The 72,089-nt window shown below is 38.1% G+C and overlaps 2 protein-coding genes across 2 annotated transcripts; one reads left to right on the plus strand and one right to left on the minus strand.

The window, feature by feature from the left end:
- Window positions 1–23,769: 23,769 nt before the first annotated feature.
- LOC139723053 (ER degradation-enhancing alpha-mannosidase-like protein 1) lies at window positions 23,770–54,626 on the plus strand. Its single transcript, XM_071634327.1, has 13 exons — window positions 23,770–24,167; window positions 28,369–28,441; window positions 29,459–29,562; window positions 30,327–30,498; window positions 32,385–32,568; window positions 33,716–33,807; window positions 34,841–34,923; window positions 35,681–35,801; window positions 36,914–37,084; window positions 39,122–39,195; window positions 49,948–50,044; window positions 52,664–52,840; window positions 54,549–54,626. The coding sequence occupies exons 1-13, from the start codon at window positions 23,845–23,847 to the stop codon at window positions 54,624–54,626; spliced, it is 1,749 nt and encodes a 582-aa protein (XP_071490428.1). The 5' UTR covers window positions 23,770–23,844.
- Window positions 54,627–65,413: 10,787 nt separating this feature from the next.
- On the minus strand, window positions 65,414–68,879 carry LOC139723054 (5' exonuclease Apollo-like). The gene is made up of 2 exons (XM_071634328.1): window positions 68,775–68,879; window positions 65,414–67,110 (listed from the first exon to the last, which is right to left on the minus strand). The coding sequence occupies exon 2, from the start codon at window positions 67,106–67,108 to the stop codon at window positions 65,414–65,416; it is 1,695 nt and encodes a 564-aa protein (XP_071490429.1). The 5' UTR covers window positions 67,109–67,110; window positions 68,775–68,879.
- Window positions 68,880–72,089: the final 3,210 nt, after the last annotated feature.

A 72,089-nucleotide genomic window follows, 5' to 3' on the forward strand; every position in this document is an offset into this window, starting at 1 on the left:
GGACACCCCTGAACAAGGCCGGGCGGTGAACTGAGGGTATATGGGGACTGGATGAAAATATATGAGATGGATTAAAGGAAAGAGAAAGGGAAGCGTGAAATTTGCAGGATAAGGCAAATTTGAGTTCGATCCACGCTCTTGAGTATTAAACGTATAGCTGGCAAATATATGCGAAATTGTTCTTTTTTTGGTCTTCTGTCGGCCTACTTTTGTGGTCGAGCTGCGAGAGCTGGGAGACAAAGAGAAGTATTGTATCGGAATATGAACTATTTCATCTGAACTGTGTCATTATTATCTTCATTATTAATATTGATATGAAAATCATTATTATTATAATCATTATTATCATTATCATTATTATTATCACCATTGATTAAATTGCTGTCTTCATTATTGATATTAATATCAAATTATTATCATTATTGTTATTATTGTTATCATTATTACTATTATTATCATTATTATCGTCATCATATACTTTCATTGTTATCTTTATTATCATCATTCATTGGGTACTTTCAAAGAACAATACAATAGTATTAAGATTAGGGCTGACCCAACGATGTTACTATTACACAGTTTGTCACGAATCAATAACCTGTTTCAAAACACAACAAAAGACTGTACGCGGATATCCACAAGTCTGGTTTGGTTGATTTGGTTTTTGCTAGGAACGGAAGGCCTGTATGTAATTAACATGTTATCCAATATTGATTACAAGGTGGCATAGATTGTCATCAAAATGTGACTTGAAGTAGCTCATTTTTTCATCAAAAACTACGTATTTTAAGGTTTGTTTTAGTTTGAACTTCAAAAAATGTTTCTCCTGCCAAATCTTCCACGATTTCCTTTGTTTTTGTTAATATCCTTCAACCTCAGGTTCAGTACATCCGTAACTCAGTAAATCCCTCACCCTTATGTTGGTCAATATTAAATGGGAGATCGGTTCTTCATTCGTCTTCGTAAGAGGTGAGGCTAGACTTTCCATCGCCGTCTTCGGCGCTAGAATATCGAGACCAAACAACGCAATTTGATAATTATGACTTGAAATTAATCATTATCAGTCACAATATGGAGGAATGTATTTGATATAATATCAATCGGAAATACAAGATGATGACGCAGTGTCACACACGATACAACTGATCTCCAGAAACATCCAACTCATGTTAATTAACAAACTATCGCGACTATCACTAACTATTTGACTCACATAGTTAGTTGGTAATCATCAACCTATTGATTAAAGTACTTCTTTTTTCTTACACAAACTGTTACTACTTCAAGAATATATTGTACCATGTATAAAAATATCAAATTAATAAAAGTAACGAGGGCTCTAGGACTCTGGTAGTTTCCGATTTGTTTTCTTTCGTATGTGTTCGTACTTTTTTCGTTCCTCCAGGCATTTCTTCCTGCATTGCTCCAAGTGGTTCCATGTAATGTCTTAACGTCTCCCTTTATATTGTTACCTTCCAATCGTTTTCTATGTAGCCCATAGTCAAATAATAATATTAATAGAAAGAAGTTACAGAAACGTATCATCATTCTTAAATGAATTAAATATGTTCTTATGTATATTCTTAGAGGATGTATTTATCACGCTCATCATTGAAGTTGCTTTTCAAGCCATAAAACATTTCCTTACTTTCTATTATGATATCATTTATCCATGAATATAGTATTTAATATGAACCTAAGCATCCCCCTTATCGACGTGGGAGAATTCTGTCGCTTTTTTGTCTTCTGCCAGTTGCCCAAATTTGCGACAGACTCCTGAGGGACATTAGAAATATGGGTCATAGTCATGTGACGAGTTTGCGTTCCGCTAATTGGATGATTCAACGTCCCACTACACACTGTCAGCAGTCATTAGGGTCCTCACTTTTAGTCATTGGCCAAGCTTGCTTCTCTCTCTCCTGTCGCTTTACCAGGTTTGCCTTTTTAAATGCCCCTGCTTCCTCCACAATGTGTGTATGAAGTGATATCTGCATTAGTGCCTGGTCGGTGATTCTGTACTGCCAATTCGATATTTTTTAAGTAATCCACATTTCTACAAGCTTGTCTTTTACGTGGGCCTCTCTGTTCCAATAACACAATTATTTTGAACATTAGTTTCATATGTACATGCATGTATGTATTGTCGTATTACATTGTACTTTTCTCTCTTTGAACTTGCATCAAAAAATGTACTATTGGAAATAAAATTTCATTTAAATTCGAATTTGAATTTGATGTGTTTCTTGAGAGGATTAGTTCTGCTCTTCTTCAAAACACGTTTGGTCTCCTCAGAGTGGTATTTGTTGTGTGTGTGTGTGTGTGTGTGTGTGTGTGTGTGTGTGTGGTGAGAGAGAGAGAGAGAGAGAGAGGAAGATACAAAATTATAGGATGTAGAATATATGATAATGGACGATAAAGTATATTGTCCTATAATATATAATTATAGGATAAAGCTGTCCAGAGTCACGTATACTCCTCAAGTCAGTTCGCCCCTTTACAATTGATTAAGTATCATGCACATGACCGCTGGAATACAGAAATGTATTTATCTTTTCCCCTTTAACACAATTGTAGGAAAACATATTAAAGGAACCAGCTGCGATTTGCAAAAAAAAAAAAAAAAATTTAATTGTCTCCTTTCCCACATGTACATTTTAATTATGGTTGAAATCTCAACGAAAAAGAAATAATTGTACTAAATTTGAACGACCTTTAGGATTTCTGAACATCGATGGAATTACGTAATACCTATCTATAAATCAAAGATTAAACATGAAGTAACATGTCCTCCTAGTCATTGACACCACAATTTTATCAATTTCATAAGAAAGAGGAAAATAAAAATTTTCCGAAAAAATGTGAAATTTCAAAATGCCTTATCTTCCTTATTTCTTATCCGATTATTGTCATTTTTTGCAACGTTCTGTAGGATTTTTTCTATTTCTTTTAGAGTTTATTGCTTTCTTGGGTGGATGTCCTCTTTAATCTTTCTCTACCGCGAACAACGCATGTGATATCCTTTCATCAGCCACATTTCTGCTTCCCCTGATTTGCAAGACCTCCTATACAGCGCCAAAACAGCGGCAATGCAGGACTGGATGAGTGGCAATTTCCTGAAACTTAATAATGACAAAACTGATTTGATCCTGATTGGTTCCCGACACCAACACTCTGTGTGTGAGATGGAGCACATTTCCCTGAATGGCCAGAATCTGTCGCTCTTGGAATCAGTTCGTGACCTTGGAGTGATCCTAGACAACAGATTGAATATGAATGACCACATCAGAAGTGCCTGTAAGAGTGCCAACTACCATCTGAGGAACATTGCAAGAATTCGCAGATTCTTGTCTGAATCTGATGCAGTCAAGGTTATTCACGCCCTAGTATCGTCACGCATTGACTATTGTAATGCAGTATTAGCTGGTCTGCCTAACTCTTCTATCTATCGCCTCCAAAGAGTACAGAACAGTGCCGCCCGTGTTCTAGCTCGTGTGAGGAAGAATGTCCACATTACCCCAATACTAAGACAATACCACTGGCTTCCAGTCAAGAAGAGGATTGAGTACAAGATTCTTACCCTTGTTTTCAAGGCAAGTATCTTCAGGACTTGGTCACAGTATAGCAGTCCTGCAGCCTACGTTCTTCGTCTTCGACGGTGCTACATGTTCCCAAAACTCGGACAACCTACGGGGATCGCGCCTTCCTCCATATGGCTCCTTCAATTTGGAATAAACTTCCGGATAATGTTCGTAACATACACAGCCTAGATACTTTTCAACGACATGTCAAGGCATATCTTTTTGCTCAATCATATGATTAGGGTTCTTTTGTGTGTGTGTGTTTTTTTTTTCTTCTTCTGTTAGGCGTTGTCATTGTATTGTATTGTTTTGTATGGTATTGCACTGTATTGTAATGTATTATTTATTTGTACCTTTTCTATTTTCTTAAGAGAGAGCAGAAAGCGCTTTGAGTAGTTTGTAACTGGACATAGCGCTTAATAAGAAATTACTTATATATATATATATATATATATAAGACACATCGTTTGCCTGTGCGAATCGATACATAATTATTGGATGTAAATCTAATGTAATAATGAGGTCGAGGTTTTTCTGTTACTGATTTGTCGAGACATACGTAGTGATCCTTGAAATCCCTTTACTATAGATCAATGAATATCGTATGGTGGCCGCTCTGTAGACGAAATTATTGGACTCCTCTATGTGTGTCGCATTTTAAGGCCTGGTGTTGATTAAATGTTGGCATATCATGAGAGTGGATGACAAGTCGTTGTAACCTAGAATGTGTCTATTTCTGCCAATGTCTTGGAATCATTTCTTCTGTTAAAGTTTAATATTTTCGAAAGTTTAAAACACGGACAGCGTACTTTCCTCTGTAATTGGAGACCGTCACCTACCATGCATAAGTTTGAAGGAGAGGTTATTACATTCGTTATGAAAGTGTAGTGACACAGATGATGATCTAATATAGAAACTAATGTGTCACTTTTGCCATCAATCAAAATATGGAAACAGTGGGAGAAAAAAATGTGACAACTGGCACACACCATTCCGGATACAAATGTGTTAAACTTTACATAGGAACACATGGAAAACGTTACAGTTGTAAGAACTTTTTCAAGTGACTGATTGTGTCCAATTAATTCGTGCTGACACCAGTTTTCCATGTTAAGTCATAAAAACATACTGACTTTGTCGTACTTCGGATTTCCCATCTTCCAGCGTGAACTGGATTATTTTGCACGAATGTTGTGATTCACTTCTCACATTTAAAACTAGCAGAACATCTTCTTAGGCTTTTGAAGCTAGAGCTCTAGTTCTAGCTCTAGTTTTTTATGACACAATTTAATCCGGTCAGATATGGTATGTCACTGAATGATTCATGAAAGCATGAAGTAACAAACCAACTAGCTTCATGATGAAAGAAAGAAACAAGAGTTAGCTATTAAGAAAAATAGAAAATAAATAGTCTATTTCATTACTTCAAGTAAACGTAGGCTGCCTAATTTTTTCACTGACCTTGCGTCAAAGTTACTATTAAAGTGCTTAACATAATTTTTAAAAGACTTAAAAGGAAACGCTGAAACGATACCTAAACGTGGAAGCAAATTCGAAGTTTGAAGAGAAAATTTAAGTTCAATCATACCAAAGTAGTTTTAGGTCTCATAGCATAGTATGGGTAACAGCATCTTCAAATCGAATTCAGAAGATGATAACGACTTTATAATCAATTCGAAGTATATCATGACTGCGTAAAATACATATTTGGCACATTTGGAAGTAGCAACTAAAATTATAAATTTTGAAGGACATAGAAATCATTGCCTACAATGATAAGTTTATGGCATACCTGGGTATGTGATGTATGTTTTATTTATAAAAAATAACAATACGATCGGCAGCTTAGTCACATAGTCAATTGTCGGTAGTGCTTATAACTCCAGTTATTCCCTATGTCAACTGGATGTCCTATTATGCAAATTTTGAGTTTTATTTAAACAATGTTAAATGCGGCCACCTACAAATAATATATTGCAACTTCACGACTGATCCGCAAACAACGTTTATCTCATGATTTTCCAATCAACACACCTTAATGGTAGAAGCTAGCTTTCAGTTGCAATCAAAATGTGGCTTATTTAACTAGAACTATGTGACTTCAGACTCATTTCAACACCTTCATCTCAGTCCGAATACGACATCAATGTCAAAAACATTCATTTTATGTGTTTTCTTGAAGGTTACGTTGAAATGAAATAATTCAACTCTTTCTGCGCCAGTGAGTCAAATCAATGTGCACAAATCCCACACACAAACCTATGGACTGGAAATAAACGTGGCACTCAAAGACTTAAAGGACATGATGAGAATGATTTTACTTTTCGTCGTTATATACTAAGGCAGTTTGATCTAAATTTGTAAGCTAATATATTTAAAAATCGATCATAGTTTGATACAGGGTTCATGACAATTGGAAGATATTGGAAGGACTGCCAAAGAGGCATCCAGCACCTTTAAGACAGAAGGAGTAGATCGACCCTCTCGCATTGTGTACAACATGGACTGATGAAAACATCTCTCACCACGGGGGAAGAGATACTTCTCCTCCTCCTCCTCCTCCTCCTCCTCCTCCTCCTCCTCCTCCTCCTACATGTACAACAACGTCACTCGTCTCCTGTGACCCAGCATTTGACATCTATCGTTACAACTTCATGGTGTTCCTGGAAAGGGAAACTCCGGTGACTTTACAGCACACTCGGGTGAAAGCAGAGCGCTATGAGTTTACTCTCTGTTGTTTCTTGGGGGACAGACTTATGAGGTTCGGCGGTGACGTTGGCCTACTCAACTGCATCCGAAACTTGGGACCGATTGATCAAACTTTCCTGTATGCCGAAAAGGGACGCGATTTACCGGGTCGTCTCAAGGTTACAGATTGGAGAAGTTTCATGAGAAATGTTATATGATTCACTGATAAAACGGCAAGGAAATAGATCATAAATCATTTCATTTTCTTATAATGACTTCACTGAGCGTGAGAGTTTAAAAAGTGGAGTTCCAGACGAAATGGTCTTGATTTGAACTCTAAACAAGCCTGTAAAGATATGTACCCTGTTTCTTTGTCATTATCGTAAAAGCTCACTCCATGTTCGGGTTGATTTCAATTAATTTTTAATAAATTCGAGCAAACAGATCAGCGAATGTTTCATCAAAATTAGACATAGAAATGAAAAGTTGTGGAATGTTCTAATAAGTTTCACATTTATACCTTTAACTGTAATCTCAGTCACAGATGAAAAAACAAAAACAAAACAAAACACGTATACATGACATTGTGACGTAATGACCTCACAACTTTTCTATTTTTGTCATTCGAATCTTCAATCAATTCCATTTTGGAAATATGTCCATTTCGTAGAAATGTATCACTTTCATCATTCCGCCATTAAATTGTAACAATTAATAATCAAGACCCTACAAAGGGGAGGAAACCTCAGCTGCTGAATTATTGATGTTTTGTGTGTGTGTGTGTGTGTGTGTGTGTGTGTATGTGTGTGTGTATGTGTGTATGTGTGTGTCTTTCATCCAAACGGAGGACATCACCTTACGTAATCGCATTATGATGTATATCGCCATCTCCTTTTCGCAGGAAAATTTGTCCGTAAACATCAACATTTCATAAGTTTACTACCTATCTTTCTTCAAGAATTTAAAAATCAACTTTCCAGCATGCTTATTTTCCTTTACTCTTTTTTTTTTTTGAAGTCTTCGTAGAGTTGAGTTACTCTTAAAAAAGTATAGAACAAAAAGATCAAGGGCGCAACGATCCTTCATATTCTGTGATGACGATTGCGACTCTTGTCAAAAACAAAACAAAACAAAACACTCCAGTCTTTCTCCTTCTGTTTATTTTTATAAAAGACTACTTTCCTCTGTGAAGGTGAAGTAGACGAAGAATCAAGAACAACGAAAAAACCCACTACACAGTGTATTGGTAATTTCATAAAGAATTGATAAACATTTACACCTTGATTAATTCATGACTCCATTAAATTTTGACGAAGATCCGTCCCTAAATCAGCATCCAAACCAGATAGCAAGTTTACAAAAGCTCTTCCGATTTATTTCGTACATTTCTGCTTGTTTATTACTTTTTTATGTGAGTAGACGAAGAATTCACACAAAATTGAAGAAACACCGCGTTTGAGAGCATTAGAATCAAGATACTCGTCTTTGTGGGTATGTGTGTTGTGTTGCTCTTATTATCTTTTTTAATATCATTATTTGATACTGATACCTGAAAATACCTGTTGTTGATGCCTATACAGTTTCAAAACTCTTGAGCCATTCAAATCAGAAGCATTATTTGGTATGTTACCATTAAAATCACATCATGACTTGTAATTACACTATGAACAAAATAGACTTAATTCAAGAACACTCATCAGGAATATCCAAATTTCGCGCAGGAAGGAACAAGGTTACATCAAGACCAATTCATTTGAAATCGATGGTGGGAAGTTCTTTTTTTTTTCTTTGCAGCCATGAACATTGTTCAACACCTTGAACTCTAACTATGCATCATTTGCTTTGGAAGGGTTGACTTTATTAACTGGCGACAGGATAATGGCGACAATTACGACATAATATTCATTTTATCGCGAATTTATGGCCAAACCTTCGTGTTTATATGGGCTTCAAAGTTATGACTGAAGCGATTTCGTTTTATTAGTTCAACGTTTTCGTTTATCAGAACAATGATTGCATTCTATAGCTTGACTTTATTGTCGCAAACAGAGCTTGTAATATTTTGAAACCTATACGTCTAGTTGCGTATCTATAGCTTGTGGGTTTCTAGAATTATTTTCCGAGGATCGATGAAGAGATAAACCCTATATCGAGATGACGCTTGCTTGATACGGACGTAATTGCAACTTCAGAGTTAAAACTATATATCGGAGCTAAAATATAATCTGGACACTCATAACCAGCTGATAACTACACGGGTCTTTCACTCTGTTGAGTTTTGATAACTGAATATTAGTCGTGTATATTCAACAGAAGTCATTTTTATACTGCATGCCTACACAATTCGTGTCATGATTCAGACGATACTTATTCCCATACTCTTTAATGGAATAAGATAGAGAGACACACATGTAAAATAAAATCAAAGCTCTCTTTAGGTATAACTGACAATCTGACATACTAAGTGTGGAGTATTCCACAGGCGATATCATATATGTTTACACGCAGAACAAAATGTATATAGAGTCTTTCACGAGCAAGGTCATATTGCAGTTTGATTACAGCCAAAAGACACCATTAAAACCATATTCTATTAAAAAAAAATAAGAGACATAGAATAAAGAAAGGGGAATAAATCTGTGTACATTATGCACATGTTTTAGAGAAGAGACATAGATCAGCAGAGCACAGCGATTTCCATCACTGAACAGCTCTGTTTCTCTACCCCCATTCCGCTGCGGAAGGGAGCATCGAGTCTGCGTGGCCGAGAATCTTGGCCTAGCATAGAGCTTGCTGTCATCATGTCGGCGTATTGCAGGCATCTGTCGCCTCCTCCTCTCACGCTGCTCGCATCACTTGGGCCTGCCGGTGTTGGGATGACACCGCTAAGAACGTGTTGATCATCAACCTTTCCGTACAAAGCGCACAAATAAACACCGCCGGCTTCTATAATACACCTCACCGGCCTTAACCCTCCCAAACTCCGCCGCGGCTCTTGCCCCGTCTTGGCGAAACTGGAACAAAGAATGTGGTAGGGGGTTTGATACAGCACGCAGGCATGGCTTTACCCTACCACACAAAAACTTCCTCTTCGATGCGATATGTTATTATGCCTCCCTTCCGCATGGTGAGTCAGATTCCATGAAATCTACATGCAGAGCTGATAATGACCAATCATTTACTCATGCGGCTGATGTCTAGCGAATCGCTCCAGTTATTTGAATGCCCCAAATTTTCTCACACATTCAAGCCAACATGACATATTAAGTCACCATCCAATTAGTCTCAACTTGTTCTTGACATCATTTATGTTTTAGTTTTTGGCATCTTTAAAACGGGGTGAGAGAATGGGAAGAGTATATAAAATTTGCCATTCATCTACTCGAACTATACCTTAAAGTGCCTTATAGGAAAATAAATCCTGATAATATCTTTCTGTTCATCACCTTTCGGTTGTTGATTAATGTTAGTTATAAGATGTCATCATTGAAAGCCGGTTGTATGACCAAGCATTTTAAAGTTTAACATGAGGAAATGAAAACACTTGACAAAGCACACACACGTAGACAAAATCGTTATATCACTTGAATGATTATGACTCCAGTTCTCTGCCATTTTAGTTTTCAAAGCAAAGTAACATTAAACGACTGTGATCTATATCTCTACACTAATGAGCTTTGTATCTGTAAATTCCGAACACCTATTATTTCGTTCATCGATATAATTTTATCAAAGACCAATAACTGTCAGAAATCAAGAATGACGAATACTTGGTCCGAATGATTTCTTTCTTACACATGCATGCACACTCATGCGCACGCATGATGTATATTATGTATACGTATACAATGTCACATTACGGTATATTCCGCTTAGTCTTCAGTGCAATTTCCGATTTCTTGTCACGTGGACGCTCATCTAGGAGCTATTCTTCGCAGGGCGCATAGCTACCCCAGATTATTATGTTATGTCAGTGATGTGGGAGCTCTTCCTACCTCCATGATTATGTCAGTGATGTTTGGAGTGGGCAGATGGTGAGTGGTGGACTGGATCTTTTTCAGAGAGAAAAACGCCTTCAAAAATGTCGGAATTTCGCAGATTTACCCCCGCTCCCATTTCATACCTAGCATTTCAACACTCATGAATGAATATCACTGTTATGTAGCCCATTCTCATTATGATTTCCTATTCGATGTATCTCGTACAGCCATATCGTTTCTAAGAAACAAATAGAAGAAAAATGAGACTAATATTAAGATACCATCATCATCCCACTACGTGAGTGCCAAGAGGACGAGCCAAGATAAACCTACTGTCTTTGTAGCACTGATTGTGATGATAAGATTGGAGTGATATCCATTGGGCTCAATCAGTGTTTGTGTGTGGTCGGGGTGGGGGCGAGATAACGTACATAATGTTGACGACAGTGGCGAGTCATCGCAGGACGAAGGCAAATTGAGTGACGAGTGCATGCTGCCATCATGTTTATCTCGAGTTTTTTACACGAAATATTTTTGTCATGATTCTGTCGACGATGTATCAAGGATCCCAAACATCTTTGATTTGAGGTGAAATTCTTCCCTGAAAAGTGTTGAAAGTAATATTCTTGACGTCCCACGCAAGTGGACTAGTGGTAACATCCATACCAAGTCATTCTTGCGTTATCAAAGTTTTGAGGAGCTCCTATAGCCGTCACAAGACAGGATTATAGTCAATCTTTAGGGGTCATCCCGGGAGACTGACGCCCACGAGTCATACAGCCCATGAGTTCGACACCAGGCAAATAAGTCCGATGAGTCCTACACTTTATAGGTAAAAAAACCCACGAGTTCGACATTACAACATGGGGCTTGATGTGTAGGTCTCGTGGGCCTTGTCTGCGTAGTGTCGAACTCATGGACTGTACGACTCATGGGCCGTATGATTCCTGGGTGTCGGTCTCGTGACGTGCATCACAACCTTATATTCCACATCAGTAATAGGGTAGCACGCACACGCGAAGACAAATGCAGAGATTGGATAATTCATCACATCAAATAAGGATCAACATCGTCGTCATCATCGTCATCATAATGACAAAGATAATAACACTGAAGAGTGTTGTCCAGCGGTCCTACTACCAATGGTAGTATTCATAATATTGATGATAATTATAGTGACAACAATGAAAAAAAAAATGGCAGATGGTGTGAAACTGTTTTATATCATTATCGATACAAGTTGGTAACCAGTCTTCCCGAGGGCCAAAAATTGCTAAACACCTAGGTCAAGATCAAGGAGTACCATTATAGAGGTCAAAATACCCCGTCCAGACCACAGATAAATTGCAGGAATCAAATTTGATTTTATGACGATGAGGAATCTAGAGCGCTCCCAACACACTCGAAATGTTCCATCTTTCACTTTCATCTCTTTCTACAAATGGGGCAGAAACGTCGGATCTTATTGAGTTATGAAGTTCATGCTGAGAATCTTCTCTTTGTGAATTGATTTGACCTCAATAATTATTATTCAATTATTCTCTCTGCCGACTATTACCTGGTTATTCCGAAATGCAACTTCACATTATTCTTCATTATGGATAAAGACCGTATGACGAGAATGTTGAGCAATGTTATGGACAATGAAAAATGAACATCTACAAATCGCGGTAACATGCAAGTTAACATGCGTTTGACGCTTTGTCAAACCGAGTGTTCGCTTCTAAAGACACTAACCACTGACTCTGAGTATCTTCTTAAAAACTATAGAAACGAACTCACAAGTAGTAGAGTTAATCGAATTTAATAGGAAAACTTTCAAAACTTTCTTATCCTATTTTATCCCTAATAATGATCGGTCATTCATTTCATTGACGATTCGGTATACGGTACATGTTTTCTTCTTCCTGTCCTTCTTTTGTCTCTCCGCACAGACACAGAAATATGTATATATATATATATATATATATATATATATATATATATATGTATATATATATATATACATATATATATATACATAATGTATATATATATATAATAGATAGAGATAGATAGATAGATAGATAGATAGATAGATAGATAGATAGATAAATGTAATACAGTGTATTTGAAGCACTTTCATGCACCATTGCAAGGGATCCTCAAAGTCTCCAGCTAACCGGAGGACCAACGAGAACAGTTGGACCTCGATTATCCGGCCACGACGGGACCGGCGGGCGTCCGGATAATCGATTTGGCCGGATAAGAGAGATATGCTCAAATACAGCACTTTCTAGCATATCATGCTATATAGGGGTATGCACATGGTACAACATTTTACCAATTCACCGTTATAATTGTCTGCATGCATAGCGTTATCATGTTTCATACTTCAGAAATAGATCATGTATTGTTTGTTTGACTGATATTGACCAACAATGAGATGAATATTGCTGCTAGTCGAATACTGCCGCTGCATTGTACTGCAGCCACTGCTATGCACTCAGTGCCAGTGACAAGCGTGGCACAGTCTCACGAACTGACTTAAAAAGTTACAGTCTGCTGCGATGATTAGAATATGTCCCGTCGCGTATTTGCATGATAATGGTGTTTGTTTTGAGTGAGATTTTGCACTGAAAATACATGAAAATATACAAAAAAAAGCCAGTCGACGTCCGGATAACAGAGAATCCGGATAATCGAGGTCCTACTGTATGTGCATGGTGTACCTTATCCCGCGTGACAAATAGCCTAGCAGTAATGAACAGCATTGCCCGGGCACCATGATCACAAGTTTGATGTAAGACAACCGGATATTTACTGATACTACAGTCTGCATTGTCTGCATATGGAAACAATTTTAGCGCCAAATTTGTTCTTCCTTTGTTTTATGGGGCCTTCATATCGAGGGAGGCGTGGTTGTTCCGCACATTAACACATCCGAGAGGACATTGCTCAGAACCATAAACGCGCTAGCACACAGGAGAAAAAACAAACAAACAAACAAACAAACATATAGTGCAAGTGCATGGTAAAGTTTTATCTAAATTAAATCTACCGCAAGAATTGTACACACTTAAAAGCAGTGACTTAGTTTTAACTATGTATTTTAATGGGTGAAATATTACCCAACAAACACTCGTAAGTTTAAGTGCAAACGTTAAATAAAACGGGTACTTGTACTCGGAGGTTGTACTTCACACAGAATATTTGCCAGTGAGTTTAAAAAGTTATACCGAGCTTCTGCTGTAGGAAATCCACGCCAAATGAGGATTCAGTTTTAGTTGACTAACATTTCCTATGGAGACTCGTACGGCCGGGCAAAGTGTATTTACACATATACTCAACCAAGTAGAGCGAGTATTTTGTTACATCCGCGTTGTGGTTGATCATGTCGCGACCACAAAGACAGCGGTAAGTAATACTTCACAGAACTATAAAGATACAGTAGCAGCTGTTAACCTAGTCTGATGTTTGTGAGACAATTGTTAATATCTCAAAATTTGTATCCTTACAAAATTTAGGCGGAAAAGCCATCATTTCCAAGTTATAACACAGTCATCGCAAAAAGATGACAATATAACTGTTGTGTATACCACCACAAAGCAGAAACAAAAACAAGAGCAACAACAGCAAACAAACAAACAAACTACTATGAAGTATAAGCGCATAACAACCAAATGCATGATTGCTAGAATATTTCCATTGGTAATTCGACGTTGTCATAAATAGGGTTACGCAAAATACCACTGTCGTTCGAAAATTACTTTAAAAAATATAAACATTAGAAAAAAAATGCAGTCTTCGTTCCCAAACAAGTTTTCTGTCTCATTCCATTTTTTTTTATAATCATTATGATTATTTTCTATCAATACCTGTGAAAGGAATTTTAAGAAATCTGAAATCATGGCATTACTTCAAAGTGTAACGACGAAAGTTATTCGCGTGAATACGATGCATTAACCATGTGCAGGAAGTGTTTAGTGGGAATACGTATATATAATTGTCACCATAGATTGTGCATATTCATGGTGTATACTTATTGTAGAGGGCGTGTTTGCCGTGACTGCGCATGTTGGCTTGTAATCTAGTCGACGCCACTCACTTGAAATAGGCATCCAAGTACCTCTTCGTTGCTCTGACGTTTCGTGCACGTAATGAACTTAATTATCCACGTTTGGCGTTGTGCATATAGATAATACGACCAATGTACGTTATGACCTGAACTGTCTGTAAGTTCTGTGCTGTGAATATAACCGTCCCCTCCCCTCAACACGGACACACCCACACACCCACATGTGGACTGGAAGGTGATTTAATCATTCATAGAAAATGATGAAAGATGCAAGAGATCGAGATACGCTATCATACGAAGGATACACGTTATATTGGTGATATCACCACTGTAGTCACGTGGCTGCAAGGTACAATAGTTCTAACACCTTCAAATACACAGCGCTAACTGGTTTGGCTTTTAATGGATCCATTTCCCCAAGTCATTAACCCAGGGTGTAACGCACTCATCTTAAACCCAAAGATGAGTACACTCATCAGTTGCAAACGACGACGCTTAAACGCTCCCCAGTGAGCCCATGAAATTTCGACAATTTTTTATCCTTGGAAATTGACTTAAAGTAGCTTGTTGACATCAAACTCTAGACCTAATGATTAATTTGACCAGAGTGGCAACAGAAATGGAAGTACATGTATTATGATAGTTCTTCCTATACATGCTTATCATCTGCTGACAGAATACTTCAAGATAAAAATACACATATAATGATACTGTGATAATAATAATCAATACCTGTAAAGCGCTATACATCAACCCACAGATGCTCAAATAGCAGGGCGATACGATGCAAAAACTAAGAGTGATTACTGTTATCTTAACACACCTTTAATGATGATAATAATGCTGATATTGATAATAACATGATGGATGATGATAGTGATAACAATATAAATAATAGTGATAATCAATATTCTACGCAAGAACTCCTATGATACCACTACTACTTCTGCTACTATCATGGTCATATTCACTTATAGAAAAGGGGTTATCAATAATATCCCTGCTCTTCCAGAGCGTCCTGTTGGCGGTGCTACATCCCAGCATTGTCGGCTTCCCGTTTGTACACCACGAGGGTCCACAGGGACATCGTAAATGACACAGTCATCTCATCTGAAGACGAAAATCCCGAGTGGGAATCAAAAAGTCAAAACCCTATAGCAGTTGATCACATGGTATACTCTTTACGCCTTCGCTGCTCGCATGGTCTTTCCTACTGTTACCATTTTACGGCAGTTGTTCCTGTCGATGTTTAAGTGTGACTTAAACTAAAATTTTAAATACTGAGAATATCTATAAGTATTAGAAAAGTAATAGTTATCATTAAATGTTAGCATGGGCTGCATCTGTGTTTGGTCTTACCGTGAAGTCAAGCTGGATAATAGTATCAAGGAAAGGGCAGAGTCCTGCCTCACATTATACCTTAAATGCCGAGTGGGTGTAGGATTGTCGTTCACGTGTTCCACACTGCTTATTATAAGTCTCAGATTAGCAAATTTCACTCCCCTATGATAAAATTTTCTTGCAATCAATAGCTAATTACGTCGTACGATATACACACAAAGCAGACACACACTGACACACAAACAAACATCTTTATATGATTCACCAATAACTTTGTGATATTCGTTTCTATGTCTGGGACTGGTCTTGTGTTCGCATCCGAAACTCTCATGATCAATCAACATTCAAACTAACACATTGACCTCAAAGCATGATATTATCGACAGCACGTACCACATTTGTGTCCTAAACTGTACGGCAAAAGATTCATTGCAAGAAAGCAGCATCACTGCTAAAAGACACATTCGTATTCACAGGTTATGTTTCACACTAAACTGATTATGACGTCATGTCATGATACTATGCTCTTTTTTTCCCCTTTTTTTAATGAATTTGCGTGTATCGAAAACATTTTCGTCGACATTTCGATGCAGATGAAGGCCGAACTTCGACGATGATGTGCTGTTTCTTCGTTCAACAAAAGGAGTTTTCGGAGAGAAAAAGATGATCTGTACCCGACATTCTCTGTTAGCAGAGCTTAAGTATACGTTGTTTACAGACCTATCGACTATTAGACAATAGTTTATATTAAACTGGATGAGGATTAAACAAACAACCGAATGCAGCTTACCAGATTCGGAATCAACAAACGACTGATTAACAAACATGGGAAGATCTGCATGCTCCTCGAAATAAGGGAGGAGGGGTGGAGAAGTTTACAGTACCACCAATGAATCTCTTTGTAGTGTCTCCAGAGTTTACATGACTGTGTCCTTCCCGAATGTCTTGTGAAGAGTAACTGATTTAAATGGTTTTGTTTTGTTTTTTCGATTCTACCGCCTTGATTTTCTCTTCATGTCCGGACAGGTATCATGCTAAAATGAAACATTACGATTGCTGTTTCTATAGTTAGTATACGAGGTTCGTAAAGAGAGAGCCAATGAATTGAAATAAGTTAATCAGAAAACTGGTTGAAATTTGATCGGAATAATGAGCAACGCATTTTTTTTTTTTTTTTGTTTCCGCAATACCGGCGGTGAGGTACACCATACGTATTTTTCTTCTCAATTTTGGTAAAAGTCATAATTCGCTTAGAAATTAATGATTGAGCGGTAGTTACTTACCCGAAGCAGGAGTTTATCAATAAAAAGGCAAGGAGCAGTCGTAAGAATCCGATTAAAATCCGAATGATCATGTCTGGTGGACCGCGCACACACCTTCGGCGTCTCCAAATCAAGTGTACAGCTCGCAACAAAGAAACACTGTGATCTGTCAGATATGATCGTCTTCACCTCACTGATAATAATGGAACCGTATGAAAGGAAACAATACGCGGGTATCTTGTGACATACAAGAGATGCATTATCCATGAAGTCCTGGCGGATCACGGGGGAAAAAAAAGTGTTGTAAACTCCCTTAGACTTTGGTACACTGCCTCGAGTACTTCTGCATTGGGCTTCTGTGCGGCGGACAATGTGAGCTGCGCCCGCATTGGTCGAAAGAGATAGAGGCTGTTCTCATGTGATTATAGTTTTGAGCAACCTGATTGGTCGGAAGATAATAGAGTAATAAAGCCGGGTGCGCCGTGGGAGTGCATGCAGGAACTCCTCCCCGTGCGTTTTCATCCCCTTGGTTGCGCGCGTAACGCCGATTAGAATTTTGATTCCTTTATCGTCTCGTCAAGGTATTAAACTGTCGACAGGCGACTCAAGAAGTTAATATAAGTTCAGCTTGTTTTGAAACGTTAAAGGAAGAGATTTTTTGCTGACCTTTTGAAACATGACATTACGTAATGGGAGGACACATTACTGTCATTGCTGCTTCATATCATGGACTTATAATGTCAGAGGTTCTGATGACGTATAGTTATTGTGGAGGATCCCAGGTGTGTCTCGAGCAGACATGGTATCAGGTACACATTCCACAGACTACAAATTCCTCTCAGGGCCGTGACTAACAAACCTGTATAGAAACCATTTTCATTAGATAGACTTGTTCATGGGAAAAGCTCACGCTTGAGTCGAACATGGTCAAGTGTACAAGAGTCGGGATGATATTAGTGAATTCTTGAGATTTCAGAACAATATTGTGACCAACAATGACCAATCGCACGATTAAACTTTGTGCAAGCAGAGATGATCGAACACACAGATTTAGTACAGATGAATGCCGAGAATGGTCACAAATAAAAAGGTGGAAAGGGTGTGAAAATACGTAAAGGTGTAATGGTTGATATAATTTAGATTGAGGACCTTGAATTCGAATTATGGGATAATCTTTAACCCGCACCTTGTCCCTCTTGACTCAGATATTAAAATAGATACGTAGTAATGGAGGGGTGCCTCTAATCACTTGCTCCATAATCCATGGAGCACAGCACTTCGACTGACAACTGACGAGGCTGTTGCCATGGGCAGATATGACCATCTTAGCCTTTTCATGATTGTTATTATCATCATTACTCTTTTATATATCGGTTACAAATTACACTAAATGACATCGTCGTCATCACCATCATCATCGATATCGTCATCATCATCATCATTATTATCATCATCATCATCATCATCGTCATCATCATCATCATCATTATCATTGTCGTCATCACCATCATCCTCATCAACATCATCATTATCGTCATCATCATCGTCATTATCCTTGTTACCATTATCATAAGCATTTGTTTTCGTTTTATTATTTGTGTATAGCCTGTATCCGAATGGCGCCATTTTCACATATCCTCTGCTGCCTTGTATAGTGACAAACCAGAACGTTTATTTCTGGAAGGACCCGTTTTCACCTCTTGAAATGGTCACACCTTCAAATGAATTAATCAAATAAGTCTTCCTAGTTTCTTGCCGTTTTCTACTGAAGGACGTGCACAGTTGTCTGAAATCTTATGGCGTGTGTATAGGATGAAAAATCATGGTTATACCGGCGACAATTACGACTCATTCTTTTCTTTTTTTTTTTTTTTTTTTTTTTTGGGGGGGGGGGGTATAATACTTACATGGACTTTCAAGTGTCTCGACAGTAGGGTATTTTAGGCGGGAAGATCTACAGTCAAACTACAACGACAAAAGTCTTGCAATGTCAATGATTTCAGAGTATGCTTTTATGGCTGAATACACAATCGCCCATCTACATGTCAAGTTGTAATAGACATAGCTAAAATAATTTCATTTCGATCGTTTTTTATGAGGTTTGTTGTGTTTCCAGTGTATAGCTGTGTTGTATGCGATTTTCAGGTTTGAAATCAGGATTTGTATCTACAGCCTGAGACTTCCGAAACACTTGAAGAAAATGTAGTGAAATATAAGTCAGTTCATTGCAAAGACAAAAACAAAGAGACAGCCTGAGTCACTGCAGAAAACAGCAAGCGTCATCAAGTAGCGGTGTAACTATTACAGACACCAGGGAACGTGATTTTGTGTTTTCCCTGCGTAGCCTAGAAAAACTGTCAGTGTCGTTCATGAAAAGTAGACATTTGGCTTCTTGTCAGAATGTAGAATATCACAGAGGATATCTCATCTCTTTGTCAAAGAAAAGGGCGACTGAAAGACATCATTCAAAGGAAAAAATACAAGATTTCAGGGAACAATTTCGATTTCCATTGCCAAACTGAGAGGAGGTTTCGTTTAAAATTTGACACATGTTCATCTAATCCCAAGTGCCGTCCACTGATGAAATGTAGTGGAAATAACAAAGGGGGCTGCTCGAATGAAAGACAACACCACCGAATGGGGAACCGATCGGGCACATCTTTTGGGAAATACAAGATGTGCTCCGCATGCACGCGGCAAAACAAAAGCAGCTTAACAACGAAATGGTATCTCTAATATGAAACGACACAATCAGGTAAGGTCAAGAAGTGAGGGGCGAGTTTTCTGCCTCCGGCCATCCAGCTCCGATTCGTGACGGAGCTCGTAGGCGTCGAGCATGCTCAGGTGAACACGATGCTCGGCTGCAACTAGGCCGGTAAAGATGAGGAATGCGATAAAAGAAGTGAAGAGGAGGTGAAGATTGAGGTAACATTGTCAAAGTGTTCTCCAACACTAACACTGTGTACGTAAACTGGTCAACTGTATATCATCTGTGACTTGGTCGAAAATTTCACATCATTCACAGCGATAAAGTTTTTTTTTTGTTTTTTTTTTCAAATGCAGAACAAGGAGCCTGTTTGGTTTGTAATATTGTTCATATCTTAATTTCTTGTAAATCATTTTATCCGCTTTTTGTTTCTCTCTGGGAGAATCATTACTTAAAACTGGAAGTAAATCAGGAAACAATACTCAGAATGCACACACATACCAGCTATGTGTGTCATCGATTCATAGCAGTTACAGGAAAACATTAGGAAAAATGGCCGGATTTGAAACATGCTGCACAAATCAACATAAGAGTGTAATTTGTTCGTCTCAACCAGTGTCGGTCAATGAAGTGCCAGCTATAGAAGATGCTTAGTGTTAGTGCCATTGTCCGTGTCTCGACCAGAGAAGTATTTAGTTTGCTTGCAATCTTAGCAATGTATGGACATAACGTAATGTGCGTTGAAAATGCTAGAGAAGTCATTTACTCTTTATGTGCTCTGAGTGCTGAGTACCACAGAAAACCCCATTATAGCGTTGTACACACGCCCCAAGTCCCTGACACAAAAAGGGTTAAGTATAGTCATGCTATCCCCGTTGAATATTCCTATGACATTGTATGACATGGAGTTATGCTTATCGTTGGTGAGTGTATCGCGTAATTCTCTCATTCTTCTAGAATGCCCTATACGTCAAGGACATTTTGGTACTAGAACATCAACAAACTGATGGAGAAGAATAACATTCGATTTGAATATATAACAGTAAGATATTGATCTTTGTATCACTAAGAAGAGTGGGGCATTACTTAAAACGATGAAGTGTTATTCAACTATTTAGTATATTGGTACAACTTATAAACAATTATATCTTATATCATGTCTTTCCCTTAAACATTATGAATAGATTATAATGTGTATGTGTGTGTGCGTGCGTGCGTTTGTGTTTGTGCGTGTGTGTGTGTGTGTGTGTGTATGTGTGTGTGTGTGTGTGTGTGTGTGTGCGTGTGTGTGTGTGTGTGTGCGTTTGTGCAAATGTATCCATTTCCACCCACAGTTTTCTTATTGTGCGTCACATTCCCTTACGTTCTTGCTTATAATGCAAATCACCTGTGGTGTATATGACGGGACATCAAAAATCTTGTCAAAATCATGAGAAAATGAAACTCCACACGTCCTAACTCTTCAGGGACTTGTCCGAGAGCTCTCCCTACTGGAGCCGGGGGCCCTTGGTTACAAAAACACCTTGTTTCTGGTTTAGAAAATCACAGTCACTCTAGTCATTGAAGCAGCCGCGATGAATATTAATCGTGTACGCAGTAAACATTCAGTGTGATTCATTTGGGTATGTGGTAAAAGGTATACATAACTCACATGGGAGATTGCTTTAGCCGTGATAAAGATGATCGAATAAGATTCTTAACGAACAGCTAGAATGGATGTTTATATAATTGTTGTCTTCCTTCTCATTCAAAGATCAAAATTCCTCTTCACTTTCTCTCCTTATTCTTCTTTTCCGTCCGTCTCTTCATCCCACTCCACCCCCTCCTCCACATCATTGTCAATGGTATTTTGATTTTCTTCTTATTCCCATTATACATTCTAATCATGATTGTAATCATTGTGACTATAATGTGATGATGATTATTAGGGGGGGGGGGGGCGGCGGCATCCGCTCCACCCCGCCCGCTTCGGTTGCTTCGCAGTTGAAACTTGGCATCTCTGATGTGGCAATGTCACAATGTAGGTGAGTATAGATAAGTAGAAATACTATACAAGCGACAAAATATTTGCCACATAACGAGGTCCTATCACCAGAGGCGTTAAGTCCAATTCCATGCACACCTTGATCAAGTTGTCTTTTATGAGGAGATTAAAATCGAACAAATACCATGAAAGAGGTTTCGTCAAAATGAGACCTAAATTTAAAAAGTTATGGAATTAAATCTCCCTCCCTCTCTCCCTCCTTCCGGGATATGAACCACTGGTCGCAATATTTCGTTCACTTACTGCATGTGCGGAGACCTTTCCCGTATCTGCCTTATAATTCACTGTAATTGGTGCAGCAACGGGATCCTTAGATTCTCTCTCTTGTTTAAGCAAAAGCATAATCCCGACAAATTTATCAGACAAATGTTCTCACATCCAAAAACAGCAACACTGAAAGATTACCTTTGGAAAAAAAGAAAACAACTCACCTAATTTCACCAACAAGGGTGACAGTCCTAAGAACGCCGACCTGAAGAGGATTATTACTCAAATCACAAAAATCCCATCCACTTCACTCCAAAGGTAGTTACTAAAAGGAGGATGAGCAATTTTCTCCTAGCAGTCAGGTCAGATATTCCTAAGCCTGTCATCTCGATGGAGCTTTGAAAAAAGAGCAATCTGATGCACACTTTTTGTGGGAAATTCGGAGAATTGTCAATCCCCAAAGTGTACCGAGTCAATATGGAGGGGAACCGAGCAAGGGAAGGGTCGGACAGTCGGAGGGGGTCATGGGATATCCCCCTCCCATTCGAGGGTATTTATGCATTTTTAGAATCGAAATTCAACGATCTGGCGCTGACTTTATTTGGCATATCATAGGAAATATAGTAAGTCCGTCATCTATGGAGGGAGACCAAGTGGGGCAAGGATGTGGGAGGAAATATCCCGCTCCTATTCACATGAGGGAGCTTTTGCATTTTTATGATTGCAATTCAACGGTCTGGTGCACACTATTTGTTGGACAGTTAGAAAATTGTCAATCTCCAAAGCAATAATCGATACATGGAGGGGAAGCTATAAGCACGGGGGAGGGTGTGTCCTCCATCCAGTCCCACACTAGGGAGTTTCACATAATTGAAATGAAAACATCTCGTATAACACGTTTATGATTGAATATTTGGGAATTGTCAATCAAAGAAGTGTAAATCATGAATAGGAACCGAATGAGGGAAGGGTAAATTGAGAGACTTACCACTCCCGCATAAAGGAACTTTTTTTTTTTTTTTTTTTTTTAAGTGAAGCAACAGCTCTGGTGCTACGGAAATTATACCAATCTCCCGAGTTAACTAAGTGTATGGAGGGGACCTAGCGCTTAGCGGGGGAGGGAGTGAGAGTGAGTAGGCCTGTATGCCCCTCCCACTCGAGGGAGATTGTGCATTTTCAGAATTGAAATTCCGTGCACATCTTTGGTGAAATATTTGAACAATTTTCCATCGAAAATGTCCGCACATCGGGAATTATTTTGGGGCAAAATTATATGTTTGCCCCCGCCCCATATTTTCGTGGGGGGGGGGGGGGGCAATATGTATCGGTTGAGATATCTATTGAACAAGATATGATCATACAGCGTTATTGACATAGAAATGTTAATCTGCTAAATTTCTTGTGAAGGCAGATTGGTAGCCAGTTTATATTTGCACATATCCCTTGAACACAATGCGTGTTTCTTTGATCTTGTCGGGCCTGCAAACCCTCCCACGAATCTGTACCACTAAACAACGAATAACAAACACAAGAACAGACAATTTCCTTCATTCTTAGCCTGAGCAAGGGTGTTACGCTCTTCTGACTGTTCAAACGCTCGTCTTGCTATTTCTGTTTCAGATGGTAGTGAGATACATTTTTCGAATCAAATACTAATAATTTAAATGACATCCTTGTTTTGTTAATATCTGCATGGTTGCCACTACTAGTACCTCATTTAACTGGACTAGGATCAAAGGACTATTTCAAGTGGATAAAACATGCCAAAAACATTCGAATGTTGAGAAACACTTCAATGCTTGATCTAAGACTAGGTGTAAACAAGCAATGATCGTGTGACACCTGGCGTTTCGATAGAAGGCTAAACATTGTGTAATTGGGCGTCTAGTCGGTTCGTATGGCGAATGTTAGAACCCACGGCTTGGAACCATGTAAACTGTGTATTCCAAACTTCACAGACAGCATGCTTTGAATGTTAGCATGGTGCACGTCGATATTGCCATGGCTTTCTTCAGCTTTTGTTCTCTGCTTGGATGGATATTTTACATATCTACTGTGTTTTTATCGCAGGGACAAAGTTATGTTTCCACTTGGTTCGCAGACTCTTTATTCGTACGTAAACGCATGTCGGTATGGCACGACCACAAATATTCTCATTTCCCCGAGTCGGAAAGACTACGACGGCTGGAGGAAGTGAAACGCATGTTTCAGTTTGGCTACGACAATTATATGAAATATGCATTTCCTTTGGATGAACTAGATCCCATTCACTGCTCTGGACGTGGACCAGATCGCGAGAATCCGTAAGTAGAACAAAAAATTAGAAACCATACTGCCATACGTGTGAAAGACATATTGTAGTCCCACTAATTCACTCTCGCGTCATACTGTGTGACAGTAGGGCCAGCAGCAGGCAGGGCAGGGCCATTCACATCACAGGAGGCGTTTTGTTCTGATGCAAATGATGTGATGTTAGTTTATACTTTATAGGTTATGCTGGTTCAGTAGTAGTAGCATGACTGCCCTGTAATGTTAATCTTAGTCAATGTAAATTGAAAAAGAATAATCCATTTGATGTCATAGATATTCATTGATTGCTGTTCACTGCTGCACATACAAATTACAAGTAAATTTAAAGTTTATCTTTTACCTATTTATTATTTATTTATTTAGTTATTTATTTATATATTATTTATTTATTCAGTCATTCGGTCATTCATCTAGTTTATTTTTGGTTGGGGGTTGAGTAACGCAAGCTGCCCATGATTTACCCACAATGGCGTCCAAAATTTGAGCACCTGCTATCAGTATCAGTACTTTAACATGCAAGTGCTACATATTATAGGGTCTATGTCAGTTCGGGAAACCCACTCACAAGGGGGGCCCCTCCTTATAAGTAACCCGTCCCCCTTATAAGTAACCCCGTCCCCCTTATAAGTAACTCCCGGGGCACCCCTTATAAGGAGTCTCCACGCTTTTTTGCAATGCAACGCGAAAATGAAAGGACTGCGGCAATTCGCTTGATTATGTCCATAAAGCTTCACAAGTTTCCTAGTTACTCACGAAATTTGAGCAAAATCGGTTCGAGGCATCATATCTAAAATCATGGATTTAAATGCTTAAGCCACCTGAATGAACGAAAGTCTCCGTACTCAGTCGCCACGTCTGCACTCAAGCATTGCCGCGCCGCCGCGCCTGGCGACACTCACGCCAGTAATCGCTCGCATTTCAGCATTCGCATGGGTCGTTTGACATCGCATTTAAATCCATGATTTTAGATATGACGCCTCGAACCGATTTTGCTCAAATTTCGTGAGTAACTAGGAAACTTGTGAAGCTTTATGGACATAATCAAGCGAATTGCCGCAGTCCTTTCATTTTCGCGTTGCATCGCAAAAAAGCGTGGAGACTCCTTATAAGGGGTGCCCCAGGGGTTACTTATAAGGGGGACGGGGTTACTTATAAGGGGGACGGGTTACTTATAAGGAGGGGCCCCCCTTGTGAGTGGGTTTCCCGAACTGATGTACACATAGAAACCTATGCTTTTGACGCTTTGCTGATAAGTGCTGATAGGTGCTGATAAGTTTGAATATCAACCACTTACACAAGAAAGGTGGGACACTGATCTCCCTGACTGATCAGTGTAAATGAAAACTGCCTGGGCACTACAGTCATTGTAGGAGTTCCTTGATCAATTCGACCATACAACCACAAGTTTGTGTGTCTGTAAGTGTGAGAAGACAGAAAAAGGTCTAGTTTATCTACAGCTTTGCTTTCATCGTAAATATCATTATCATCTGAGAAAAGGAGTGCAATACTTGGAAGGTACGTGCAAGCATCTGCAAGGAGATTTTAGATGTAAACATTGTGAACCAATGGCAAAATTTTGTCAGTTCCGTTGGTTATTTTTTCCTTTTTTAAACTTTATCTTAAACTAAGCTCTACATCCACATCCATGTTTATTAATTTGATGATAATTAATTTATAGCATACTTGGCTTTTGCACCTGTTGTACAGAGTCGAGTTTCTATCATTTTGTTTGCTTCTTGTCATACAGCTTGTAAGTGTTTTAAATGCAGAGGGACTTTTGTAACTAAAGCATCCAGTATGAATTTTGCCAAATCAATTTTGTGTCCTGAAGTCTTCTTTGCCTTTGGAGCATTTCTTAAAATAAGAATAGAAGCTTGTGATTTTGATCAGATATGTACATGAAATATGTCATCTTCAAAAGTTAGCAGGGTTATCAAGGGAAATATTTTCTTTTGCGATGACCTGGGTACTCACGTGTAATCCCCTTATAGATCTATTCACATTTGTGTAAGAGGATAAAAACACCTGGGGAGAACTATGGCTAGGCGCAGACGACGTCTAGATAGTAAGCCTAGACTGTTGAGCAGTTAACTGATATAATTAAATACAAATAATGAATCAGAATCTTGAGCTAGATAGTAGATATGGCGCTATCAAAGCAACTATCTGTGTTAGACTTTTCTCGGACCAGCGGGGTAGAGTCTGTCTAACGTTTTTTAGATCTTGTCTAGAATTCTAGCCAACAGTCCAGACTAGATCTAGACCCGTCTAGACCTATTGACTTCTAGAACCCAAGCTACATCCTGATTCCTATATCATTTTCGGTTGTCACTAAATAAACTTCCGGCAAGTCTAACTAAGTAAACCAAACTGAAGGCAAATCTAGGCGTTTCTAAGCCGTATAAACTTAAGAAGTTGATTTACGTCGCCTGATGTCAACAACCAAAAATTCTACTGTTTAAGGTCTAAGTAACCTTGCATTTAACATCGCGCTAACGCCTAAAATTATAATCTACAAAAGTGATTTTCAAATCAAACTTTCTTAATATGAATTATGCTTATGAAACGGATGTTTGCCACCATTCATAGCAGTTTAAAATCTATAAGTATCACTTTATCAAAAATTAAATCAAATTCAGAGTTCCAGGCCCAAATTGAATATGGTCAATTTAATGCTGAACGTTTAGTGAAGAAGTTAAAAATTACAATATAAGATTTTTTTACACATCTTGAAACATTCATTTGGCTGTAGTGTAGGCTTTGAAATGTTTGTCATATAGTATAATAGTAGCCAGGAAGTGTATTCTAACTTTTGTAAGTATTGCACCAAGCGTTAAAAAAAATGATAATGATTAATGAATTATCAAAATCTTTCATCTGAACTTTTCTTCTAAAATGAACAACTTTATTTTACGAATATGAATATGCAGTGACTTACCCTATATTAAATAGAGAATCTATTAGGCATAGGCCAAAGTTTGTTTCGAAAATCTGTGCATTTTTTATACCGCTGTGTTTCACTTAAGTGTATATATTCATCATGCGTCAGTAGTGTCTGAATTTCACACACTGACGTGCAGCTTCCATTTCCGGTTTTTTGCCTGTTATTTGTGCACCCAAACAACTGCACAATATGTGGGGTTTTTTTCTGATCCTTTGAAGCTTTCATTTTAGATCGATATGTCTGAATTACTCAATTTGTCCAAAAGAAAGGCATTAAATGCACGCTGAATGACTTTTCCACAGTGAGTAAAACAATCACAATTTTAGCGCGGCGGTCGCCGACCCAGCGGCCGCCGGCGGCGCATGCGGCCGCGCCCGGCTAACTATGCGCGATGGGTACGCTGGGCTGCTAGCTGCAAGTGCAACTCGCTGGGTAGCTAGCTCGCTGGGAGCCCCCGTTGGCCCCCAGTTATGGCGGCCGTTATAGCGCCGCTAGCGGCGGTAGGTGAATAGGTCATCGAAATTGAAACGGTCTATACAGTAGAATGTCATGGAATGAAATGTACAGGTAGCCAGAAAGACAGAGTAGATGCTACAGTCCATTCTGATTATCAAAAGATGCACAACTGTAGATACATACATGGACATTGTGTAGATCGCCATTTGCTTTCTCTTTTTATAATTTTTTACGTTACAGTAGAGGTACGGTATATAAAATAGGGTGATGCTTTTATTTCATGAGATATGGAGGGAATGCATCATACATCTTGTGTACATGCACAACAACCCCCAAACACCCAGATATCATAAACTTGATAAAACAAAGTGACACCAAACAGATGACCTGTCTTAAGAGGCCATTGTACTTGAAGCTCAAAATGCTCAAATGTCACCCATATGATGATTGAAAAATAAGTGGAGAAGGGCCTGTAATGTTTTGACTTGTCAAGGTATATCCTGCACTCGTTATTTGTGAGAAGAGGTCCACTGTTGTACTCTGTCCTAGGCATGTATTATAGGCTTTTTTTTCTTGCACAGACTGTTTGAAATACAATGTACAACATGCCTGTACATGTACACTGTACTACTTTTACTTTCACACCTTTGCACAATACTGAATTATATTTTCATTTGATATCACTTACAAGAATGAAAAAAATTTGCTTTCATTGCACATGAATGCCTCTAATTTCGATTACTGTATATATCTATCCTTTGTTTTGTTTTTGTGTTATTTTGTTTCTTTCACAGAGGAAACTTGAATATCAATGATGTACTTGGTGACTTTTCGTTAACACTAATTGACAGTCTGGACACCTTAGCAGTAAGTCACATCACTTTTTATGTCTGCCAAATTGCATGCACTTCATATTCCCTTCTAGTCTGAGTTTAAAGCACTCAAGGTATTCTTTCATTTGTTCCTTGTTGATAATAAAGTTAATCTTTAAATGTGAAATTGTTCTTTTTGAGGAGGGGGTAGAAAATGTGTCAGCTGAGCTGAAGTGTAAAGTAATGACATGTAGCTTTTTTTATAATCGAAATGACAACAATTATACTTAAAAAAGTCTTTAGTTCATTATAAATTTATATTTCATGCCAGAATAAGATACTTCAGAGAACATCAAGTTGTTTATTTCAAGTTATATCTAGATGATATATGACAGATGGGAAAATAAAAAGAACTCTGAGAGACTGTTCCCCCTCTAAGTCATTCTTCTGGTAGCTAACTGTTCACTTTAAATAACTTAAGAGAGTTGTTGGATATACCGGTAGTAGAACTTGTGTGATATGTTTGCTATAAGTACCAGGTATGTAATTGATATCCTTGTTGTTGCTTAGCTATTTGTGATCATTTGAAACAAATTTATCAGAATTATGAACTTTATCATTTGTCTATTGCCATGCTTTCATTTAAATTTGTGCATGACTCCAACCCCTTGTAAAACTGATTTTCTATTTCTCTTATGTACCATCCCAGTTTTAACATGCACTGATCACAAGTTGCACTCTTTTACAATTCATCAGTGAATTACATTCTTTCCTCACAACTATTGAACATTATTTTCTGTAAATTTTATTGTAAGTTTGAATGTGAAGTGTAAGAGAATCTTTTATTGTCACTTTTCTCTTACAGATTTCTGCTTTTTCTAATTGTATGTATTAACATGGCAACATCTTTATTACAATTTAGTTCTAGGAAGTACATGAGTATTGATACTCTGCTTATTACTAATGGTAAATGAGACAAGATTTCACCAGATACATTCGTATGTTTGTGGTTGAATGTGCAAACAAATTATGTGTTATGTCCTGTTGAATTTTCTTCTTTGTAACTGTTCAGATACTTGGGAATGCCAGCGAGTTCCAACGGGCTGTAAATCTGGTGGTAGAAACTGTGTCATTTGATAAAAATACTACAGTGCAAGTATTTGAATCAACAATACGGTAAGTAACTGACACTTAAATTTGACACATGGTATAAAAACTGCCTGTAAGCTGCTGCATAGCTGACTGACTGAAAATGATATTTCTCAAAACTGTAACAAATGTTTCAGTAGACATCAACTGCAATATTTTGGTCAAAGCAAATTGCTGAAGCTGTTTTTGTTATTGAAGTTTATCTCTGCATGTGTGAGTAAAGAGTAGTACAGTAGTATTTCAACAAGTGCTATTTGCTGCATACATCATGTCTTGTAAGATAGCACTTCAGTACACAGAGTATAAAGTGCCAGGGGTCAAATACCAATGTAAATATCATTAGACAAGACTAGAGTGGATGGTAAATGATAGCAACCAGCAGAATTGCTTACTTAAATAGGAGATGATTTGCATGGTTGCATGGATTGGAAGTCCAGTGTATTAAGCATTGAAATTACACAATGAGCATCCTGACAGTGTTTTTGTGGGTGCTGTTTATTATTTTTGTCAGAAAGCTTGCATACAACTGACAGATTTCAATGAAATTAAACTATGTTTGTACCAAAATGTGTGATTTTTGCCTGCAAAGGATGTTCATACTTTGCATCAGTGTGTTGTTAGATCTGCAGAGGGATTAAAATCCTAGTCATGTCAGTCATATGCCATCTACATGAAATCTACAGCAAACTATCTGAAGTATGTTAACCCTATGTACAAAGTGTACACAGAAACTTGTTTTGGGAAGACTGTGAATGTAAAGGGGGTATTGCCAACCCCATATTTGCATACAGGGTAATAGGAGGCCTGCTGTCAGCTCACCTGTTGATGACAGACCCCCTCCAGCCTCTTGGTGACTTGACTCCTCCAGACTACAACAAAGAGCTCCTCCACCTGGCCCACGACCTTGCAACAAGACTCCTCCCAGCCTTTGAGAATACCTCCACCGGTCTTCCACATCCTAGGGTGAGGAGAGAAACTTTCCTTATACTATACGCCATATATTTCACAAGGATTTTGATATCGTGAATTTCGTGAGTCAGGTGCTCTTTGCATATTTTACAACACACAAAAGTATTAACTCTGATCCCGACTTGAATGTGGCATGCATACATTTCTCCATCCATTACTGTATTCCACGATTGTGAATTTAACCATTTGCAAAATTATTTGACATTCCCGATTCATGAAAAAAATTAGACTTGCTAAATATATGGCATATATATACAGTAGCTGTTTGATGGCGGCACATTTTATCTTTTACTAATAATGTTTTTGTAACTACAATTGTATTGTATTTCAATGCATTGTAGTGCCTTGTACTGTATTGCATTGCTTGTTTGTAAATCCCTTTATTTTAGTCACTTTTTAATGGCTGGCATTCATGATAAAATTAGTTTATAGATACTTTAATAGTGTACGGAAAGCCCAAAGGTGGTTCTTAGAATGTTAGGCCATTTCATGTATTCAAGATGTTAAAAATTTGATTGCAATTGGAATTGATTGTGTAGAGTTACATCCTATGGATCAATGGTTGATCAGGACAACAAAGAAAATTAAATGTTTTTGACCCAGTATACTAAGAAGTGTATGGGTATATATGATTACTATGATTGTTTTTCTGTGTATGCTGCAGGCTTTCTCTTTTTCACAGTCATGTATGAAGTCTTATAATACATGCTATGTATACATATTTTTAAAGTGATTTAGCTCAGCTGAATGTAGCATTTTACGCTGTGTAATTGCTGTCAAATAGTATGAAAATGTCATCAGTGGTATCTTCAACAAACATGATATATATCATGTAGTTGTGCCTCTATGATTTTAGCCGACTTATGTTTGTTTTTATTATACCCCCGCCAAACGAAGTTTGAAGGGGGTACATAGGAATCAGCGGACGGTCGGGCGGTCGGGCGGTCGGGCGGTCGGGCGGTCGGTCTGTTGCAAATCTTGCGTCGCGAACTACTTCCTCAGTTTTCAACCGATTCCCATAAAACTTGGCACAGATGTGTGCCTTGGGTTGTAGATGTGCAAGACATATTTTTTGACAGTACCCAAAAGTACGTTGCCATGGTAACGGCATATTATGGGCAAAAATGGGTACAAATCTTGCGTCGCGAACTCCTCCCACAGTTTTTGATCAATTTTTATGAAATTAGGTACAGATGTTCATCTGAATATGTTAATGTGCAAGACACATATTTCCGCAGTGGCAAAAAGTGCGTTGCCATGGTAACGGCATGTTATTGGTAAAATATAGGGCAAAATGCTTTATGGCAAAACTGCTTCATCAGTGTTCTTCCAATTCTCATGGAATTCATGTTGAATGTTTGTCTTAGGATATAGGTCAGCATGACACATTTCTTGACAGTGACAAAAAGTATGTTGCCATGGTAACAGCTCACATATTATGAGCCAAAATGATGGAAAATTTTGTGTTGCAAACTACTTCCTCAGTTTTTGCCCAATTTCCATGAAACTTGGTACAGATGTGTGCCTTTGGTTGTAGATGTGCAAAACGCATTTTTCGACAGTACCCGAAAGTACGTTGCCATGGTAACGGCATATTAATGGCAGAAGATCAAGGAAAGATCTTGCGGATTTAACTACTTCCTCAGTTTTTTGACCAAAGCTTATGAAATGTTGTTTGGCGGGGGTATAACCAGTCGCTGTAGCGACATTTCTAGTTTTTCTCACTCCATTTGGTTTATATTGATTCGATAGTGAAATTTTATCCCATGCTGTAAATCTGCATCTGAACAGATCCACTGTTGGTAGGAGATCAGCAAAGGTCTGTACATGGTGATGAGTCACAAGATTAATCTCAATGGCTCATTCTCCCCATGGTACAGGTCAATCTGTGCAATGGTGTTCCCAAGGATGGTATCCAGGAGGCGTGTACGGCTGGAGCCGGCTCCTTGGTGCTGGAGTTTGGCTTGCTCAGCTCCCTCGTGCAGGACCCAGTGTTTGAGAGTCTGGCTCGCAAGGCAGTCACCGTCCTTCTTGAGCAACGATCTAATACTACTGGTCTCCTGGGTGAGGAATATGGGTGAAAGGACCTTGAAAATGAAATCACAATTGAGAAATATTTGAGAAAAACTGAGGGGCTTGAATACAAAACATATAAACACCATTTTCAAATGCTAATTTCATTATCAAAAAGAGAACAACTCACTCTTTTCATTTAAACTGCACTTGTTACATAACATATTTTTGAAGATATTACAACATTTATCATATACCCTGGTATATTTTAATCATTTTCTTTACTTTTCAGCAGCTTTTAATCTCAAATATCTCAAGTTGATAAAAATGAATATTTTGATTTTTGCATTTAAACTGTTCAACTGATATGATTGCCTTGGGGATGTTTAATCAACATTTGTCAGCGGTGACAATTTCAGCAAAATCCTTGGTTTTGATTGGCTGAGATGCTCTGGTCACTGACTGTTACTATGGTGATTCAAGTTGTCAGCGCTGACAAACATTGATGAAACACCACCCAGATGTGTGGCTTGATGGATGTAATATTTAGTATAAATCGCTTACTGAAGTCCCACCATCAGGAGATAATGCAAATACTTCATCCTCGCCCAAACAAGCAAAACTCCCAAACCCAAACCAAAACAAAAGAGAACAAATAGTGGCATGATACCTTCCATCATGGGGTTGATTTTGGGCTAATGGGGCTGATTTCAAGCTCTTTAGTGCAGTTTGATTCCTTGCAGAAACTGGCATACTCTTAGCTATGAGGGTCACATATTTGATGTAGGACTATTTTGTAGGACTGAAGAATGGATCAGAGAAATGCATGCCATTACAATTTGCTCCAGTCTGTAGCACATGCATTGTACATAGGAAATTAGGGAGATGGTAAATGTAATGTAAAGTTTTGTTTTCTGTTTCTGGAATTGAATCTATGCACCTGCCAATCCGTCTGTATGAACAGGTGCATAACAACTGATGTGTCAATAAATTAGTGAAGTCCTTGCTGTATGAATAGATACAGGAAAATATGAGCACTCAGGACTCTTTAATGGCTTGTGGAAAATGTGATGATCGTATCATTTATGATTATGTATATTTATGGCTGAAACATTGATCTATTAATCTGTGGATCCATTCCTCTATTCACATAATCTGTCTTTCTGTTTGTTGTCATACCGTTTTATCCATTTTTCAGGAAACGTCATCAACATCCAGACTGGTGAATGGATTGGAGTACAGAGTGGGCTTGGAGCTGGCCAGGATTCCTTCTATGAATATCTGTTGAAGGTACTGTCCTATCACCTTTTGCCCTTATCTCCTATTACCTCGCAGAGTTTTATCTTTCACATTATGTTCCACATACTTTTCTCGTCGAGATGTATAGCTGAGAGGTTAAAGGCGTCGTCTCTGGCGCCAGAGATGTAAGGTTGCACATGTGCGTGTTTGAACCCCACAATATGACGAGTACCTCTTCTCTTTTACTTTTTTTTTTCAATGGAGTAATTCCACTTTCGTCCATGTAGAAATCACGTTGTTATGTAAACGCACCCATACGCACACACACACACACACACACACACACACACACACACAATATCCCTTTGTTTTGTGTTGGAGACTACATTGCTTAGACTGCCGCAAAATTTTGCAGGCTTATAGAGTTTGTCAAACTGATCATATTATATGATGATGATGAGATGAGACATAGCCCTCTTGGTTATGCAAATAATGGTCAAAGCTCATATTTGAAAATACAAATGTTAAAGTGAAGGTGACTCTTAAAAGAGTTTATCGCCATGTTTGATTTCTGGTTTGTTTGTTTTTTTCATTTTGAAGACATATTGGTAAATATTCAGTTACATAGCCTGTCAAATCGACTTACTTGCACACATGCATGAAATTTCCACTTGGTTGCATGACAGAAACAATTTGATCTGGATTATGTAGGACTGTATAAAGAACTGGACTTCACGAATGTATCTCAATATAATTTCAAGTCGCTATTTTACATCATTTTCGTTGTCGGTCACCCGTGACCGATATCTGATGACCCCCAGCGTATCACCTAACTCGTCTTCAGTGATGAGTTTCATATCTCGTTCATCTTCAAATTTGAGGATAGGGTGTTGACAGATGGGGACAATTTATTGGAAAATGTAAAATGTGCTATTCTAGTGTTGGTTTTTACACGCAGTTGAATTTTTATAGTTGTTAAAAGCAGGAGTTTGACAAAATGCCCAAAAACATACATTTGGACTTATCTGTTTAATGTCTAATGTCTGTGTGAATTGATTTGCATCTCTTTTGTCTTACCGTGCAGAGCTTCATCATGTTTGGAGACCATCAATATCTGGAAGCCTTCAACGAGCTCTACAGCAGCGTCAAGAAGTATATGCGGAAAGGGTTAGTGCCTTCGTTATATGCCAGAATGTAGAGCGCTGTGTAAGTACCACACTCTGTGTCTTGCTGGCATTTTCTTCTCTCTCACTCTCCCTTTCTCTGACCATGATGATTTGTGTAGGAATGTACTCCAGGAATGTACTCCTCTATAGCCGGGGAGAGAAATGACATATTTAAATTTCTGCGAAGTAAAGATTGTATCAGTCTCCCATACCACATTCATCATGGAAACTTCTTATAAACTTGGTCCACTTCACTCCACCAAAGGGTATGGGTTTTAAGGATAACGTGCTGTGATTATGTTTATTCATCATTTATATTGAGACTATTTTCTTAGTGTGATAAGGTGTAATAGAATCAGTAGGTGAAATCATATTTAGGTAACAGAGAAGCAGAGGAAAGATTGCATTTGTGATATATATTAGTGGTATGTAGGGGGGAAAAAGCTACCAGTATGAATTTTTTGATTACGCTGAAAATTTGGCTCCATCTGGGTCTCATGAAGTATTCAGAGTTGACAATGTGATCTTTAATCACAGCTTTGCAGTATTTACTGTGGTTGAATGTAGTGTGGCATGAAAATACATGTCAATATATATCATGCTGTTAATGTTGCAAACTGTGACAATTGTGAATAGATTGGAGTATTGTATCCTGACATGTAAGAGCACCCCAATGACTGCTGGCTATTCATTTGTGGTAAGTGAAACGTTTTGGCAGAATTAGTTATCCATAATTGTTCTGTACAATCTCTTCACAGGCGCGAATCGTGTCGATCTGGTATCGGAGACAGCCCCCTCTATGTCAACGTCAACATGAACAACGGCCGCATGCTTAACAACTGGATTGATGCCCTTCAAGCAGCATTTTCTGGAGTACAGGTGAGCAACTCATTAGAGAGCTCCTTCAGTAAAGGAACTATGCAGTGCCAGTATGTGTTGACTTTCATTGATTCATAATATCCTCAACATCACCTTCGTTGCCCAAACCCCCCAAAATTAAGGAATCTTTTATAATCTTCACCAGAACCAGAAGTGATAGAGCAAAGTTAATACTATATACTGTAGTTTAAGAGTCTGCAAGATTGCATGGAAGGTGCGATACTCTGGTGAGCATGCGATCCCCGGGTCTCTTGTTTTTTTGTATGATGATGATGACCAACTGTGGCATTTCTGTAAACATATGCAATATATGGAACTGTAAACAGTAAGTAACCTTGTTTGACACAGCAATGAACAACATCACAATTTAGAATGTAGATTAGAAAGCTATAAATTTCAATCAACTACATATCCTAGACTGCATCAGGGAATAATTTTCCTGGTATTTCACTGCAATTTGCTATGCATTTTTACACCACTGCTACACAAACTAACTTTTGCTCCACAGTTTTCTTCCATAGAAATGTACAAGATACCACTTGAAATATTGTTCATCAGCTGAAATTGCTAATCAAATTTGAGTTGGAAAATTATTCCCGGCCTCATGAATAATAAATTTTAAGCAAATCTGCTGTTTTAAAAACTGTAATTTGCTTGACTCTAAAAGTGGAAATTTTTGCAGTGTTAAAATTTTTGCGCATTTAGCACTACCAGAAACCATTACGAAAATAAAAGCATGAGAATATATTTGCTTACAATATATTCCAGTAGTTCATGTCTTGATTCCATGGAATTATAAACATGCAAAACTCGTCTTTCCCAGCTGAGAGCGAAGAATTACTTGCACAAAATATCCACTTTTACAATATAGTAGCACAACGTATCATGATCTTTTTCCTCATTTTGAAATGCTGTAGCACCAGAAAAATGATTTTATATTTTAGTTTACCTTTTCGAAAGAGAAATAGACTGAGGAGGACAAGACTTGATACCAGTTGGTGATAAAGACAAAAAAGTTTTATTGTGCCATGAAATGACCTAGAAATCTTTATCACAGTGCAAGGTTCTCTGATTGTGTGATGTCTATCACACCAAACTCTCACTAATCCAAGGTGCTTGCAGGGGACTTGGATGAGGCAATCTGCAGTCACGCGTACTACTACGCCATCTGGCGCAAGTTTAATGCCCTCCCGGAGAGGTTTGACTGGTTCCGGAAGAACGCCAACGTCCTCTTCTACCCTCTGCGTCCGGAGCTGATTGAGTCCACATACTTACTTTATCAGGTATGATTGCATTGGGAAGTACTAAATTCAGCAGGGATACGTCCATGATGATCCATCACATTGTGATATGCAGAGAGTGTCACCCCCATGAAGCTAAGAAAGCTGTAAATTTAAATTATTGGCCAAAAAAAGAAAGAAAAGAATTTGATGTTCTCGATGAAGTTTGTACATTCACAATTTTGTATCAGGTACCACTTGTTGATATTTCAGTGCTTGAGAATGATTTTAAGCACAAAGCTCGTGTGTGTGTTTTTTTGTTAGCGTGTTTTCGTGGTACTTTGAAATTATCTAATGTGTCTATGCATGTGCTGTATCTTTAGCATGCCTTGCTGTGTATGGACTTGAAAGCTGATGTTTCTTAGTAAAAGACTCTTCCTTTTCTAGCATATTGACAATTATATTCCAGTTTAAAGTTGTAGACGTTAAGTTACTTTGTCAGGCCTTTCGTGATGTATTTTGTAGTTTTGTGTATGCTATATTAGTTGTGAATTTTTTCCATGGTGTGTATTTCAAGGATGCCAGTTTTCAGGCAAAAGCCTGAATTCAGGCCCTGGCATTTTGTTCAGACTTTTTTGTGTACAAAGGAGCTTCGTATTTCAGGCCTTCTCTTTCATTCTAACTGGTGGTATTTGTAGATGAAGGGTTTTTTATGGTAACACATTGCGATATTAGTCATGAAAAGGATTGTTTGCATGGAGTGGATGGGTTAGTGCACAGTTGAGAATGAGAATAGTCTTATGTTGAAAGGTTAGTTCCGTGCAGATCTAATGTAGTATAGGAGCTGGAGAGATAAAGACAGTATTCTCGCAGGGAGTTCTGAAAAGTACAATGACGGGGAGAGTAGTGCATCCTTCATCTTTTCCATTGCCATACTCACACCCTCATTTGATTTGATGGCATGCCCAAACTTTGGATTACATTTAAAACCCATGTGTGCAGAGTAGTGAATAAATGATTCATTGTTTACACCATGCAGGGCAGTAAACCCGTACGTGCGTTGTGTTGGGTCAAATTTTCTGTGCTTACACCTCGTGGCGTGTGGCCGCAAGTGTGCCAGGCAGGCAGTCTTTGCAAATTCCTTTGTAGCGAGTGATGACTTCCGCCACCCATGCATGAAATTCTTAAATGAATGTAGCCCGCAGGGGGGCTCCCTGCAGGGCACACAAACGATTACAGACTTAAAAGACACCCGATATCCGTCCTCTGTCATCTACATCCTCTTTCAGTCAATTGCAAATCGTTTCCAGAGACTTTTCTGGCTTTCTCCTGGCGCTGCAGTCGCTCTCTCCCGAGGGGAGTGATATCAGAAGTGGATCCTATCATGTTGCGAGCTTACTCATGAACCCATAAAAGCGATGTTTGGAAACATTGAGAAAAGTATTTGAATGCAATGCATATTTTGTGGCATTGTGGATCAGTTTTCACAGGAAGCTGTGGTCAGGATTGGATTATCATGGACTACGTTGAGTTTAACGTCCTCCCCGGGCGGGTGTACCCCTTCTTAAAACAACATTGTTCGAAGTCGGTTGTAGAAGCATAACATGCTATTCATGCAGTAGTTGCATAGAAATCAACAATGTTTTAATCTGAATTCCTTTCTTACAGAAACTGTGTGCTGTATAATAAGACTGAAATTTGCAATGTTTTTGATAAATTTAAGAACTGCAAAAATGGAACAGTAGCATGATTATTTGTGTGTGTGTGTGTGTGTGTGTGTGTGTGTGTGTGTGTGCTGGGCGAATTTCACTTAAGTTAAGTTACTAAAGATTTTGGATGTTTTAATATCTCACCATGTCTTCTTGTTTTCATGCTAGTTAAGCATGAAATGCATGAATTATTTTGTTGTTGTTCACAGTATGTCTCTGAAAATAACCTCTCATTCAGTGGAAATTGGAAAAAAAGAGATACAAGCAATATCACAAGTGTCCTCAGCAGTTAGAATATCTAAATTGATTTTTGATATATTGCTCTGTTACCAATATTCCTTTCCTGTTGTGAGATTGTAAATTTGTATATTTTTATACCTGTTTTTTACAGGCAACTGGTCATCCATTCTATCTGTTTGTTGGCAGCGACATAATGGACAGTATAGAGACTTATACAAAAGCCAAGTAAGTAGATAGCCTCATGAAGCAGCAAGCAGATCTACTGCCTTTTTTGTCATTTCTTTTCTCTTTTTCATCAATGATCTATATCAAAGAGAACAGATATATCTATTTGTATCAATTTTAGATACTGTGTTTGAAAATGAATTTGCTGAAAAAACCAAGATAATGATCAAAACGTACATGATAACTTTAATTATATTTTTCAGAGTATTGTTGTTTAATGAGTGCGGTATTTGGAAAATTATATATTTTTGTCTCTTTGATGATGACCTTGCTTTAAACCAAATTCAAAATGACGTATATCAATTTTTTCATGTTGTATCCTAAATACTTTTAGTGAAAAATTGAGCGAAGAAAATGGGATTCCAACAGCATTCGAACCCGAGACCTCCTGATTTCTAGCCCGATGCTCTACCAAGTGAGCTAGCAGTGTTTGTCCCAAAAACCCTTATAGCCCTAGTACAGTGTTCGTCCCAGAAACCCATGTGGTTGGAAGCTATTGCAGTGTGTGTGTATGTGTGTGTGTGAGACACACACACACACACACACACACACACACACACACACGTTTAACCTGACATAAGCCTGAAGGATGTAAATCAACCTGGGGATAAATGTGTGGGATTACCGAAGTGATGCCCTTTTTGGATATGTAATGAACCTAAACAAAGGGAAACCAACCAGAAATGAATATAATTCACTAGTGAAAAATTGAAAAAAAAATAAGTGAAAAAATGCACCCTCTGTGAGAACTTTTCCTGGAACAAAAATGGATATTACTAGAATTATTTGTAATCGAATATCAGTTGAAATTTTGCATGCAAGCTGATGGGAGACATGTAAAGCAATGACCTCAAGTAGCCCTGTTTGGATTTTTTCTTTTTTGTACCTCCATCATGAAGTGGTGCCGGAGGCATTATGTTTTCGGGTTGTCGGTCCGTCCATCCTTCCATCCATCCATCCGTCTGTCCTTCTTCCTTCCGTCTGTAATCAATTTTGTGGACAGCATAACTAAAAAACCATTTGAGGTTTCCTAATTAAACTTGGCATGTATATGTATGAGTGGGCATACAAGTTGTGCCTATCAACTTTTGGATGCACATACTTAAGGTCAAAGGTGAAAAGGTCAATGTCAAATGCTCAAAAATTTCACTATTTCCCCCCATATCTATGCAATGCCTGAAGGTAGTTTCTTGAAACCTAGTGTATACATGTACATGTACTACCAAATGAAGATTCTCCAGAAAGAATTTCAGGTCATGAGGTTAAAGGTCAAAGGTCAAGTGAAAATGTTAGAATATCACTTTTTTCTCCATATCTCGCAAATAGTATAAGGTATCTTCATGGAACTTGGTATGTATGCATGTACTAACTGGCAGTGATTATCTAGGAAATTTGGGGATGTGGGTCAAAGGTCAAGGTCAACTCCTCAAAATGTCAATACTTCCCTCATATTTATGCGATGCTTGCAGTTTTTTTCTTGAAACTTGATATATGTATTACCCAATAGAGATTCTGTGGGAAGTTTCTTGCCAAAAGGTCAAAGGTCAAAATTTTACAGGTCAAGTGAAAGTACTAAATTTCACTTTTTCTTCCATATCGTGAAAGTGATTCAAGGTATCATCATGAAACTTAGTACATTTTTCTGCATGTTCTACCTGACAGTGATTCTCTTGAGAACTGTAGGGTCATATTTAAGGTAAAAGGACAAGGGTCAAAGGCCAGATTTACATGCTAATATTTTACCTTTTAATACTAAAATTACACTTTTTCTCTGTACCTTAAAAATTACTCAATACATAAACTTAAAAAAGGGTCAAAAGTCAAGTAAAAATCCTCAAATCCCCAAATATCTGCACTCTTAGACAATTTAGCCATTCATCCAATAAAACCTACTTCAAGGAAAGTGAACATTCAGCACATTTGTGATAAACTGTCATCACACATTGTCAAGACATTGTACCACAGTCCTATTAGGAGAACCATGCATTATGGCGGAGGCATACCAGTTGCCATTGCGACATTTCTAGTTTAGTATTTAATGTCCTGGAGAATGATGACATTCCTTTGTGAAAATGTGAAACTTTGAAATTCCATGACTTTCAGTGGTCCAGTTTAATGCCCGATTTGTTTGGTTTGCTGTTTGTATTTCTTTTTGTTCTAGCCCTCATTTGCTTGAAGTCAACTTGAATAAGATGTAGAGAGTCTCTTCAAAGAAATTAATGTACTTATCCACTTTTTGTTAAATGTTTTACCTTCTATTTTACGAGGCTTTCCTAATTTCTTTTGGGGGTCTGAGAGAAGAAAAGCAGAGAAATGTCAAGTTTTAGTGTCATTTCAGACAAGCATCTTTGATTTTTACTCAGTATCACAATTCATCCTGTCATTCAAGGGAGTAGCCAGAAATGAGTGTGAGAAACTGTTTTTCCCAGGTTAATGAACTGTGGTCTGAAGGCAATGCTCACGCGGGCAACTGAGCCAATGCCAGAATCTGAAAGTGTCTTTGGTGGAGAAAAATCATGCTGTATCATGAATCCAAGTCATGTGCTGATAAGCAATAGGCAAGAGGTGGTGAACAAAGTGGGGTTTTTGGTTTCAACGAACACATTTGTCATATCTATGTGAGAGTGGGCATAGTGTGGTGTGTGCTGAGTCACAGAGACATGCAGGGAACTCGGCGGAAATACATCCAATTGAAAGGAGTTTCATATCTCGCCATTTGGGAATTCAGAAAAATATTCTTTTCATTGTGTGATTTGATCGTGGTTTCCACAATGATAATATTTCATCTCTTGCGTCCTTGGGCCATATTTGTTTAATATTCACAGTTCAAAACATTTTATAGATTAGTCTTTGTCCTATTTTCGGTTGTCTCCAGTAAATGTGATTCAAATGCCTCTTCCATGCACCATGTTTATTCCCAAAATTTTATAGAGCATCAAATTTACAATTTGATGAAAGAAACAAGTGCAAGCGAGTGGAGACTAGTGCGTAGAGAATGTGGTAGATTGAGAATGTACTATGATATTCTCAATTGGCTCATTATATGTCGCCAGATCATCGTCTTGGTCTAATGCCAGTTGACAAGTCCAATAAAAGCTTCTCCCACAAACCAATAGATTAGGGAATATACAATGAAGGGTGCAATATTCCTATTAACTCTTTGTCTGCCACGTTCGCATCCCCAACTCAGTCGACGGTTTGCCAACTTCGCACATTTTGCTCAAGCGCTTAACCGCGCATGAACTGATCAATAAATCGCAGTATGCCACAGTGCATTGAAAGCATTATAGCTATAATGTTGTCATAAAATATACTATCGCAACAAAGCTTGCTATTTTTTCTACAACTTCACTGTTTCTAACATAAATGATTCTGTAAAAAGTTTTAAGGCTTTTCAAAAAAAGAAAGTTTTCAACAAAAAAAAAAAAAAACTCATGTGTTGCAGTCTGAGAATAATGTGTCATATGCAACACCATGGCACACAAAAGAGTTAATGCACTCATGGACATATCTCTTCTTAACATCCATTCAGTGTCAGCTCCGTGTGGCAGATTAAATTAGCATTGTTGGCTATGAAATCAGATGCACTAGATTTGAGACAAAAGGTTTGTCTATGCAGAGGTTTCATTCTTCTATTAAGTTTGTACAATAATCCTATATCAGGTGTAGGTGAGCATTGTTGCATTACTTCTGGTATAAATTGAACAAACTGCCATCAAACAGTACAAGGAAAATTGAATTTTGCTCTGCTCTTTGAGAAAAAACAATTTGTGGATATATGAAGAATGAAGAATATAAGCTTCAAAATTTTACAATTTCAATGAAAATTGATTATTCCTATTAATCTCGTAGTTCAGTCAGTACTGTCCACCATTATGGTTATTCATGAGATTTTGTTTAAATTTTCCTCATTTCATTTATGCAATTAAAATTGGAGTTTGCTCAGCAAGTGCCTGTTCCAAAAACTGTCCTATCTATTCACAATGTTATTTCTAGTAGAATTAGTGATGCTAAGGCACCTAATAAGCAAAAATCAACGCAAAATGTAGCAACTTTGTGGCAGTGAAAGTCTTCCGGTTGATCATGGTGTCATGCAAAAGTGTTTGAGTATCCAGTAGTAGCTGTACTATCACGTGCATGACCCGGAGAGTCGTTGGAGGAGCTGCAAGATGGCGGTTTCATACTGAGCTGATTCTACAAAGGATGTGACCCTCTTTTGGCAGACAGTTCACGGAGTAATATCACCCCCAAGGGACTTGAGAAGACATGGGAAGCACTCAAGTGACGGCGTGGTTGAATTCAAGAAAAATCACCTCCTCTTGTGTTTCAATAGACCGGCTCTGAAATGTATTCAGAATTCATGCATGCTTTGTTCACAAAAGTTGCCCTTGACAACCGCAAAGCTTGCCAGAGGCTTGCCCTACCTGGCAACAACTCAGTGAATCCCTGCCTATGGAACTTAGTGGGAGGGAGCAGGTGAATGAGATGCTTTGTTTCTAGGCTGTTGGAAAAGAAACATCCATAAATTGTGATACATTACAGAAATGGTTTATTAGAAGGTCCAGTGAGAGTTCTTAAGATGAATTTTGGTGCAGAGATTGAGATTCTGCTGGGAGATCACTACCATCTAGCTGGTCACCACTGAGAGGATTATCCTCCAGCCAGACCATAATACCCCGATTTCACAAAGGCTTGTCCTTATCGGTCACTCATCGGAAGCAAAGTTTGTTGCTTCCGGCCACCCACCGAAGTATATGGCCTTTTTTACGATCAGTGGTGTAACTTTTGTACTCGGAGGGTCAAAATTTCAAACAAAATATTTTTTCATTATTCTGTTTGATTCCTGTTTGAAAGTATTCAAATTTTTGAAAAAATAACATTTCAGACCTTAAAGCTGAAGGGTTATTGGTGTAATTTAAGGAAAACCCTGGCACCTGAAGTAAATTTAAGCAAAATTTTGCTTTCATAAATTGCACCATATTGACAAAACTCTGGAGTCAAACTTCACCATGCAAAGTTTATATGGTTAACAACAATATATAGTTTGTGAATCAAAACTATTTGTGGGTTGAATATAAAGTGAATTAAAAAAAAAATACATGAGATTTATAAATTTTTGCTAAAAATACCAATTGACATGCAATTTTTAAGATTTTAACTATTTATTGGAGGGCAGGCCAGGTCAAACTCTTACTATAACAAGTCTTTAAGAAGGGCTACCTTCCTATGTAGGTTAAATGAAATTCCAATCATTTCTTTAAAACTTGGATTTTTCACACATGGATGTTTCGGAGGTGACAGTTAACATATTAGAATGTTTCGGAGGTGACATTAATATTGACACTCACTTTTTTTTTAGAATAAGTGACAATAACACAAAAACTTCTTCTTTTTATCAATGTTTTTAATAATTATAACTCGAGAACAAGAAATTAACTCCTGTTTCAAGCAGATAAACCACACAGAACAAGCGTTTTTTTTACACTTCATTAATTAGCATGGGTACCGGTAGTGTGCCTTCCATTTGGACGAAGGATGCAAGCTAAATATTGTAATCTGAAGAAACATGGAATTCCATTTTCTACCTTAACTTGAGATGAGGGTGTGAGATCATTTTAGTAATGTTTCATTGCTCTCTGAACATTTTATTCCACAACACCAGGGAAGAATCACTTCCGTTTCGGAGGTGACATTCAATGTTAACATTGTGTTAAAATATTAATTTACAGTAAGAATATGATGGACATAAGCTAGATATTGTAACCTGAAGAAACATGGCATTCCATGTTCTACCTTAAATTGAAATGAGGGTGTAAGATCATTTCAGTAATGTTTCTTTACTCTCAGAATATTTTATTCCACAACACCAGGGAAGAATAACTTTGTTTCGGAGGTGACATTCAATGTTAACATTGTGTTCATGTATTCATATACTATGTCCCCCCCCCCAAAAAAAAAAATAAATAAATAAATAAAAAAATTTACAATTAGACTTTTGCATTGATAGCACCCAATATGATTAAATCAACTAAATTCTACTTTGGGGTCTTAAATTATAACATCTTAGCTCTATTTTGCAGAAAGCCCCAGTCAATTTGGTGAAGTGATCTCAAAGAAATGTGGATTGTTGTAAAGGATGTCAGGAGTCTGATTCTTCCAAGTTCAGCACTTGGATGCTCTTGGAACTGCATATTAATGTGTAAACACAATATACAGAACTTGGAGGGAAGGGAATCCTCACATGCTCTACAAAAATCCTCAATTCTCTTTGACCTCTGAAGCAAAGTGAATGGGGTTTTCTGTAAGGCATGGGCAATGAGTTATAGTTTCAATCCCTTACATTGTATTTTAGATTGATTCACTATCTTTAAAGTTATCGTTGCGGAGGGTACCACTGTAATTTTTTGGCGGGGACATACAGTATGAATACCAAAAGCAAAAATTCTTATTTGACTTGTGTACGTTTTTGTTTGCAGGTAGTTTTATAAATAGATTAATTCAAGGATGTTCATGGATTCTTCATCATCCTTGATAGCCACCATACCAATGTTATGATACTGGTGAAAGGTGTTTGGTTCATCTGGGATAAATTTTCTATACACCAGATTCATTTAAACTGTTGACATTACTAAAATACATTTTACATATTTTGAATTGATTGAAAATTACCTGCAAATCATGCATATTTAAAGGGATGGTACAGTATTGGTGGAGATGAGAATTGGGCTTTTAACTTTTTGCGAGATACCAAGAAAACACTTGTGATGTAACACGAAGGATACCATTTTATGAGGAATTCAAAGTTTATTTGATGAAAATCGGGTTTGGAATCACTGAAACATCTAAAAACAAAGTAAAACAAAGCGATCGTGATAAAGTGTGGGTCCCACACTTTACTAGAATTGCTCTTTTTAGATATCTCAGCCATTTCAAAACCAATTTTCATCAAATAAACGTTGAATTCCTCATAGAATTACATGCTCTTTCATATTCCAAAAGAGGTTTCTCATTATTTCACCAAAAATGTTAGAAACCCGAAATTAGATCTCAACCAAAACTGTACGATCCCTTTAACAGTCACTTTTGAGAGTAAAAAGTATATGATAAGAAAAAACATTTTATTGTTTTTGAGGTGACACAACACAGAGACAACCCAACTTCTCAGGTGTTAAATATTTAGTGAACATTCATGTCTTTCCTCATAGCTTTAATTTTCAAATATAAGCTCTTTCTTTCAGTTCTTACTTGTTATTTTGTTTGGTTATTCTCTTTCATGATAATGGATACCAGCTCATATTTTGTTTGAGATTGTAATTCATACTAATCTTTAACAGGTTTTTACAGTTTGGTTAAGACAACAGTTTGTGTTTCCCAGCTGAAGAGAGCAGCATAATGCTTTTCTGTGAACTTGAGGGGAAAATTTGTTTTTGTTCAGTAATTTTCCCCATCAACTTCACAGAAGGTCCCGGACACAAACTGGTCTCAAATAAACCTATAAGGGACCGAAACTGGAAAAGGACAAGTTCACCTCAATAGACATAAGGGTTGAGTAAATATAGCGATATTAGTAAAACACATCAGTGAGAGTTTGAGGAAAGTAAGGCAATCCGTTCCAGAGTTATGGATTTTTGAAGTTTCTGCTCAGTCAAAGCTGAATGAGAAGACTTCTATAACTTCTACATGATGTCACATGTGTACAAGGATATAGAGAAAGTATCAAGAAAATTCAACATTCTGTATTTTCATTTTTCTTGCATAACAAAAGAACACATGACTTCTCTCTTTTGGAAGGCAGGGTGAATAATATTGCCCTAAAATACATCAGAAGCAAGTTGAAGAAATGTGCACTTTTTTCAAAAAGTAAAGTTTTGTGAAATTCACTTATATTTTCCTTATATCGTTGTATGCATGTGACATCATACACTGTCGTAGTCGTCTCATCCAGCAGTGATTGCGCAGATACTTAAAAAACCCATAACTTTTGAATGGATTGTCCAATTTCCCCCAAACTTTCAATGATATGTTTTACTGTTGAACATTTGCATTCACTCAATCCACATGTATGGACTTGTCCTTTAAGAAATCATTTTCTTTTCCTTGAAATTCCAGTACTTAAAGCCAAATTCTAAGATAAAACATAATAACAAAACAAGGTAAACACCTCATCAAAAGTACTGAAATAGAACTACAATTTTTTTTTTTTTTTTTTTTTTATCTTTCCCTTTCCAGTCCTTGGGACTTGTTCCTCTGTTCACTTTAGTTGTCACATAACTTCAATAATCTTAAAAAATACAATGTCATAAACAGTTGGTTCAACTTGGAAAATGCAATAATTATTGTCATATTAAAAAAAAAATCACATAATTTTGTTTATGATTACCACATTGTACATGGAAAAACAACAATTCAAGAACAAGTTGTGCACCAGCTATAGGCATGTGGCCTTTTTGTGGAGTTTGATGATTTGATGATTTTTTTTTTTACATTCTTTTTTTTTAAGATTGTGGACTAGGGCATGCATGAACTGCCACATGTATTACTTTGGTATCAAGGGAATTCTGGTGAGCTATGTATACAAAAGTCACTTCTGTTGTGATGATTTTGTAGATATTAAATGTATTAGAAAATGTTAATAGATAGTGAAAAGGAACTGAATTCTTGCCTTTCACTATCACATAACAATATGGTGTTAACAAACAATGTCACCTCCGAAACACAAGAAAAAGCAACCTACAAGGAAAGCTGTGATTGGTAAATCTTCACAATTAAATTGCTTGTTGGAAATCAAGCTTCTAAGATGAAAGCATCTATATGTTAACTTAACTAAAGCAGGAGAAATGATCTTGATTACAATATTATATATACAACAGATGGGTGTATTTTGTGCATTCTCATTGTTAAAAAAAGTGAAAAAATGTAAATTTGCCCTAAAACGTACAGTCTAGTAATAAAAAAAAAGAGTGAGAGTGTGGTAGTTGATTTCTCCACTTTCAGACTTATGTTACTAAAATAAATGAAACCATTGGAGTACATGATATGGTTTCTCTTCAACAGAAATGAACAAAAAATCTTGTTAACAGTGTTTTGTCACCTCCGAAACAGTAATTTTTAGTTTTTATTGAATCTTTTATTAATCCCTAGAAAATTCTCACTTCCTGTTGCCATAATACTATTGTCATCCAAAAGAGATTCCTGTCAATTGGACAGAATCAAACAAAATTGCTTTGTCTTCGAGAAATTATCAAATATAATATGCCTGTTGTTTCGGAGGTGACAATTGTTTCGGAGGTGACAAGTGTTAACGGAAAATTGTAAATTGCTCCGAAATGAAAACAACAGGCTATATTTCCACTACCTTCCTTCAGAGATAATGTGAGGGGATATGTTACATTTTTGCAAATGTAATGTATAACTGATGTCAAGAATAAAAAAATTAAATACATAAATCTGTTGTCTCGGAGGTGACAGAAATGTTAACGGAAAAGTTACATAAATTTATAAACGCTCACCAAAAAATGATAAGTTATTTGAATTAAATAATCTTTGGATCAAAGTTAAGTCAGATTGATTACTATTCTGTTTTGATGGAAATTAGCAAAGTTGAATTTCAGAATTGTGAACAAGAGCTAACTCAAAAGAGGGGTTAATTGTTAACGGAAAATGTCACCTCCGAAACATAAAGTTTGGACAATTTCAGTATTTAAAGAAGACAAAGCAGAACCTGGTAAACATAATAGTTCTTAATGTTGGATACCTGTCTATCACAACAGCAACAAAAATAATGAAAAGGAATAAACAATTTAATATGCTAGCTCTGACAAAAATACTATGTCAGAGTGAGTACACCAAAAGTGTTGGATTTCAAGCATGTAAGTGCCTGCCACATCTGAAAGAAAAAGAGAGGAAAGTTCATTAAGGTACCCAAGGTAGACACTGTGGGTGGTAAGTTTATGAGAAAAAATAATGCATATCTGTCAGTGTATAAGAAAGTTATACACCAATTAGTGTCAATACTGCATTTTACACCACTGATTGTAAAAATGGCCATATTGGATCGCAGTCTGATGAATCCATCTTGGTTGGTCGACTATCAGGGGAGTTTCAGACATGTCGCGCGTGATCCTCATCGGACGATCTTGCCTCATCGGATCACCGCCCAACATGTCTACCACTGACCTGATAGTTGACCAACACAAGTCAGATCCATTGGACTGCTATTCGATACACTTCGATGGGTGGCAGGAAGCAGCAAACTTTGCTTCCGATGAGTGACCGATGAGAAAAAAATCTCTGTGGGATGGGGTTATAAGGAAGTTCACGGTTGTGATTGCACATGTGCATATTCAAAGGTCAATTAAGAATGTTTGTGTATTTGCCACTGAGTTCAAAATGAAAAGAATCCCTAAGCAAATGAGTTCTGAGGGTCTGGGATGTTAAGTCGTATGTTCCACGCGTGTTAGAGTGTACTGATGAAAGCGGTTCATCAGCAATGCTTTCCATGCATTTCATTTACATTGATTACAGAGATACATGCTTCAGCGAAAAAAAAAGCTTCATCACAGGATCTTTCCATGTTATTTGAAAGTCTGTAGTGTAGGCATCAAGATCTTTCTATGTTATTTGAAAGTCTGTAGTGTAGGCATCAAATGAGACATATTACTTGCTAACAGTGAACTCCTTTACAGAGGGCATGGGTATTCTTTGTTATGACAATTTATATATTTCCCTATTTGTGATCTCCGTCCTTCGGAGGTGTGGATATGCCACTCTGCATAATGTCCTGACCAAAACCAAGGAAGACAGAATGGAGAGTTTCTTCCTGAGTGAAACCTGCAAATACCTTTACCTGGTAAGCACTTCACATACGTTGAAATCTTTGAAGGCTTCGTGGCTGTAGAACGTTGGGTCGTAGAAGGCTTAATGGTACACCGCACATTCTTTCTTGGGTATATTATATATGTGGCCCTGAAAAGGGCCTACCCTCTCCCAGCGTTTCGGCAAACATGTTCCTGCCATTTTCTTGCCGAAACATCAGGAGTGGGTAGGCTCTTTTCAGGGACACATACATACAACTACCCAAGAAGGAATACGTGGTGCACCGTAAGCCTTCTACCAACCAACACTTCACATGCGTACTGTGGTTGCTGTTTAGAGTGAAAAGACAGACTGTTGAATACAGTATTTTGATCTTCTCATTGGGGAGAGTCAAAATCAGTCCACAGGAATGTTTTCTTGTTGATTTTTGTTTGTTTGTTTATTCTAGATGTAATCAACCATAATCATATCTTGGCTGTCTCTCTCAATATGTGTTAGCTACATGTAGGTTTGATTTCATGAAGGCTAGCGGTTAGTGGTCAATGAACTTTTCAATAAATGTCAGGGTCGGAGTGCAATATTTCCTGAGGATAACAATGAATAGATTTGGAAAGTGGCTTTTTAGCTCACCTGAGCCAAAGGCTCAAGTGAGCTATTGCGATCGCCCTTCGTCCGGCGTCCGTCGTGCGTCGTGCGTCGTGCGTCGTCCGTCGTCCGTCGTCCGTCGTCCGTCGTGCGTCGTGCGTCGTGCATAAACTTTTTACATTTTCATCTTCTTCTTGAAAACCCCATGACCGATTTTCATCAAACTTGGCAGGTAGCATCCCTAGGGGGTTAGGAACTCAATTTGTTAAAATGGGCACCATGCCCCACCCAGGGGGCCCCCAGGGGGGCCCAAACCCCCCAAAATTAAGGAATCTGTAAAAATCTTCTTCTCTAGAACCAGAAGTGATAGAGCTAAGTTAATACTATGAGTTAGTACATTGATGACTGTAGTTTCAAGTTTGTTCATGGCAGAATCAGGGGTGCCCCCCTTGGGACCCAGGGGAGGGGGGTGGGGAAGGGTTCTAATGGGGCCTAAATTGTACATTTTCATCTTCTTCTTGAGAACTCCATGACCCATTTTCACCAAACTTGGCAGGTAGCATCCCTAGGGGGTTAGGAACTCCATTTGTTAAAATGGGCACCATGACCCACCCAGGGGGCCCCCAGGGGGCCCAAACCCCCCAAAATTAAGGAATCCGCAAAAATCTTCTTCTCTAGAACCAGAAGTGATAGAGCTAGGTTAATACTATGAGTTAGCACATTGATGACTGTAGTTTCAAGTTTGTTCATGGCAGAATCAGGGGTGCCCCCCTTGGGACCCGGGGGGGGGGGGGGGGGGGGGGGGGGTGAGGAGGGGTCCTAATGGGGCCTAAATTGTACATTTTTATCTTCTTCTTGAGAACCCCATGACCCATTTTCACCAAACTTGGCAGGTAGCATCCCTAGGGGGTTAGGATCTCAATTTGTTAAAATGGGCACCATGCCCCGCCCAGGGGGCCCCCAGGGGGCCCAAACCCCCCAAATGAAGGAATCTTTAAAAATCTTCTCTAGAATCAGAAGTTATAGAGCTGAGATAATACTATGAGTGAGTACATTAATGACTGTAGTTTCAAGTTTGTTCATAGGAGATCCAGGGGTGCCCCTCTTGGGGGTGGGGGGTGGGGGGGGGGGGGTGGTTGGAAGGGTCTAAATGGGGGCCTGAATTGTACATTTTCATCTTCTTCCTGAAAACCTCATGATGGATTTTTGTCAAACTTGGCAGGTAGCATCCCTAGGTGGTCAGGATCTCAATTTATCAAACTGGGCACCATGCCCCACCCAGAGGGCCCCAGGGGGCCCCAATTCCCCCAAATTAAGGAATCTTGAAAAAATTGGGCCCTTATTGTACATTTTCATCTTCCACTTGAGAATGCCTCGTCAAATTTTGGTAGAGCTGTGAATAATTTAGATTAGTGACTGCGTGAAAGGTGAACTTGCGATACTCAGGTGAGCGCTAGACCCGCGGGTCTCTTGTTGAATTCAGAGACACTCCATATCTCCCCTGCAAACTGATTGTGGCCAGGTAGGTATGGGGTGCCAACCCCACTTCAGAACAATGCAATGCAGTACTGTAATAAAAGTGGAAACGTTTGCGCATTTCTGGCAACATGAAACTGGCACAAAATTAAAAGCATTTGAATTTTTAGCTTGTTGTATGTAATACTATTTCATATCTTTGATTTTAAGGTAGCTATGCTGTAGGGGTATAAATGCTACATTATTTGTAGTTTTCTTTTGCTAGTCCTGTAGTGTGAGTGAAATTGCTTTCGTAATCTGGACTATTTTACTTTTACTGTAGTGCTTGCTGCCATGGCCCTTAGTTGCTCGGAAGCAGTGAGCCAAGTGCTTACTCAATTGTTTTGATAACATCCCAGATATTAAAAACATGCAAAATTCATCTTACCAGGCTAAGCGTGGAGAATTAATCGTATGAAAATGTCCACTTTGACAGTGGACAGAAGTATGCCTTTTACATGTGAAGGAGAAAGACAGACATGTCACTTTTGTTTGTGCATGCAGATATTACTCATGGGTTCTTTTTATATCTGTGTCTGCTTTTATCTCTCAGTTATTCGACAAAGATAACCACATCAACAAAGCAGCTGCCAGGTACATCTTCAATACCGAGGGTCATGTGCTTCCTGTCGCCAACGAGTACCGAGCCAAGACGTGGTGGCACTACAACGATCAGCGATGTTTAGTGCAAAATAACTGCGGGAAAGCCAAAGAACAAAATAAAACAGGGGTATGTGATTTGTTTTTCCTATATTGTGTGTGTGTGTGTGTGTGTGTGTGTGTGTGTGTGTGTGTATGTGTGTGAATTGACAGAACTCCAGCCAAGGTTATTTAGGGTTGGTGTCTGCGCATTAGAAATATTAAATACGTTCCTTTTCAATACGTACACTTGCAGAATACCACATTACACTCTTTATGTAATCTTGCACATTGCTTCACCCACAGTACACCTACACCTACCTACACTCAAAGATGTGCAGACTGAGTAACAAGCCTGATATGCTGTGTATAGCTGCCATCACACTTGACGAAACTACGCATAGTTCACTTCCCAATGACTTATAGAAATTCTAGCATGCGGCAACACTACAGACAAAACTATGCATAGTTTCAGTGATAGGAAGCTACCCATACTTTTAGTTTCTCACAGGGAAAAAAAGAGATGCAAAAGTGTAACAGCATACCAGGGAGGTGGAACTTTCCACCTCCCTGAGCATACAAAAGAATACACAATGTGTGTAAGCAACATGAATGGATCTACTATGGCATCACAAACTTCTTGAAGTTTTAGCCACATGCAATCACACTATGCAAAACTAGGAGAAAAGTGAGAAACTTCCAAGTGAATGCAGGAAGTTTCACAGGAATTTTCGCTGGTAACTTCTTTAGAAGTTTTCAGTCTCACTGGCCAAACTGCAAAGTGTAATGGAAGCAAAATACTGGGTTGTGAAACTATGCGTAGTTTTGCGTAGTGTGACCGAGCCCTATAAGACAATACTTCTATCATATCTCCTGTTAAGGCTTTTCAAAGAGAATTTGTTCAGTTAAAAGTATGTCTGAAAAGAAAAAGTAAAATTTTACAAGCACAATAATGAAAATTTGATGAGAATTGGATAAAAAGTAAGGAAGTTATGAAATTTGAAAGTTTTGCTAAGTTTTGCAAAACAGTTGTGGAACAGTTGATATGAATATGCAAAATGAGTGAGCTGATGAATTCATAGCATTACAACTTTCCGTTGATTGTGTACAAAAGAACTGGCAAAATTAATTTCTTTTGCTATGAAAGTGTCAAACATACAGTCAATTCTGGCTGATTTACTACAAAATGATGACCAGTCAGAAATGATACAATTTGAGACTGGTTCATTCATAATTGCATTGAAACAAAAAACAAAAAACAAAAAAAAAAACAAAATGTGGAAATTTCAAAATTGTATGTACAAACTACATTGGCACAAAGTGTCTACATATGGCAAGTTATGAGAGAATGACATCATCAATTCACAATTTCCATATTCATATTGACTATCCAGGAAGTGTTTTGTGAAAGTAATTGAAAATTTACAATTCATAATTTCCCTCATTTCCATCCAATTCTGATCGAATTGTAACTGTTGAGCTTGTAAAATCATACGCCTTCTTTTTAGACTAACTTTTAACTAGTCCAGAACTATCCTTCACGGACTGTATCATATGATATTCTATTCTTAGGATTTCGTCAATATAAGTGTTATTTGGGAGGGGGTGAATTTGATGAGAAAATGAACCCGTTGAGGACGGATTGATTTTGCTACAGTATGCATTTCCCGTAGACACCTGCCCAAGTATACTCGGGACTCGTGCTCGACGGGTTAACTATGACAGTGTAATCAGTCTAACTAATCTTGAGGTTGATATTTATTTGTAATCTCTTTCATTTCGTGTGATTCCATTCACAGTGCCTAAGCCTGCCCAAGCATACGCTGCCCTTGGATACCTCATATCTGGACCAAATTGACCACATGGTGGGCTTATGACACCAGCTGCAGTCAAGCTAACAAGTGCCGAAACATATCTTCATCATCTCCTGGCAAATATGTAAATTGTATCAGATTATTACTTTCAAGCTGATGATATCTTTCCCTTTCATTTTGTACACAGGGTTATGTATATTTTGTATGAAAGTGGTGGAGAAACTCTTAAATGATGATATGTGGATATATTTTTGTTATTACTGTGATCGAGAGAGTAACTGACTGGTGAATGTTCTGCATTTGATGTGTGGAAGTGATATGAGTTTGCAAAAGAGGTTATTGTTTTCTTAACAGTGGGTAAGAGATAGTCAGATGTTAGTCTCTCTGACTAGTGGTCTAAAAGCTTGATTACTCATTCTGTATTCATTAAGAGGAATGCACAATCTTGTCCGTCTATCATAGTGTGAGTTAGGAGTGTGTGGTGCACTTGCCAACCGGGAAACATAATTTCTTCTTTCCTTTATTTTATTTTTTTTATATATATTGATGAAATCCTAAGAATAAAATATCATATGATACAGTCCATGATGGATAGTTCTGGACCAGTTGGAAGTTTGTCTAAAGAGAAGGCGTATGATTTTACAAGCTCAACAGTTACAATTCGATCAGAATTGGATGGAAATGAGGGAAATTATGAATTGTAAATTTTCAATTACTTTCACAAAACACATCCTGGATAGTCAATATGAATATGCAAATTGTGAATTTTTTTTTGTTTTATGGAACATAAGCGATATGGTTTCTTGCCCAAAGTTTAACAATTGACATCATTTACTCATTTTCCTTGACAGCTTCTGTAGGGCAAAAATAATCATGACTACTAAATTTTTCCAATTAGTGAACTGAACTTCAGCATTTTTGCATTGATTTGGGAAAAATACAATTATGGAAACAGAAACAACTTATTTTTAGAACATGAACTATACTGGTAGTCATGTACATGTATGAATGCTGCTAAACACTCTGATGCAAGGAAAGTGAAATGGCCAATGACAAGAAGAGATTACAGGTTTATTTCACTAGAATTATCCACCATCTTGAATGACTGAGGTAGATTGTACCTGGAATTCATTGACCACAATGCTTTGCATCATTACTGTATGAGTGTAATGATTTTAAATACTGGTATGAATGAGAGAAAATGATACTATATATTCTGTGAATGCACAAATGTCTATTCAGAGCCATCTACATGTATGTATGGTGCATAATCTTGTGTCTGCCATATACCACGCACATATTTTCTCATGTCTACCAATCTTACATTTTTACTCTATAAGTCATTACATCCATGTACTGTTTTGGGCATTTAGAATTGATAATACAGTGTACAATATTCCCGCAATAACGGGTATACAGTATGACCCACTCAGTGTACCAGTCTATCATACCTGTATTGATACAGTGGAACCTTCTGATAAAGAGGTTGGATACAACAAAATTCTCTTATAATGTAGTGATTCTCCACGTCCCAGCTTTTTATATTTCATTCTTTTTGTACCCCTATATATAGTAAGAACCTGATACTTTATAGCAAGGCGGCGGTTATTGTCATCATGGTTTTTATGTTCTCTTTATCATGAGGTTCCCTTTTGCTCCATAAGTCTGACGTTACTGAGGGCTACATGTAGTATGTTACGCAAATGGCATTATGAGGTCCTGGGCATGTAAGAGTTAAAGTTTATATAAACCAAAAACTTACTGGCATCTCTCCAACAATAGTGTAAAATAAGATTTCTGGTATAAGATGTTGTCTTCTGCAATAAACCGATTTGTGATAACGTCGTGTTGATTTGTGAAATGTTCACCATGTGCCTAAACTTAAACTCTTCCGGTTTTTTTTTTCTGGAAGAGATGTTGGTGTGTTTATAAATTCATGGGTGGTATTGACAGATGAAAGCTGGTTCAAAGTTAGCTTCCAATTAAGCAGGAAACTCAAGAAGTTTATCATTGAATTGGTGCTTTTTTTTGGGGGGGGGGGGAGGGGGCTGCTTGTGCTAGGTTTGCTGAACTGCCATGCTTTGATTGATATTCTTCAATCATACCCATTATGTAGGCACAATATGAACTGAAAAAGCTGTTAAGAATAAATCAGTCTGAAATGTAGTTAGGAAAGTTTACTGATAAAACTTTTTACTCCTGCTCCTTGTTCCAGCTGGCTTTATTATATGGAGTGAAATCAAATAATGTGGTAGAAATTTCATCCAGTCAGGCATACAATCAATAAGTTCTCAGATTTCAAATTAACAACAAAAAAGGTAATAATGGCTACAAACAAATTATTTATAAAAGAGATGAAGTGATGACATAGCCTCATAACCTGTACATAACTTTTCACTTAATTCCTTTCTTGCAGTGAAGTAATTGAGATCTTGTGCCCACTGCATCCAGCCATTGCTTTTACAACTTAGCAATGCTGAATTTTTCTGTTAAGGGGTGTATTTCGTTGGCTGAGAATAATAAGGGCATTAACTTGCCACTAAAGCCATAGTGTTCGAGGCACCTTAATTCTCATTCTTGGCCGACGATTTGGTCACGTTGTGATCAAAACCTTGATTTTCAGGACATTTTGTTTTTACCATATACATGTATGTACAACTCATTGGGAGGATTGTAAGGTGATGGTGTCATCACTTCGTATTATATGGAAGTGTGCTTCCAACCAATACTTTATTTTGGTTAAAATGTGTAAACTTGAAATTCAATAGCATTCTAAACTCACCTCCAGTTCCAATGAAATTTCTACCATTCTGTTTGACTTAAATGTGTTAATTACAGTTGACTTGGACATGGTGTGAATGGCATGTTAAAAGGACTGGAGCATGGGGAGACTATTGAATGGGAAGGTTGGCCCAACTGAATCATTCATCAGGGTAAATTTGAAAACTGGGCCTCCCAGAATAGAATTGCCCATCTGCAAAGCCCACACCCATCAGAAACATCAAACTCCAGTGGAGATTTTTCAGCTGCATGTGTGCTGTGTTTCCTGCTGCACACTATTCATTATGGGGAATCTTGAATATATCTGAGTGAAACCTGCACAATGCATAGTCCCCCCACACTCCAGCCACATTAAGTGGTTGTTTTCAAACCGCTCGTAAAGCAATTTATTTTGATTAAGTGCACTGTTGGGTAAACTCTCTTAATTCAATGCCATACAGGCAATTTACTTCTGTTGTAATGAAGTCCTTAGGACCAGCAGTTTTCTTTTGTTATATCACAATTTTGTTATAGCTGAGCAGTGTGGTATATAAAAGTATATAGGCCTTTAAAACAAATAGATGATAATTTTGGGACATGAATTTGTACTTCGTTGTAACAAGCTTTTCATTATAAATGTGTTCGTTGAAACGGAAGTGCATTGTAGTGTTAGTGAATTTGCTACATAGATGTCATACTCTTGTCATATTTCGTAAGTGAAAGCACTGTAATATCATGACATTGTCTTCCTCTGGATCTTAAAGTGATGTTACTCTGTAAAGATTACAAGAATAAGCAAACTTGGGTTGATAGAAACCTATTCTCTCATAATATTTGATGATAGGTTTGTATCATAGGACCTTCGGTGGGAGATAGAAATTAAAATGTTTGGGGTTTTCCCCCAGTGGTATATGTGCTGCAGATAGTATTAAGACTACAGGGAAAGCCAATTATAGCTAGCTCGCTTTCAATGAAGTACCGCTTTTAATGAGGTGAATTCAATGGTCCCAATTTTGCATTACTGTATTTAGCTGTTCTCTGTTTTAGTATGTTTACAATATGGTACCGGTTATAACAAGGTAAAGTTGATGGTCATAGTGACCTAATGAATCAAGATTTTCCTGCTGTCAAGAAATTTGTAGACAGACGCGGCACAACAAACATTCATACAATGTATTGTTTGAAAGATGGTGGCACAATCCATGTATGGAGTACTGTGAAAGTGGATATTTTCGTGCAAGTAATTATTCGCGCCTTAACAAGTAAGATGAATTTTGCATGTTTTTAATTCTGTGAATCAAGACATTACACAGTAGTACATATAGCTGGCAAATTTTCGCATGCTTTTATATTTGCTCTAGTTTTTTGTTGCACGAAGTGCACACAAATTTCCTCACCGCAAAAATTTCCTCTTTTACAGTAGTCAGTTCCTCTCTTATACTTTTTTTATGCCATCCACTTGCTCGCTTTTCAAAGTTATCATCACATTGTGTAGATAGCAAAGCTTTGAAGAAATGCCCTAAATGATGGATGTCTTTCAAAGGTTTGCTTGCAGGGATTGACTTACAAGTTTACATACTTGACCAACTTTGGTCATCCCAATATCAAATGATACTGTATCTTCCAAAATGAAAAGACACAACATTGCAGGTAAAAACAACTCAGTTAAAACAACTACATATGTACAAAATGTACTGTAATTTGTTTTTTTATGAACATGCAGTGCATTGCAATGTATGTAACCAAGTAGCTTCTTAACACAATTGTAGTATTTATACCCCCGCCAAACGAAGTTTGAAGGGGGTATATAGGAATCAGCGGACGGTCGGGCGGTCGGTCGGGCGGTCGGTCGGGCGGTCGGTCGGTTGCAAATCTTGCGTCGCGAACTACTTCCTCAGTTTTCAACCGATTCCCATAAAACTTGGCACAGATGTGTGCCTTGGGTTGTAGATGTGCAAGACGTATTTTTTGACAGTACCCAAAAGTACGTTGCCATGGTAACGGCATATTATGGGCAAAAATGGGTACAAATCTTGCGTCGCGAACTCCTCCCACAGTTTTTGATCAATTTTTATGAAATTAGGTACAGATGTTCATCTGAATATGTTAATGTGCAAGACACATATTTCCGCAGTGGCAAAAAGTGCGTTGCCATGGTAACGGCATGTTATTGGTAAAATATAGGGCAAAATGCTTCATGGCAAAACTGCTTCATCAGCGTTCTTCCAATTCTCATGGAATTCATATTGAATGTTTGTCTTAGGATATAGGTCAGCATGACACATTTCTTGACAGTGACAAAAAGTATGTTGCCATGGTAACAGCTCACATATTATGAGCCAAAATGATGGAAAATTTTGTGTTGCAAACTACTTCCTCAGTTTTTGCCCAATTTCCATGAAACTTGGTACAGGTGTGTGCCTTTGGTTGTAGATGTGCAAGACGCATTTTTTGACAGTACCCGAAAGTACGTTGCCATGGTAACGGCATATTAATGGCTGAAGATCAAGGAAAGATCTTGCGGATTTAACTACTTCCTCAGTTTTTTGACCAAAGCTTATGAAATGTGGCACACACCTTGATCTTGGTGGGAAGATGTGGAAGACATATTTTTCGGACGTGTCGGAAGCTGCGTTGCCATGGTAACGGCATATAAATGGCAGAAGATCAAGGAAAGATCTTGCGGATTGAACTACTTCTTCTGTATTCGACTGAAGCTCATGAAATGTGGCACACACATTGGTCTTGGTGGGAAGATGTGCAAGACTTATTTTTTGGACGTGTCGGAAGCTGCGTTGCCATGGTAATGGCATATTAATGGCGGAAGATCAAGGAAAGATCTTGTGGATTGAACTACTTCCTCAGTTCTTGACAAAAGCTTATGAAATGTGGCACACACAATAGTCTTGGTGGGAAGATGTGCAAGACATATTTTTCGGACGTGTCGGAAGCTGCGTTGCCATGGTAACGGCATTTAAATGGCAGAAGATCAAGGAAAGATCATTTCTTGGGTAAGACTGTCGTCACGGGGCGGGGGTATTAATCACCTTAAGTGATATTTCTAGTTTGTATCTGAAGATATTTTTGGGGGCAAGTATGAAATCATCATAATGCAAACTATCCAGTCTCGAGAGATGGCTTGAGGAGTGAAAAAAAAAATGCATGCATGGGAAATCTAAATCGCACAGTTCATTTTTCAATATGGTAAAAGCTAGTGACAAAGGTAGGCATGGAGCAACGACACAAGCGCCACGGTAAAAGCAATACAAAGATAAGTTTAGTTGGCAATAAACCTGATAAACACGTTTTCTTTTATATAAATGGAATACACTGTATAGTCAAGTGCCTTAACACGTTTACTTTTGACTAAAATACTTGATGTACTGTAATGCGTGTCCAGGATAGGATACCGAATATGCCATATATTTTGTGAGTCTAAATTTTTGCGAATTGGAACTTCCGGATGATTTTGCAAGTGGTCAGATTCGCAGTTATGGAGTACAGTAGGCCTATTGAATGGAGAAATGTATGCATGCACGTCACCTTCATATTGGGGTCAGAGTCAATACTCTCGCATGTCTTTAAATTTGAAAAAAGCACCAGACTTGCGAAATTCGTAAAAATAAAAGCGTCGTTAAATATTCGGCGTATACAGTACAACATACCATGAACACCACAATGAATTGTTACATGTGTGTGTGCATGCATGAAGTGTATGTCATATATGTACATGTATGTGTATGCATTGGCATGTGAAGTACAGTATATCTCATACTCAAAACTATTTAAGTGTACCATGAGTAACATTGAATGCAATTTATTGAAAGGTATTTTTTTTGTGTGTGTGTGTTTGACTGGTTACTCAACATAACCTCCAGTCGTAAAGGGTTTTATTGCAATTTACAAGACAAGGCAGCATTCTCTAATGTATCTTTTCTATCATGATATTCAATTACACTAATGAAATCAACATTAAAATGTGGTCATAAGTCACTTAACTATGAGTACATCTACTCATCTCTCTTCTCTACTTTTTCGTTGTTTTTTTAGTGGGGGCGGTGGGTGGGGGGGGGGGCAGGATACATAAATTGTATGTATGCAGGGGGATGCGCTTTGTTCAACTTGGTGTTGTGAAGAGTTGTAAATCGCAATGCACTTGATGACTTTCAGATTATGTGAAAGTGTTTATTTTTCAGCTATTTATAATCAGAGTACAGTTGTACATGTGAAATGTATATCAAGAAATATAATCATTAAAAGTGTGTGCAAACTTGTTGTAAAAGTGTTATTATTGTGTATGACTTTGTGAGCATTTTTATCTTAATTGGTGCATTGAAACTTTGCTTCAGCCCAAGTATTATCCTCCTCTAATGATGATGCTGAACATTTGAACATTGTACAGTCTTTCAGCAAGAGCCAAATGTCAATGGTTCACATGAATGCTAAACGTGCAAATTACTGTTTTGTTTTGCCTTTTTTTTTTTTTTTTTTTGGGGGGGGGGGGGGGGGGGGTACCTTAGGCCAGTGTAGTATATGATACAAACAACATGTACATAATATAACTGTATGTACTGGCATTAAGAAAGCAACCATAAAACTCATCAAATGTCACTGCTCACCAACATACAATATTTAGACTGACATTCTTGCAATGAAGGAAGCAAACCAATGCATCTAATTTATTTTTTATTTTTTAATACGAAATTTAAAATATCTTGATTTGTGAAAAGTTTCATTACATCAGTCAAGGAATAAGGCAATCACAGTTTTTAAAATACTGGTAGAGTACATGGTGATTGTTAGGGCAATAATCATTAAGTTTTGTACATTTCATATGAGATTATGTTTACACTTCTTTGGATTGATATGATCCTCCATAGAGTCAAGATACATACAGCAAACTGTAATGCATTTTTTTCAACAAATCATTACATTGGGCCATGTATATGCAGTGTACCTGTAAATCAGAAGAAAATCAAGCTGTCATAAATTGTGTGTATAAAATAAACAGAGGTGCCATAACCTGTCCAAAATTTAACCTCAACTGAGGTGAAAACATTGGCAACCATAGTTTTCCACTGATGTTCACTGATTTATCAACACTTTTAACCTTCGATGAAAACAACTCATAGAGACGTGGTTCTGGATGTGTCTCGCACATTGATAAAATCAGGGGTGGTATTCTGAGGTCGTAATTAAGTCTGTAATTAACTTCGTGATTAAGTCATGAAATTAATAGGCCCTTAATCATGGGCAAAATCGGTATTCTGAGGACGTAATTAAGGTACCCTGTAATTAAGGTACCCTGTAATTATCTTGGGTCCCTCCCATCTAATTGTTATTCCATCCAATCAGACGCATTGTTAGAAGCCAAAATGATGATTACACGCGCAAATATGCCCTAAATGTGCGCTCCTCCACGCCCCCTGTAATTACAACCCAAGAGCTCCGTGCGCACACTCCGGTATTTGATTACAACCCCTCACCTACGCACGCGAAGATCTCAACCTCTTTGCTCACATAAAATGACAAAATTCCTCAAAGATCGGCTATATTTCTTTTTTTCTCTGAATTCTACGGATACCATGATAACAACATTCAACCGCTCCTCGGTTACCGAAGACGGCAAGCATCGTTGTGGCAGAGAAAACACGATGTATTGCGTGATATCGGAGTAGTTAATGACACTCTTTGGTATCATTAAGTTTTCCATTAACTTTCATACTTAATTACACCCTCAGAATACCGATTCGTAATTAACTCTGTGATTAAGTCCTCTCAGAGGTGCACGCGCATTAATACGTGCAAACGCGTAGGTCCTTCCCGCCAAAACGCTTGTTGCTATGGTAGTTAATATACCCCCTACTTAATCATGCTCTCAGAATACCAATTCGGTAATTAAGTGCTAATCAGACACTTAATAAGCTCTCAGAATATAGCCCCTGGTATTGTGCACCATGTGCAAAACCAGCAAACTGAGAAAAGTGCTCAAATAAACCAGGGAGGTGAAACCATCTCAGCCTTCTGACTGAACCAAACATATTAACCCAAATAAGTTATGCCAGGTTGTCAAATACAGACCTGGGCCCCATTTCTTAAAGAGTCAATGTGATAGCAAGTCTTGCTCAGATAACAATTGTGGTTGATGATAAGAATCTAGCCTGGAGTTTAATACACATACATGTATTTTCACAGAAATGATATTGGTCACATCACAAATACAGTATGCCAACTAGGAAATGTGATGCCATCGCCTTAAAATTCTCCGTTTGACTTCCACAAGATTTTTGACTAAATGTTTCATCATAAATAAAGTGAAACAATGACTTCTGCCCTTCACATCAAATGGAATGTGCAGTTGCAATAACTTAGCTAAAGTGGTTTTACAAAGGAAGAAATGAAAAAGACTAAACTATTACTCACGAATCTCAAATACGAATTTGACATATACTACATACTGCAGAATAGTGAGAAGATAACATCGTTGAATCATCTGATTTACATGGTTGTGACTGATAATGTGACTCCAAAATGTCTCGCTTTTCTCACTGTATTTTTCTTTGATTTTGCTACACTAGTTTTAAATTGAACCTGGCAGAACATTTCACTTCAATGACTGTTCTTTCTGTTGCTCTTCATGATTACATCTTGAAATTGTTTCATGAGAAAGACAAGCTGTTTAACCCGTTAATGACAAGCTCAATTGGCAATAACACACACAAGACACCTGCTGAGTATACCCTGGAATCTGGACTGGTCTTGTGCTGCATGTGACTGTGTATCTGACACATCAGTACTCAATTTACTTGAAATGTATCCTCCAAAATTCTGTGCAATTATTTGCATGCATGAGCAGAATTAACCTTTGAGTAAAAAAACAAACAAACAGATAAATTACATTGGTTATTAAACATTACAGACTCATGGAGATTTAATCAAGTCGTACAAATACCAGAGGTATTATTTTGTTTTGTTCTGTGTTTTTCTCTTTCTTTCTTTTTTAATGAGAGCACACTGCATCATAGGCACTTCATTTTTGATGTGGTAGACAATACTGTGCAGGACATTACAAAACATGTTTCTCCCACTTGGTCGTAGAACCATTCAATGGGGGATCTCATACTGTAAAAGGACAAGTTTACCTTTATACATGTGGATTGAGTGAATGCAGCAATATCAGTACAACACATCAGTAAAAGTTTCAGGAAAATGGGATGATCCCTTTAAAAGTTGTGTGAATTTTTAAAGTTTCTGTGCAGCCACTGCTGGATGAGAAGACTACTACTGTGTGTGATGTCACATGCATAGAACTATACACTAAAATGATAAAGAGAATCCAACAAAATTTCATTTTTTTTTTTTTTTAAAGTACACATGCTCTTGACTTGTCAGATGTACATGTGTATGTCAGGGGTAATATCATTCCCCCTGCCTTCTAAAAGAGTCAAGTCAAGTGCACTTTTATTATATGATAAAAGTGAAAATATGTTGAAATATTTTTTTATTTTCTTTGTATTCTTCTACACATGTGACATCACAAACTGTACCTGTCTTCTCATCCAGCAATGGTGGCACTGAAACTTCAAAAATTCATAAGTTTTTAAACATTAACTGTTCAAATTTCCTCAAACCTTCATTGATGTGCTCTACTCTTATTGCTGCATTCACTCACATGTCTATGACGGTGAACTTGTCCCTTTACAGGCATTTCCTCCTTCATTGCACTTCCCTGGCAGTGAGTTTACTTCTCCAGGACAAATGGGCAAATGAGTTAATAGCACCTCGTACCACATTTTAATTACCTGGTACCCAAAATAAATATATTGATAAACAAGAGGAGCTCATCAGTGTGTGGTTTGGACTGCTATTCTAATATTTGCATCCGTAACACTCAAAAAGGGTCAAATCCGGACATGAACATTGCAAAACAATTTCTTGCTCTGCTGGAACAATGCCCATTTAGTTCAGATTGTGCACTGGCTGCTTCCACTGCTGTAAAAAAAAATACAACAAACATACAACAACAAAAATTCCTCAGCACAGATAAATGGTTAAAACAGATTTAAGACACCAGTTTGACTGCACAGTAGCTATGTATCATTGTCGGCTGATGCTGCTGAAGTCTTTTTGTAGAATTCTTTGAAAGCCTCGTAACACTTTGATCGATAGTCTCCTCTTAGCCAAGTACTAACGCCGGCAACCCTCCTTTCTTTTGCACACAGGTTTTGATTTGCAACACTTTCTTTGTGTGGAGGGGATGTACCAAGCCTATCTGCATCATTAACGAGAGAAGCGGCGGCTTTTTCTGTGTTACTGCTTGTGTCTATACAACCATTCACTCTCAATTTTGTCCTTTTCTGACAGAGAGAAACTCCAATGTTCTTGTCACGGCATGACAGACGATGGGCTATTGCATTGAGATTGATTTCTTTTCTCCTGCGAATCTGCGGAGAATCTTTGAATGGTCCATGCCTTTCGGCTGGGGATCTATCCCTGGCCTCACAAGGAGATGAGAGCCTACTGCTTCCATCTGGCTGCTGCAATGTCTGGACATTAGTGCTGTCCTCTGTTGGAGTCAATGTCTCGGTCGGATCGTGGCTGTCTCCACCCGGCTCACTAACAATGACATCTTCCTCGTCATCTTCAAACACCACACCTTTGGCACACTTGGCAGTGACACGCCTCCTGCCTTGAAGTGAAGCTCGCTTCCTCAAAACAGGTACATCAAGGTTGGGAGCATCACAAAAACCTTTGCCGTTCATGGTGTCTTGCACACACTGGGGAATACTGAATGTATGAGCTGGAGATTGGTCAAGATAGTGGTCAAAGTTGCTCACATCATTGACACATTTTTCCCCTTTTTTGGACGTGGAAGAGTTCACAATTGGAATGATCTTCTTTGGTTTCACCTGACGAATAAACTTTTCCAGCTCAGAATAGGATGAGTGACTGGAGTAAGGGATGATGAAAACATTTGGATGATCTGTGAGGATGCTTTTACGATGGGTCCCAAAGACGGCAGATGGGATAATGACTATGGTGGGGAAGATGTCATTCCAACGCTCCACAGCAGACCATGAAATGGTGTGTTGCTGTACCACTGTGACGCGCCTCTTCTCTGTCGTAAACACAGGTTTGCATCCTATCAGATTCAGCAAGGCCATTCTCTCAGGACTCACCTGAATCTCTTCATCCAGAAATGCAGCGATGTCTTCGAGGAGGTCCTCTTTGCCTAACTGGTGCATGCCAATGACCACATCTACATATGGATGATCTCCAATAACCTGCATAATTGCAAGCCTGCAGTCAGCTTCACTTGGAAACTCAAAACTAGAATGATTGTATGTGTTATCTAGATACAATCTGTCGATTGGCCGCTGCAGTGCAAGAGGATCATTTTTGCACATGACTGGCTGGTAGCGGAAGTCCCCAGTGTACAGGAACCGTCCAAAGTATCCCTCAAACAAGAACATGGTGGCTCCTGGGCAGTGATTAGCATCGATAAGTGTCACTGTCATAGTCTCCTTTCTTTCTTCATCCAGGGGAATGATCTGCGCCTCTCCTACAGTAAGGGGTCTGATCAATTCTTTAACCACTCCACACCTAGCCACCGCTATCTTGCCAGTGAGCTCAGAGCAATAGATAGGCATTCTCCATGTGGATGTGAGGCCCTGGGTATGGTCTGAGTGGGCATGTGAAAGGAAGAAGAGCTTGCTTGACGCACATTTCCGCAGCTGCCAGAAGTCTACAGCAATTGGCGTTCCTGTGATGATTCTCCCATTCATATCTGAAATCAATGGACAAATAAACAGCGTCACACCATGCAAATGCCCTCGGTGAAATGACAAATTCAACATTCATCATACAAGATTTGCAAAGATTGCTTTGAAAGATATTTTACACACAGATTTATTCAGTCAGGCTACCCTTACAGAGAAAACACGAGACATTATTCCAGATGTTGTATCAAGCAGAAACTCTACTACAGTTTTTTCTTTGTGTTTGCTTTTGTTGTTTTGCCTCAATGACGCCACTATTTTCACAATTACATCAAAGAAAACATTTGCATGATACATGTATGTGAAAATCATTGCAATTAGTATTGCAATGCTTATAATTCCTCATGGTTTTCATTTAGATTTATTCATCTGCAGGCTTGTCTAATGAGCAACAAATGTGGCTCAAGTTTTATTCCAAGTCTGGACAAGAGAGAGACATAGTGATAAGGCCTATGTTTCTATTAATGATACTTGCATACTTTAAAAAAAAAATACAACAGATGAGGTAAGTGGTCAAGTGAGTCACTCATATAATGCAGACTTATCAAATCTTGCATCTAACATTACGGCTCAAGTCTCACTGCCTCACCCATCCATCCATTAATCATTTTCTCACACCTTCAACGCCCAGAAAGAAAAAAAAAAAGCAGCAAAATATGCTCAAAGTGAAAATGATGACTTGTTGGACCATCTTCCATAATGATCAGACCATCTAGATGAAATTTTGCCAGTAAAATTCATTGTATTTCAAGTGTGGGCAAATTCACAATTTCTAATCTAGATCTTGGTACTTGGTACTTGCTTGAGGTCCTCCTGAATACTCCTACGTCCTACTGGAGTTTTGACTGGAGGTGCCGGAGGGTGGACATTTAAACAATTATTCCATTTAATAACATCTCCTTAAATTTAGTAGAAATACTAGAATCAGTTTGTGTGATCTAAACAAGGAAAAGTAGTCATGCTCTCTCCTGTATGTAGTGTTCGACAAGTTAGCATGGATGTGTGGTCTTGGACATTTTGCTGACTAACAATAGGGGTCAGATACAGATCCAGAAGTTCCATACGGTCGATGGGGGGGGGGGGGGAACCTTCCCCCACCCTAGCCCGACCAGACGCAGTGCGATCTCCGTGCGCTACTTGTATACAGCGATAGGGCTGTGTATAGTAACCTGGCCCCAAACGTTAAACCCTGGGACGCTCCTTTGCGTTTGGGCTTGTCACAGATACCCAGGCCCCACTGCACCACGCACCCCAACCTCAGACCCTTTTTGACGAGAATAATCGCTCACACTCAGTGGAGTGGACTGGAACCCTCATCTGCTCATCAGTCCTTGCTTGCGTGGACAATTCCAATCCTCAATGAGTCATTGTTTGCTTGGGAGCCAAAAGTAAGGCAAGGGACGCAGCCCCCTCCCCCAGTCACCCCCGTCCTCTGTAATCTGTATCTCACCTGGTAACTGGACCCTACACTTAGTTTTTATTTTGTAAACGCAGGTTCATTACCACCACATGATGGACAAAATCTACCAACATCAAAATGCACGTGTGGGAATGGGCACAGACGGGTGACTTTCGTGCGTGCGGGAATATGCTCTAAGTCTAAGCCTAACAACACTGCGGCTAGCTCACCCGAATCGCCTTAGACAAATGCTAGTTTCTAAGTCAAGTTTACCTCACGACGTCACGTTTTCCGTCGAATGTCTACACCGTGTTGAGCACCCCAGTAAATGAAGTGAAGATCATGTAGGACCTACCGCCACCGGTATTCTCGTTCACACCATCGATCGTTGAACTTGCACACCACATCACACACACCACAGAACTCTTGAAGAGTTCTGTGTTGCACACTGCTAGAGCACCTGCTAAACTAAGCTGTCAGCTAGCTAGCTGTCCATAATCCATACACCCCGCGCGGTACATGAGCGAGAGATGGCAGCAGATAGGATCAAAGTCCAGAGCAAAGTCGTATGGGAACAAAGTTACTAGAAGACAACAATCAGTCCACCTTCAGCTTGGAGTCTCCTGTTTGCTAGGGAATCCAGGCGGGAGAATCTCCAGATCAGAAGGTGCTTGGGGTTGGAGTCTCTGTGAATGCAGCATTATTAATTAGTAGAACACATCAGTGAAGGTTGGGGGGAAATCGGACAATCTGTTAAAAAAAAAAAAGCCATGAATTTTTGAAGTATCTGCGCAGTCACTACTGGATGAGAAAACTACTACAGTGTATGATGTCACATGCGTAGAACAATATAAGAAAATAAAGAGAATTTCACAAAATGTATTTTTTTTTTTTACAAAAAGAGTGCTCATTTCCTCGACTTGTCAAGTGCCTTCTGAAAGAGACAAGTCAAGTGTTTTTGTATAATGCGAGAAAAGTGAAAACATGTTGAATTTTCTGTACATTTTCTTTATGTCGTTTTACACATGTGACATCGCAAGTTATACTGTAGCAGTCTTCTCATCCAGCGATGGCGGCGCTGAAACTTCAATTCCCCCCGAGGACAACCACCCCTGAGATACCGGTTATGATAAGAGGGTTAGAGTATTTTAAGATTAGGGCTATAGGGGTTATATAGGTTTAGGGTGAGTATCTTGGTTAGGTTAAGTTCAGGATTATGATTATACAGGTGGGGGAAGGAGAAAGGTTTTGCAGGTAACGTTGTCCAGGGGGTAATTGTCCTAGAACCGATCTAAGGATTATAATGGTCCCTCATCATGCCTGGACGACGCACTCGAAGATTTTGGAGTGATCCCTGACGTCACTCCAAAATGAGTGAAAATGAACATTTTCACTCAAAATTCACTCCAATTTCACTCGAAATTCACTCTTTTTTGTATTCACTCTTTTAAGAGTGAATATTTTCACTCGATTTTTTTTTAGAGAGTGCACTATAGCCTATACCTCGTTGCTCTGACATCATGTATATCAGAAGCAATCTGACAAAGTTGAAACTATAACTTTAATCTATTCTGCGTACGTGTCAATTCTTTAGCAAGTCCCTTCCCCACATCCAGTAATCCTTATACGTACGATGGCTGGAGAGAGTGATGAGCGAGATAATACCTATGTTTATAAACTTTTCAATAAAGACCCATCACATTATAGAGTGTATTACTATTTCATTTTAACGATTGCTATAAATAGCTTATAATATAAACATGCTTGCTGATGCATGGAGACCTTGACTTTATTTTATGAAAAGTAAGCAAACTATTAAAAAGGAAAGGACAGTAGTACGATAGCCGCCTTCCCAGCTTCCGCCGGGTCACATTATTTACTTAAAAAATCCATTTGTAAAATACTCTTCCGTAGGAAAAAGCTTATCTTCCAATATTGTACTATTATTTGAAAAAGTAACGTGGCAGGCGAAAGAGACTATTATTTCAATCAAGCAATATATCCCACGCAGAAGTTTCCACCATGATTGGCAACGTTATTACCTCTATATAGTATATTTTGCTCTAGGCCTATTGCCGACACTTCATTCTTGCCTCTGCCATTTTGCCTCTTCGCGTTTGCTCTACCCTCATCACTTCCGACAAGGTTCATCTATAAGGCATTTTTAGTACTTCACATTTTTACCCTTGACGCTGACAACTACTACCATTACCCTGAACATTTATTTTTTAAGCCAGTGAAATGATTCTTTTTTTCTCCCCCTGACACTTCTACCCTTGACATGTCTATACCTGGCACCGAATTGTAGTACGTCATTCATGATTAACTTATACAAGATAATCATGTTGAGCCGAACTTGTCATGTATGCCTCCTCTGAATCTATGAACTTTGTGACTAAATTTTCTTTCATTTTCTCGCAAATGCTGTGGTGTTAGCTTAGTCATGTGCAAACTAACAGTACGACTGTGTCCATTGTTTTCAGAAGGATATCTTGCCGCTGTATGATCTTATGATCCGAAAAGATGTTTATTTTTGATTTATTTTTTTTTTCCAACGAAGGTTCTTGCGTTATAATTGTCATTGTTGGGAACCTCTGTGCCCTCGGGTTGATTTTGATAAAAAAGAGTCAAGTCAAGAATAAAGAACAGTGAAGGAAGAAATCTTAAGAACGTTATAGAATTTTTAAAGCTGAAATCCAGTCCAAATGTAAGTTAGTCTGATAAGAAATAGTGAAATATTACGGGTTCAACGGTATATGATTATGATCGGAATCGGATGAAAAATAAGGAACATATAACATTTTGAAGTTTCTCTTTTTTGGGGGAAATAGTTCTTGTGCAGTCAATATGAATATGCAAATGACAAAGTGAGCATGTCATTCACTCACAACTTAGAAAAAACCAAGAAAAAACTTCATTTTCAGACTCCTATGACAGAAACATTGAATTTTCGTCATTTTTTCTTTGTTTCAAAATGTCATAACTTCCTGAAGGAGTCTGAAAATGAAGTTTTATTTTTCATCCGATTTCAGTCAAATTTTTACCGTTAAACTCGTAAGATTTTCCTCTTTTTTTATTGGTTTTACTTACATTTCTATGGGGAATATTTTTCTCTTACTTCTGAAATGTGTTTACTTTTGGGGTGGACTTCTTTTTTATTCGATTCTGGAATTGGAACTATTCAGCAATAATATGACCATTATGAATTACAGCTGGTATTGAAATCACCGTATTCATTTGGTGAAGTTGAGCATGATTTTATCTTTAATTTGTATAATCCATAGTAGTCTCGTGCAGTTAAAAAGAATAACACAGCCCATGTACTTTTCTCATATATAAAGAGCAATATGAGTCTTTTTGTTCTTTAAAAAAAAAGAAGCCAAAAAAAGAATAAAGATTAAATTCTTTATTGTCTGATGAAGCACAGAATTCGCCTTCCACTTATCACTCTTATTTCCACTTAAGAAATAAACATTGTACAAATAAATAATGCCGGTTGCCGGTCGCCACACATAAACCAGTGATACATGAATGTATATCTATAACCAAGGGCCTATAAATTACGTCTATACAGAATATACTGTAGTA

The sequence above is a fragment of the Diadema antillarum genome, unplaced genomic scaffold (genome assembly GCF_040938485.1).
Source record: "Diadema antillarum isolate AM-2024a unplaced genomic scaffold, OU_Dant_1.0 scf00000180, whole genome shotgun sequence".
Lineage (NCBI taxonomy): Eukaryota > Metazoa > Echinodermata > Echinoidea > Diadematoida > Diadematidae > Diadema > Diadema antillarum.

What these genes read in the sequence shown, in the direction of transcription:
- LOC139723054 (XM_071634328.1), bottom strand. Translation starts at nt 67,108, where the DNA reads ATGAATGGGAGAATCATCACAGGAACGCCAATTGCTGTAGACTTCTGG.
- LOC139723053 (XM_071634327.1), top strand. Translation starts at nt 23,845, where the DNA reads ATGGTGCACGTCGATATTGCCATGGCTTTCTTCAGCTTTTGTTCTCTG. An exon ending in AAGAAGTATATGCGGAAAGG is followed by an intron (nt 34,924 to 35,680) that starts GTTAGTGCCTTC and finishes ATCTCTTCACAG; the next exon opens with GCGCGAATCGTGTCGATCTG. An exon ending in AAGAACAAAATAAAACAGGG is followed by an intron (nt 52,841 to 54,548) that starts GTATGTGATTTG and finishes TTCCATTCACAG; the next exon opens with TGCCTAAGCCTGCCCAAGCA.